The sequence below is a fragment of the Triticum urartu genome, chromosome 2A (genome assembly GCF_056163025.1).
Source record: "Triticum urartu cultivar PI428250 chromosome 2A, HENAU_Tu73, whole genome shotgun sequence".
Taxonomy (NCBI): Eukaryota; Viridiplantae; Streptophyta; class Magnoliopsida; order Poales; family Poaceae; genus Triticum; species Triticum urartu.
In genome coordinates this window covers 34657078-34729166 of record NC_141874.1, presented here as the reverse complement: position 1 = coordinate 34729166, position 72089 = coordinate 34657078, and the positions used below count along the sequence as shown (strand labels likewise).

The 72089-nt window shown below is 43.0% G+C and overlaps 2 protein-coding genes, 1 long non-coding RNA gene and 1 pseudogene across 4 annotated transcripts; 3 read left to right on the top strand and 1 right to left on the bottom strand.

The window, feature by feature from the left end:
* The first annotated feature begins 23409 nt into the window (after positions 1-23409).
* Positions 23410-26711, top strand: LOC147983290 (uncharacterized). The gene is made up of 4 exons (XM_087540686.1): positions 23410-23444; positions 23550-23721; positions 24591-24709; positions 26498-26711. Exons 1-4 carry the CDS (start codon positions 23410-23412, stop codon positions 26709-26711), a joined length of 540 nt encoding a protein of 179 aa, XP_087396812.1.
* A 1172-nt stretch (positions 26712-27883) lies between these two features.
* On the top strand, positions 27884-33204 carry LOC147983288 (UDP-glucosyltransferase UGT13248-like). Of its 2 annotated transcripts, XM_087542881.1 has the most exons (4): positions 27990-28684; positions 29389-29773; positions 29890-30211; positions 33039-33204. In XM_087542881.1, the coding sequence occupies exons 1-4, from the start codon at positions 27998-28000 to the stop codon at positions 33187-33189; spliced, it is 1545 nt and encodes a 514-aa protein (XP_087399007.1). In that variant the 5' UTR covers positions 27990-27997; the 3' UTR covers positions 33190-33204. The 2 variants fall into 2 exon arrangements, with proteins under 2 accessions (XP_087399006.1, XP_087399007.1); XM_087542880.1 differs by lacking the exon at positions 33039-33204 and having other exon boundaries at positions 27884-28684; positions 29890-30439.
* On the bottom strand, positions 31721-33027 carry LOC147983289 (senescence-specific cysteine protease SAG39-like; annotated as a pseudogene).
* A 10928-nt stretch (positions 33205-44132) lies between the features above and the next one.
* On the top strand, positions 44133-45158 carry LOC147983287 (uncharacterized). Its single transcript, XR_015614954.1, has 3 exons — positions 44133-44539; positions 44648-44705; positions 44793-45158. It is a non-coding gene; the product is annotated as an uncharacterized LOC147983287 (long non-coding RNA).
* Positions 45159-72089: the final 26931 nt, after the last annotated feature.

Genomic DNA, 72089 nt, shown 5'->3' with positions numbered 1-72089 from the left:
CTACATTACACAGTGATATGGAACTTTTGGTAGTAGCTAGGTAGTTGATCAGTTGAGCTGATTTGAATAGATTGCGCTTTGATTTTTGGAATTTTCTTTTACCGGCTTGAGGACAAGGTATTTGCCCCCTCCCTTGGTTACTTGCTTGTATCATTAATTACGTCGCATAATTTTAACCCATTTGTAGGAACCAGCTGGTGGTGTTAGACACACAAATACTTTTGGGAGGAGGCGTTTTGGCTCTCGGGTGCACATGCACCCACATGAACAATAAAATCAAAAAATAGTTTCCCTAAAAAATCAAAAAATAGTAATTTAAAAAAAATCTGGAATTTTTCATAAATGTTCGTGTTAGTGTCGCAAACATGTTTGACAATTTTCATGCAAAACGGAGCAACATCGTTTCGTCGGTGAAAAAAAACAAATTTGGGTGTGACATTTTGGTGTAACAATTGATGTTCAATTTGTTTTTTTTTTTTGCATAGGCCAAAATGCTTTACCTTTCTGCCTATATTTTCAGGCAGATTTGGATTTTGCAAAGAACACATACAAATTTTGTTGAGATTTTTTTGACATTTCAAAATTCATTTTCCACAGGTAGGAGCATGTGCTCCCGGGAGCCGAATTGTATTTCCGATACTTTTGGTGCTACTTTTCTACAGAAAATTCACGTATATCTTCAAGCCGGATTAAAATTACACGTGCGTTGCACGTGCGCATTTACTAGTTTATTTAAAAAACACGACGTGCACGGAGATATTTATTTTTGGGTCAACAATGCTGCTAGCTAACACGTAGAAATCAATCGCATCACCCTCAAAAAAAAGAATCATGTTTTTTGAAGTAATTTAGAAAGCGGAAAAATGATATTAAAGTAAGAGCATTGCTATATACACCATGTTTTTTGTCCGACACATTTCAGTACGATGTTGTAGATCAGTCTGTTAATGCCTAGTGACAAAGCATATACCACACCAGCAGATTAAGTATTGTATTGACATTAGACAGTAAAAATATCATATATATATATATATATATATATATATATATATATATATACAACACTTTCAAAATAATTTTATCTGGATGCAATTGTTCTTTTTTCTCCATAGCATCAATTTTGGGTCAAAAGGATGTTTAAGGTGGTTGCCATGTTCCTCCATACCACACCTTCAACGTGACCATCTTCAGGGACATCAAACATTGCATCTTCTTTCTGATTCGGAACAACAACTTTAGCTTTATTGAGAACAACTAAACACTCCGTGGCCATAACATGTAAATGCCTATGTTTTGACATTGATGATTTATTATGCACTCGTATAAATCGAGATCAGCCGTGGCCATAACACGTAAATGCCTATGTTTTGACATCGAGATCAGCAGCTCCCGAAGATAATTTATGTATTTATTTCATTGGACGTCTAGACATATATGTTTGTGCCGTATGTGTCGTGACCTGTGTAGTTAGTATGAGTACATAAAAAACACAAACATATGCAAATCCAACTTAAAAAAGAATGTCGTACCAAACCCGGCAATTATGTAAAAATGCATGCACGACGATTTGATCTAGTTGAAAGTTTACACGAGGTTACCTAGTTATATAGGAGTATTACCAAATCTAGCTAAATCTTATCCTATCTTGCAGGAATTGCTTGTTTTCAAGCGGCCGTACACTTTTTTTGCGAGAAAAGCGGCCATAGGCTTGTCCCACCAGTCGTCTCGCGCGGGTGACGCGTGTCGTCTAGCGCACGCACCGCTGTCCCTCGTCGACCTTATCTTCATAGCCGTCCCTTCTTGTCCCCGTCATCCCCAATTTCCTTCCTCCCTTCTCTCCCCTTATCTCTGGAACCCCACTGATGCGCAAGCAAGAGCCACCGCCAAGGCTTGTGCAAGCTCGCGCCATATCCAGCAACAACCATGCTCTCTCTGCAAGCACAAATCCAGCCATGGTGTGTTTGACGGCAATTAGCTGACGGCGGCGAGAAGTTGCATCAGCGGCGAGCGTTCTCACGCGACTCTCTCGTATGGGGGGTAGCAACAATGGGGCGGCTGCAAAAGCAAGGCTGGTCGCCGGCGGGAGCGCCGGCCACGCGGGGTTGCTCGCCGGAAGCATCCGATGCAAGGCCGCTCACCGGAAGCATCTGATGCTATTGACGGCGACCGGCGGGCGGGGTGACGGCGGATGCTGGTGTTGCGAGGATGACGAATACCCTAGCCAGGTCGTTTGCATCAGCTTTTCATCTCAAAGATGTATCTCATGTTGATCCATGTACGCTCGAGGCTTCTTACGAATTTTAATTCAATGACGTATATAAATTGGTATGATGGGACATAAGAAAGCGAGGTGGTACTTTTGATAGCAGTTCAAATCAGTTTTCTGTACACAATAATGGGCTAGCTCTGTTCGATGCCATCGAGGACCTAACAGAAGTAGGGAGTACGATCAGCGGAAGTTTTTGCCTCCTCTCTTGATTGACTGGGCCGGCTCCCATCGTGTCTCGTCTGGATTCTACGGGCTGTGGCCCAGGTGGGCGACGGGTGACCCAACGCCTACCAAAGAGAAAAGAAGGGGAAAACGGACGGACGAACCAAGCGATTTTTTAGTACCACCTCATCTATATATTTAAATTCATAGTGAAAGCGTAAATTCACGGGAAGAAGCGTATTGTGACGATGAACCCACGGAGTCAAAATAAAATTGGTATGATGTAAATAAATTTTGAGATCTTTCCAATTGCCTGACATGAGAAATTAAAATTCTTTTAGTGCACATATTCTGCAAAGCAATTAAAGTGAAGCTTAACATTCCAACTCTACAACATCCCTATACGTGCAGAACGGAACACTTACTTTGGCATTGTGGCTAGCTCATTCTACAAACAATCTGTTGGTCCCTGGTTCAATCGCAGCTTAGACATTACAGCTGTTCGAATGCTAGCGGAAGAGAATGTTCACGGTAGAACAATTAACATCAAAACCATGAATCTAAATGGCCAATAATTTAGTGTACCCTCTGATTTTGGGCTAACAGTGTTCATATATTCATAGTGCATCAAAAGAACTTACATAAATTTCTAGTTTTTACCATAAATACATATGGTATGTCTTAGTGCTAACTGTGTGTACAAAAATGATTACAACACACTATTTGCTACATACGTCCTCATATAAGAATGATATAATTGATGCAAGTATGTCTTTGGGTCGGCTAGAACAAACATAAACTTCCACTAACAAATATGCAGGTTTGGAGTGAATAATGGACCTTATTTTGATACAGGTTAAATATAACTATAAGACGACCCCATATATTCACATAATGAAAATCAAAGAGAAAAGCAATCACTTCAATTATTTAATAAGAAAATCATTAGTACCCTCTGATTTTGGGCTGACGGTATTCATTTCTTTATAGTGCATCAGAAGAACTTACATCAATTTATAGTTTTACCATAAATACATATGGTGTGTCTTAGTGCTAATTAGCTATACATACAAAAATGATTACAACACACTATTTGCTACATACATCCTCATATAAAAATGATATAATTGATGCAAGTAAGTCTTTGTGTCGATTGGAACAAACATAAAATTCCATTAACAAATATGCAGGTTGGAGTGAATAATGAACCTTATTTTGTTCCTGTTTAAATATAACTATAAGACGACCCTATATATTTCACACAAAGAAAATCAAAGAGAAAAGTGATCACTTCAATTATTTAATAAGAAAATTACTAAAAACTCACTTCTGGGTTCATAGTTAGATTTGTAGGAAAACATCATATGAATCTTCTCTTATATATTTAAACATCGTTAGTCAATCGAAGGCCTTTTGCCATACATCATGGGAAACCATGTAAGTAAGGAACATGTGCGGCTAATATACCCCAAGCATCTAACAGTATGGCCATGGTCAAACAGTTTCAAAGCTGACTGTCTGGTCTATCTACATAACATGATACATAATACAGGGTTACATGCATGTCAAATGTATGGAAGAATATTTAAACTTTATACATCTTATCTCTGCTAAATAATAAAGAAAAGGCATAATGGTTATGAAAATAATCAGAGATATAACATATATTCAAAAGGACACATTCAAATATTTAAACATTAGTTTAAACAACAAAACAAACTGGATAGCAAGACATCCATACACTAGTAGAAAACAGAGCTTTAAAACCGGTTCGTAAGGGCCTTTAGTGCCGGTTCCATAACCGGCACTAATTGGTGGGCACTAAAGCCCCCCTCCCCCTTTAGTACCGGTTCGGCACGAACCGGCGCTAAAGTGCCACCACGTGGCGTGAGCTCGCGCCCTGGTATGGGGGACCTTTAGTACCGGTTGGTGTTACCAACCGGTACTAAAGGGTTTTTTTTTGAAAATTTTGGAAAAAAATTTTGTTTATTTTTTTTCAATTTTTATTTTTTCTGAATTATTTGGTGATTTAGTCTCTAATCACCTCTCTTAACTGCTCAAGTGTGGATCACTCATTCCAAATCATCTAACATCCCGACCGGTCACCCATCCCTCTCATTACTCCAGCCCGAGCACGCTTAACTTTCGGGTTCTATTCTACTTCGTTTCCAAGTCTGCACTTGTTGTTTTCCTGACAATAATAAGATGTCAATCCTATTAACCCTCAGGAGTTTAGCTTGAACATGAAGTCACACATTTCACTGTTTGAGTTTGAAACTATTATTCTAAAAAAACAGTAATTTAGTAACACCATAGTTTGACCACAGTTTGTGAAGGAAATATGCCCTAGAAGCAATAATAAATGTTATTATTTTATTTCCTTATACCATGATAAATGTTTATTATTCATGCTAGAATTGTATTATCCGGAAACATAATACTTGTGTGAATATATAGACAAACCAAACGTCACTAGTATGCCTCCTCTCTTGATTGACTGGGCCGGCTCCCATCGTGTCTCGTCTGGATTCTACGGGCTGTGGCCCAGGTGGGCGACGGGTGACCCAACGCCTACCAAAGAGAAAAGAAGGGGAAAACGGACAGACGAAGCAAGCGATTTTTTAGTACCACCTCATGTATATATTTAAATTCAAAGTGAAAGTGTAAATTCACGGGAAGAAGCGTATTGTGACGGTGAACCCACGGAGTCAAAATAAAATTGGTATGATGTAAATAAATTTTGAGATCTTTCGAATTGCCTGACATGAGAAATTAAAATTCTTTTAGTGCACATCTGCAAAGCAATTAAAGTGAAGCTTAACATTCCAACTCTACAAGATCCCTATACGTGCAGAACGGAACACTTACTTTGGCATTGTGGATAGCTCATTCTACAAACAATCTGTTGGTCCCTGGTTCAATCGCAGCTTAGACATTACGGCTGTTCGAATGCTAGCGGAAGAGAATGTTCACGGTAGAACAATTAACATCAAAACCATGAATCTAAATGGCCAATAATTTAGTGTACCCTCTGATTTTGGGCTAACAGTGTTCATATATTCATAGTGCATCAAAAGAACTTACATAAATTTCTTGTTTTTACCATAAATACATATGGTATGTCTTAGTGCTAACTGTGTGTACAAAAATGATTACAACACACTATTTGCTACATACATGACAAAACTGAAGTCTTCATTGTTGATTTCTAACAACAGGAAATTTGAGTCACACCTTAAATCTTCAGTCATTGGTAGTCTATTGTCGGCACAATCATAAATTAGCTAGAACCCTGTCGTGCAAATTACCAACAGAAAATTGGACTTCCTTTATCTATTGAAGGGTTACTGGATTTTGTATCCATCTAATATCCTGAAAATATGAGGTTGCTGGGGATCTCTGCTTGAATCATAACCTGCTCCAAAGCCTGTTGTACAGTGATCCTACGATCAAATACGTGTACATGACAGTAATCCGCAGCTGGCCGGCGTAACAAATCAGTCTTATCTTGAGTCATGATTCATGAACAGAGGCATAGTTGATTCATAAATTGAATAGTTAGATCGAGGATCCTTCAGATGACCTAATTGCCTTGTCTTGGAGAACTGAGAAGAAACAAAAGAAACGTGGGTTATGGATCTTTAGCATACATAATTGCTTCATGGATTATTCATGGGGGAAAGCTTTAGTATGGCACCCCGGTCGTAGTACACCAAAACAACAACCTGGGCAACATGCCGGCAACATCGCTGACCGATGAGATTGTGCGATACATAATTGTGGATTTATTGATTAGAGGAGCACGTACCTGAAGCGAGTACTGTTGCTGCTATTGTTTCCAGCAATGATGCCATGGAGCCCCGCATGTCCCCTGATTCATATCGGCCATGCAAGGCAGCATCCTCATTGTTCAAGGACTTCACGGGTGGCCTCTCTGGGAGGCAGCCAACCCTCTCGCCTAGCCGCTGCACAGAACACCACTGGCCAGATCCCGTTTAGGTCATGCTCATGCTGCCCGATGTTGTACGGGGTGAGACCGAAAAACTTCATGTCAGGTATGGCTCTGAACATCATGGAAGCATAGAGATCGTGCTCAAGATTGCGCCGATGGTTGGCCCTCTCCCGCATGAACAGCACCTAGCCCTCATCCTCTCTGAGTAGTCCATCGCCTGTACGCCGTAGGCGCAGGTGCAGGCACCATGCTTTCGCTCGGCAACTCGACGAAGCAAAACTCCGGCCGGTCTCCTAACAGGTCGACGGAGGTGGCGCCCAAGGTCAGGTTGACCCACCACAACCGGCCGCTGAAATCAATTGTTTGTTTGTGCAAGCACGTGCGTGAGGTAGGGGTGGACTAACGAGCAGCTCGGCTCGTTAAGCTCGTACTCATTAAGCTTGTGCTCGTTAAGGCTCGGCTCGCCAAGCTCGTTAATATTAACGAGCAGAAAACCCTGCTCGGCTCGGCTCGTTTGAAGATCGTTAAGCTCGTGAGCGCTCACGAGCGCTTGTTAACAGATTATAATGTCTTATGATATACAAGATGAATGTGTATGTGTGGTTTTCAAGACAAAATATGATGACTATAAAAAATAAATATAGTAGCTTATTGCCTCATATGTCGATTAGATTGAATAGATGGGCTGAGATGCTACAAAAGTTTGTCACGTAAGATGAAAATATGTGTTGTGTTGTTACTAACGAGCTTAACGAGCTACTCGTGAAACTCGTTAGCTCGCTCGTTAAGCTCGTTAAGCTTAACAAGCTGAAATCAATGATTGGCTCTGTTCATTAAGAAGCGAGCTACCAGCTTAACGGGCCGAACTATCGAGCACTCATTAAGCTCGGGAGTTACGAGCTTTTGGTCCAGCCCTAGCGTGAGGTGATGTTCGTCCAAGGAGGGCTCCCTTGTCCTTGATGAAGTGCCCGTGAGATCAGGATCAGTGTATTTATTGGAAGGGTTTAGGAAAGGCATGGAAGGTGAAGAGGAAGGAGACCGTGTCTGCTGCGGCAGCGGATCGACCTCCTGTGTTTCTTTATGGAGGTGGACCTGCTTATAATAGAGAGAAGTAGGATCGATGAAAGAAGAGGAGGGAGACCGAGTCTCGTCTCTCGTGAGGCAACGCATCGTGCTCCTGTTTCTTTTAGGGAAAGAAGGCCCAACCCAATTAAGTACAAGAACGTACAAAAAGCTAAAAATATGAACGTACAAAAATATGATAGATTAGTACCACCTTGGATTTTGGAAAAATTACGCACGTGTTGAAAAAAAATGAAAGCGTAAATTTACGGAAAGAAGCGTATTGTGACGGTGAACCCACGGAGTCAATCCGTGCTTTATTATTAGGGAAAGATTAGGGATAGACTAGCACACATGCCCGTGCTTTGCAACGGGGAAAAAATATAATACATGGTTCAACATTTTACTAACCTAACCACTGACTTGCATATGTCTGTCATTGTCGGATTATACCCACACCTCATCATTTGTTTTGTTTATTTCCGTCATTGCCAGATTATAGCTACACCTCACCGGTAGTTTTTTATTATTTTTGAAAAGGCCTATTGGTTGTCTATTTGAGGCCATATATAAATTAGTGAGATCCTGTGTATATTTGCAGGGTGGTACTACTAATTTTATTTTTAGGAATAGATGGTACTATTAATCAATAAAGATTTTTCTATAGTACCAAAAGCTGGCCCAATAAAGAGAATAGTAAACTGGATGGGCTGAATCATAGGACATCCCGTGCCCGTCAAATAAAGAACGCTTTCCCCTAAACAAAAGTAAAATAAAAAATGTTTCTTCTAAAAAATGGGAGCATATGCCCGCTACAGCCAGCAGCCACCGTTGCGCCCGAGCGAGCGAGGAGAGGCCGAGCTCTTCCTTGGGATGCCATCTACGCCGCCTTCCTCTCACCTCCGGCCGGTGAGCCCAACTGCCGCCGATAACCTCGCGCTGCCGCCCTCTTCTTCTCCCATCTCTCTCCTCCCTACACGCAGGAACACAGCCGAGCCGCCATGGCAGTATAGCTTCGCGACCGCCGCCCTCTTCCCTGCCTTCTCCCTCCCTTTCCTCCTTCCTCTTCCTTCTTATCTTCTCCTGTCTATCTCCTCCCTCGTCTCACTCTCCCCTTCCAGCGCAGGAACCCAGTCGAGCCGCCATGGCAGAGAAGCTTCGCCGCCATCGCGTTTTGCCCCAGATCCACGCCATGACACCGCTCCTGCGTTGGATCCGTTGGGAGCGATGCGCCCGCCATCGTCCGACTTCGTCTGCTCGCCCCCTGAAAGCCCTGTGGGAGTGCTGCACTACCGTCGCCCAATTTCTTAGCCGCCTTGATATTAGATCTGGGTCGGCGCCGACCTTCTAAACACCCCATGCATTGCCGCCACTGCTGCATCTGGCCCAGACGCGGGGGATGCATGCCAGATGGGCTGATGCCCAAGCGCGGAAGACTGCCCAGGCATGGAAGACGCATGATTGAATGGGAGTCCCTAGTCAGCGCTTCAGGCGCTAGGGATGCTCCCTGGCGCCCCGCGCTTGTCAGTTGGGCCGGCCTGCTAGTGCTGTGTAGTCCTCGCTCGCTCATTCCAGCCGCTCTACAGCGGCACGAGGTACTGTAGCGGCGAGAGGTACTGTAGCGGCAAAGCATTTAGCACTGCTAGTGCAAAATTTCGAAAAAACAGTTCATGAATTTGAAAAAACAATTCACAAATTCAAAAATAGTTCATGAATTTGAAGAAAGAACAAAAAATTGAAAAAGACGTGAGTTTGGAAAATAGTTATCGATTTTGACAAAAAGTTCACCAAATACGAAAAAAGTTCATTGAATTTAAAAGAATCATCAATTTTCAAAAAAAAATCATAGAATTAGAAAAAAGTTCTTGGAATTTGATAAAAAGTTGTCGAATTTGAAAAAAGTTCATCAAATTTGAAAAAAAAAGTTCATCCAATTCAAAAAAACTTCATCGGTATTGAAAATAGTTCATCGAATTCATAAAAAGTTCATCGATTTTGAGAAAAGTTCATCGAATTTGGAAAAAAAGTTCATCGATTTTCAAAAAAGTTCATCCAATTTGTAAAAAAGTTTATTGATTTTGAAAAAATTACATCGAATTTGAAAAAAAGTTCATTGAATTTGAAAACGTTCATCAAATTTGAAAAATAGTTCAACAATTTTTAAAAAAACTAATAGATTTTCGAAAAAATCACCGAGTTTGATGAAAGTTCATGATATTTGGAAAAAGTTCATGAATATAGAATCACGAATTTGAACCAAGTTCGTGCAATGAAGAAAACAAAAAAAAAGCAAAAAGGAATAAGAACCGCGACCTGTGAAAGAATAAAAGAAGGTAGCACAAGTGAGTTAGTGTCCTAGTGGTTAGTGCGCTGCGTTCTCCACGAAGAAATCCTGAGTTCGAACCCCGCCGGCGCACTCGCCTTTTTTGCTTGGGTTTGAAAAATAAAGGAAAAACGGGCCGGCCCAATTACAAGCGCAGTTGGCGAACCGGCGCAGGATTCGCCTCATTGAACTACCGAGACAGAAATTTAGTACCACCTCGAATATATTTTAAATTTAAACTGAAAGCGTAAAATCACGAGAAGAAGCGTATTATGACGGTGAACTCACGGAGTCAATCCATGCTTTATTATTAGGGATAGATTAGGAAGATAATTGCAGAGACTAACATATATTAGCATATTAGTGGAGTGAATAATTGCAGTATAATTTTACTCATATTAAAGCCATTTTTGGACATATATTACTAGCAAAAATACCCGTGCTTTGCAATGGGAGAAGAAAACATATAAAAGCCGCTGCTTTGCAACGGGAGAAGAAAACATATTACCGCCGCTAGCGGCCAACCACAACACCTCGACGAGATGTCGTGAAACAATAGCTTATTACAAGCGCAGTTGGCGAACCGGCGCAGGATTCGCCTCATTGAATTACCGAGACAGAAATTTTGTACCACCTCGAATATATTTTAAATTTAAACTGAAAGCGTAAAATCACGAGAAGAAGCGTATTATGACGGTGAACTCACGGAGTCAATTCAAACTTTGTTATTAGGGATAGATTAGGGAGATAATTGAAGAGACGAACATATATTAGCATATTAGTGGAGTGAATAATTGCAGTATAATTTTACTCATATTACAGCCATTTTTGGACATATATTACTAGCAAAAATACCCGTGCTTTGCAATGGGAGAAGAAACCATATAAAAGCCGCTGCTTTGCAACGGGAGAAGAAAACATATTACAGCCGCTAGCGGCCAACCACAACACCTCTACGAGATGTCGTGAAACAATAGCTTATTACAAGCGCAGTTGGCGAACCGGCGCAGGATTCGCCTCATTGAATTACCGAGACATAAATTTTGTACCACCTCGAATATATTTTAAATTTGAACTGAAAGCGTAAAATCACGAGAAGAAGCGTATTATGACGGTGCACTCACGGAGTCAATTCGTGCTTTATTATTAGGGATAGATTAGGGAGATAATTGCAGAGACTAACATATATTAGCATATTAGTGGAGTGAATAATTGCAGTATAATTTTAATCATATTACAACCATTTTTGGACATATATTACTAGCAAAAATACCCATGCTTTGCAATGGGAGAAGAAAACATATCACAGCCGCTGCTTTGCAACGGGAAAAGAAAACATATTACAGCCACTAGCGGCCAACCACAACACCTCGACGAGATGTCGTGAAACAGTAGCTTCGTTGAGATCAACAAAAGACTATTGCCATGACATGTAAATGTCTATATTTTGGCGCCAATGATTTATTATGCACTCGGATGTACCGGGTTCAATAGCGGCAACTGTCAATTTATCATGTATTTACTTTATTATTAGGTAAAGATTGGACGTGCAAGCATATATGTTTTTGTGGTGTGTGTCTAAACTGTGTATATATGTTAATCCAACATTATCCAATCCTTCCTATCTATGTGTAGTGTTTGTTTCCTTTTCAGTACAGAGTCAAATTTAACCTTAAATCAAAAATATACAGTACAGTTTCAAAAGTGTGCATAATTTATAGAACAAACGCTCTTTTTTTGGGTGATAGTATGTGAGCTAAACCGTCCGCGTGACGGACTGGGGGATATTTACTCGAAATTGCACATCTATACCAATATAAAAAGGCCCAGAGACTCAGATCCAATAAATCCGGACCATCCATTTATGTTAATCCAACAGTCATTATTGTTCTAATGGTGAGTACTAAACATGTTTAGCGTTAAAAGTCTTTCTCTTGATCCCCTTCCTTTCCTACGAAAGAAAAGGGGAACTGCCGCACGCACGACGTTGCCTCTCTCCGCCCCAACCGCCTCCGCCCGTCGCACCTTCCCGCTGTCGCCCCCATCACACCTTCAAGAACGCCCCCACCCATCGCCTCCTCCTGCACAGCCTGGCCGCCCGGCGGGACGCCGCCTCCTAATAGACCTACTGGCCGGCCATCGGGGACGCCCACCCATCACCTCACCTCGGACGCAGGCTGTCGGGGATGGCGCCTCCTACATCGCCTGGCCGGCCAGCGGGACACCGCCTCCTACTACAACTTCTGGCCGGCCGTCGGGGACACCGCCCCTACTACATCGCCCGGCCGACCGTCAGGGAGGTCGCCTCCTCCAACGCTGCCTCCCCACCATCCAACGATGCCGCCGCCCTTCACCGCATCGGCCGCTGCCCTCACTCCGACGCTGCGAGCTGCGGCGCCACCGCCCTTCACCGCGTCGGCCGCTGCCCTCACTCCGACGTTGCAAGCCGCCTAACCGGCCTGATCCACTCGATCTGGATTGCCAACCCTCCAGACTTTCTTTGATATGTACATCTCCAATCAAATCTGATCTCAAAGTTCATTTTTTGTTTGTAATCTGGAATCTGGACGAAATTTGACAATTGTACTAAACTTGTTGCAGGGTTGGGAAGAATGCAGACGGTTGGATCACCGAAGAGGAGCTCAAAGAGTTGACAAATGAGCTCGAAGAATGCTGTCACGAGTAATGACAGTTGAAGCTACGTAGTGTGTTGTTTGTTCACAACCGGTCATATCAATGCTTATGACTTTCTCTTGCGTTTTCAGGTCCTCACTCGGCACGGCCTCTACAAACAACTCACCAAGATCCTCGAGTGCGTCGAGGAGTACACGGTGTTGATCATGGAGGAGCTCGACCCCAACCAGAATGGCTACATCGAGGTCCGTCCTTTTTCACCCTTATTCTCTTTCCGTGGAATACTTTGCTTTATGCACAACTGCTCTATAAACTTACTTGGGTAGTATATTTATTTGATTGACTGGATGTGATCTGGAGGTGTGCTCAGGTTTTATTATAGCATGTTTAGATTTGATCTGAATCGTATCCTATGTAGTACTAGCCTAATTAGTTCGCCCTGGAAGGGGACGGTGGCTGTGGAATTAGTGGCATCTTCTGGATGATGCGCTATGAAACGACTACATTACACACTGATATGGAACTTTTGGTAGTAGCTAGGTAGTTGATCAGTTGAGCTGATTTGAATAGATTGCGCTTTGATTTTTGGAATTTTCTTTTACCGGCTTGAGGACAAGGTATTTGCCCCCTCCCTTGGTTACTTGCCTGTATCATTAATTACGTCGGATAATTTTAACCCATTTGTAGGAACCAGCTGGTGGTGTTAGACACACAAATACTTTTGGGAGGAGGCGTTTTGGCTCTCGGGTGCACATGCACCCACATGAACAATAAAATCAAAAAATAGTTTCCCTAAAAAAATCAAAAAATAGTAATTTAAAAAAAATCTGGAATTTTTCATAAATGTTCGTGTTAGTGTGGCAAACATGCTTGACAATTTTCATGCAAAACGGAGCAACATCGTTTCGTCGGTGAAAAAAAAAACAAATTTGGGTGTGACATTTTGGTGTAACAATTGATGTTCAATTTGTTTTTTTTTGCATAGGCCAAAATGCTTTACCTTTCTGCCTATATTTTCAGGCAGATTTGGATTTTGCAAAGAACACATACAAATTTTGTTGAGATTTTTTTGACATTTCAAAATTCATTTTCCACAGGTAGGAGCATGTGCTCCCGGGAGCCGAATTGTATTTCCGATACTTTTGGTGCTACTTTTCTACAGAAAATTCACGTATATCTTCAAGCCGGATTAAAATTACACGTGCGTTGCACGTGCGCATTTACTAGTTTATTTAAAAAACACGACGTGCACGGAGATATTTATTTTTGGGTCAACAATGCTGCTAGCTAACACGTAGAAATCAATCGCATCACCCTCAAAAAAAAGAATCATGTTTTTTGAAGTAATTTAGAAAGCGGAAAAATGATATTAAAGTAAGAGCATTGCTATATACACCATGTTTTTTGTCCGACACATTTCAGTACGATGTTGTAGATCAGTCTGTTAATGCCTAGTGACAAAGCATATACCACACCAGCAGATTAAGTATTGTATTGACATTAGACAGTAAAAATATCATATATATATATATATATATATATACAACACTTTCAAAATTATTTTATCTGGATGCGATTGTTCTTTTTTCTCCATAGCATCAATTTTGGGTCAAAGGATGTTTAAGGTGGTTGCCATGTTCCTCCATACCACACCTTCAACGTGACCATCTTCAGGGACATCAAACATTGCATCTTCTTTCTGATTCGGAACAACAACTTTAGCTTTATTGAGAACAACTAAACACTCCGTGGCCATAACATGTAAATGCCTATGTTTTGACATTGATGATTATTATGCACTCGTATAAATCGAGATCAGCCGTGGCCATAACACGTAAATGCCTATGTTTTGACATCGAGATCAGCAGCTCCCGAAGATAATTTATGTATTTATTTCATTGGACGTCTAGACATATATGTTTGTGCCGTATGTGTCGTGACCTGTTTAGTTAGTATGAGTACATAAAAAACACAAACATATGCAAATCCAACTTAAAAAAGAATGTCGTACCAAACCCGGCAATTATGTAAAAATGCATGCACGACGATTTCATCTAGTTGAAAGTTTACACGAGGTTACCTAGTTATATAGGAGTATTACCAAATCTAGCTAAATCTAATCCTATCCTGCAGGAATTGCTTGTTTTCAAGCGGCCGTACACTTTTTTTGCGAGAACAGCGGCCATAGGCTTGTCCCACCAGTCGTCTCGCGCGGGTGACGCGTGTCGTCTAGCGCACGCACCGCTGTCCCTCGTCGACCTTATCTTCATAGCCGTCCCTTCTTGTCCCCGTCATCCCCAATTTCCTTCCTCCCTTCTCTCCCCTTATCTCTGGAACCCCACTGATGCGCAAGCAAGAGCCACCGCCAAGGCTTGTGAAAGCTCGCGCCATATCCAGCAACAACCATGCTCTCTCTGCAAGCACAAATCCAGCCATGGTGTGTTTGACGGCAATTAGCTGACGGCGGCGAGAAGTTGCAGCAGCGGCGAGAGTTCTCACGCGACTCTCTCGTATGGGGGGTAGCAACAATGGGGCGGCTGCAAAAGCAAGGCTGGTCGCCGGCGGGAGCGCCAGCCACGCGGGGTTGCTCGCCGGAAGCATCCGATGCAAGGCCGCTCACCAGAAGCATCTGATGCTATTGACGGCGACCGGCGGGCGGGGTGACGGCGGATGCTGGTGTTGCGAGGATGACGAATACCCTAGCCAGGTCGTTTGCATCAGCTTTTCATCTCAAAGATGTATCTCATGTTGATCCATGTACGCTCGAGGCTTCTTACGAATTTTAATTCAATGACGTACATAAATTGGTATGATGGGACATAACAAAGCGAGGTGGTACTTTTGATAGCAGTTCAAATCAGTTTTCTGTACACAATAATGGGCTAGCTCTGTTCGATGCCATCGAGGACCTAACAGAAGTAGGGAGTACGATCAGCGGAAGTTTTTGCCTCCTCTCTTGATTGACTGGGCCGGCTCCCATCGTGTCTCATCTGGATTCTACGGGCTGTGGCCCAGGTGGGCGACGGGTGACCCAACGCCTACCAAAGAGAAAAGAAGGGGAAAACGGACGGACGAACCAAGCGATTTTTTAGTACCACCTCATGTATATATTTAAATTCAAAGTGAAAGTGTAAATTCACGGGAAGAAGCGTATTGTGACGGTGAACCCACGGAGTCAAAATAAAATTGGTATGATGTAAATAAATTTTGAGATCTTTCCAAATGCCTCACATGAGAAATTAAAATTCTTTTAGTGCACATATTCTGCAAAGCAATTAAAGTGAAGCTTAACATTCCAACTCTACAAGATCCCTATACGTGCAGAACGGAACACTTACTTTGGCATTGTGGCTAGCTCATTCTACAAACAATCTGTTGGTCCCTGGTTCAATCGCAGCTTAGACATTACAGCTGTTCGAATGCTAGCGGAAGAGAATGTTCACGGTAGAACAATTAACATCAAAACCATGAATCCAAATGGCCAATAATTTAGTGTACCCTCTGATTTTGGGCTAACAGTGTTCATATATTCATAGTGCATCAAAAGAACTTACATAAATTTCTAGTTTTTACCATAAATACATATGGTATGTCTTAGTGCTAACTGTGTGTACAAAAATGATTACAACACACTATTTTCTACATACGTCCTCATATAAGAATGATATAATTGATGCAAGTATGTCTTTGGGTCGGCTAGAACAAACATAAACTTCCACTAACAAATATGCAGGTTTGGAGTGAATAATGGACCTTATTTTGATAGAGGTTAAATATAACTATAAGACGACCCTATATATTCACATAATGAAAATCAAAGAGAAAAGCAATCACTTCAATTATTTAATAAGAAAATCATTAGTACCCTCTGATTTTGGGCTGACGGTATTCATTTCTTTATAGTGCATCAGAAGAACTTACATCAATTTATAGTTTTACCATAAATACATATGGTGTGTCTTAGTGCTAATTAGCTATACATACATAAATGATTACAACACACTGTTTGCTACATACATCCTCATATAAAAATGATATAATTTATGCAAGTAAGTCTTTGTGTCGATTGGAACAAACATAAAATTCCATTAACAAATATGCAGGTTGGAGTGAATAATGAACCTTATTTTGTTCCTGTTTAAATATAACTATAAGACGACCCTATATATTTCACACAAAGAAAATCAAAGAGAAAAGTGATCACTTCAATTATTTAATAAGAAAATTACTAAAAACTCACTTCTGGGTTCATAGTTAGATTTGTAGGAAAACATCATATGAATCTTCTCTTATATATTTAAACATCGTTAGTCAATCGAAGGCCTTTTGCCATACATCATGGGAAACCATGTAAGTAAGGAACATGTGCGGCTAATATACCCCAAGCATCTAACAGTATGGCCATGGTCAAACAGTTTCAAAGCTGACTGTCTGGTCTATCTACATAACATGATACATAATACAGGGTTACATGCATGTCAAATGTATGGAAGAATATTTAAACTTTATACATCTTATCTCTGCTAAATAATAAAGAAAAGGCATAATGGTTATGAAAATAATTAGAGATATAACATATATTCAAAAGGACACATTCAAATATTTAAACATTAGTTTAAACAACAAAACAAACTGGATAGCAAGACATCCATACACTAGTAGAAAACGGAGCTTTAAAACCGGTTCGTAAGGGCCTTTAGTGCCGGTTCCATAACCGGCACTAATTGGTGGGCACTAAAGCCCCCCCCCCTTTAGTACCGGTTCGGCACGAACCGGCGCTAAAGTGCCACCACGTGGCGTGAGCTCGCGCCCTGGTATGGGGGACCTTTAGTACCGGTTGGTGTTACCAACCGGTTTTAAAGCGTTTTTTTGATTTTTTTTTGAAAATTTTGGAAATTTTTTTTGATTATTTTTTTTCGATTTTTAATTTCTCTGAATTATTTGGTGATTTAGTCTCTAATCACCTCTCTTCACTGCTCAAGTGTGGATCACTCATTCCAAATCATCTAACATCCCGACCGGTCACCCATCCCTCTCACTACTCCAGCCCGAGCACGCTTAACTTTCGGGTTCTATTCTACTTCGTTTCCAAGTCTGCACTTGTTGTTTTCCTGACAATAATAAGATGTCAATCCTATTAACCCTCAGGAGTTTAGCTTGAACATGAAGTCACACATTTCACTGTTTGAGTTTGAAACTATTATTCTAAAAAAACAGTAATTTAGTAACACTAATATTTCTTGAATAAGTTTGACCATAGTTTGACCACAGTTTGTGAAGAAAATATGCCCTAGAAGCAATAATAAATGTTATTATTTTATTTCCTTATACCATGATAAATGTTTATTATTCATGCTAGAATTGTATTATCTGGAAACATAATACTTGTGTGAATATATAGACAAACCAAACGTCACTAGTATGCCTCTACTTGACTAGCTCGTTACTCAAAGATGGTTATGTTTCCTAACCATAGACATGTGTTGTCATTTGATTAATGGGATCACATCATTAGGAGAATGATGTGATTGACATGACCCATTCCATTAGCTTAGCACCCGATCGTTTAGTATGTTGCTATTGCTTTCTTCATGACTTATACATGTTCCTATGACTATGAGATTATGCAACTCCCGTTTACCGGAGGAACACTTTGTGTGCTACCAAACGTCACAACGTAACTGGGTGATTATAAAGGAGCTCTACAGGTGTCTCCAAAGGTGAATGTTGGGTTGGCGTATTTCGAGATTAGGATTTTTCACTCCGATTGTCGGAGAGGTATCTCTGGGCCCTCTCGGTAATGCACATCACATAAGCCTTGCAATCATTACAACTAATGAGTTAGTTGCAAGATGATGTATTACGAAACGAGTAAAGAGACTTGCCGGTAACGAGATTGAACTAGGTATTGAGATACCGACGATCGAATCTCGGGCAAGTAACATACTGACGATCGTATGTTGTTATGCGGTCTGACCGATAATAGATCTTCGTAGAATATGTAGGAGCCAATATGAGCATCCAGGTTCCGCTATTGGTTATTGACCGGAGACGTGTCTCGGTCATGTCTACATTGTTCTTGAACCCGTAGGGTCCGCACTCTTAAGGTTTCGATGACAGTTATATTATGAGTTTATAAGTTTTGATGTACCGAAGTTAGTTCGGAGTCCCGGATGTGATCATGAACATGACGAGGAGACTCGAAATGGTCGAGACATAAAGATTGATATATTGGACGGCTATATTCGAACACCGGAAGGGTTCCGGGTGATTTCGGAGAAAACCGGAGAGCCGGAGGGTTACCAGAACCCCCCCGGGAGAAGTAATGGGCCATATGGGCCTTAGTGGAGAGAGAGAGGGGCAGCCAAAGGTGGGCCGCGCGCCTCCTTCCCCCTGGTCCGAATTGGACTAGGAGAGGGGGGGCGCCCCCCTTTCCTTCTCCCTCCCCACTTCTTTCCCCCTACTAGTAGGAGTCCTACTCCTACTAGGAGGAGGACTCCTCCTGGCGCGCCAATAGGGGCCGGCCGGCCTCCTCCCCTTGATCCTTTATATACGGGGGCAGGGGGCACCCCTAGACACACAAGTTGATCCACGTGATCATATTCTTAACCGTGTGCGGTGCCCCCTTCCACCATAATCCTCGATAATATTGTAGCGGTGCTTAGGCGAAGCCCTGCGACGGTAGTACATCAAGATGGTCACCATGCCGTCGTGCTGACGGAACTCTTCCCCGACAGTTTGCTGGATCGGAGTCCGGGGATCGTCATCGAGCTGAACGTGTGCTAGAACTCGGAGGTGCCGTAGTTTCGGTGCTTGATCGGTCGAGCCGTGAAGACGTACGACTACATCAACCGCGTTGTGCTAACGCTTCCGCTGTCGGTCTACAAGGGTACGTAGATCACAATCTCCCCTCTCGTTGCTATGCATCACCATGATCTTGCGTGTGCGTAGGAAATTTTTTGAAATTACTACGTTCCCCAACAGTTTGTACATAGTTTGACCAGATTTGACCAAAATTCAAAAAATTGAAATAATTATTTAGTTACACTAATATTCTTGAATAATTATGTAGTAATATTAATACTTCTTGAATAAGTAGTTTGACCAGATTTAACAAAAAAAAATTAAAAAAACTTAAATTTGACCATATCCTTTTTTCCTTTTGGAATTTGAGGATTCTAAAAAAATTGCAAACAGGCCGTAGTTTGACCAGATTTTCGTGCTGAATTTTTTGACATATTATACGTTTTTTTCCGACATCGTATGCAAAAGTTATAGCCGTTTTACATTTTCCCTACACTTTTTGCAAAACATGTCCAAATTTAAGTTTTCAAATTTTCCTAACGTGTAGATGTAGTAATATAACTACCTCTCGAAGGATTTTAATTTTTGAAGTTTTTATCATTTTATTTTGATTTTTTCAAAACTGAAATGGCGATTCACCGGGGGGGGGGGGGGGGTAGAGTTTGAAAATTGCCCTATAGTGCCGGTTTGTGTCTTCAACCGGTACTATAGGTTAAGACTCTGTAGTGCCGGTTGGTGACACAAACCGGTACTAAAGGTCTAACCTATAGTACCGGTTTGTGTCACAAACCGTCACTAAAGGGGCTCATGGGGCCCTGGCCTGACGCCAGCCTGCCACCACCCCTTTAGTACCGGTTCGTGGCACGAACCGGTACTAAAGGTTCGTTACGAACCGGCACTAATGCATAGCCATTCGAACCGGCACTATTGATCACATTAGTGCCGGTTTTGTTACAAACCGGCACTAATGTGTTTCACGTTTGGCCCTTTTTCTACTAGTGATAATTATTAAAAACTGCATTTTTATTTAGAAAGATCAATTTATAAACATGCAAATCGTTTTTTTTTGTTGTTGCAATATTTCTCTGTTTTGAACAAACACGGGAGGGAAGAGTTTTTCTTCACATGTATAACGGTAACTTATTTGTTTACATAGAATGATGAATGTACAGGATGAATACAAACTTAGAAGTATGTATTTTTTAAAACAGTACTCAACAAAACATTGGGACATACTATCAGATACTGTGATTAGTGTTAGATAATTTGTGTACCAAATTTTAGAAAACAGAGGAAGTATCTGATCAGTGTCAGATAATTCATGTATCAAAAGTACAAAACAGATGAGGGGGTTCTCTTCTGCAAAGAGCCTGCATGTGTGTGTTTCTGGTGTCTTCGATTGGATTTGCATGTGGCCTGCAGACATGTAAAAATTACTTTGTATAAAGAATGTTATCATTGACAGCATATAGTCATGGACTCACAGGTGCCCACTAGGAGAGGCGAGAGGCGACAGCATCACCTCGTTCTCTGCTGCTCCTCCTCCTCCTCCTCCTCCTAGTATCCATCCATCCCTTTCTCTCCGCCGCCGCTCTTCCTTGACAGATGCTGCCGCCGCTCTGACTTCACTTGTGGCGTTATCCTTCCTCCCTGCTGCTCCTTCTCCTCCTAGTAGTCATCCTTTCCTCTTCGTCGCGACACCATCTATCACCACCATAGTCGTGCCACGGCTCGATCTGCTGCTCCCGAGCGCAGCCACCTTGTCCTCGACCCCGAGCTCCTTCTTCGCCGACGACCGAAGCCACCGACCGGGGCCCCGTCGCCCCTGCCTTCTTTTCCCCGTCATCTCCCTCTTCCCTTCTCTGTTTCTCCCGTTTACTCTCATCTTCCTCTATCTCTCTTGCTCTCTGTTACAGGGAAGCCGCCATGGACGCCTGAGGTCCTCAGCTCCGACCCACGCCCCGGCGGCCCTGCCGACGTCGTCGCCTAGGTGAGCAGCAGCTGCACCGCGACGTTGCCCCGCCTCCTCTCTCCCTCTCTATCTCTCCCTTGTCTCTCTCTTCTCTCTCTTTTCTTCAACAGGAAGACTACCATGCCCGTTGCAGGAGCTTCGAGCCGACCCCGCAGCATGGAGACCGCCGCCGCCCGTTCGTCATCGGGAATCGCCAGATCCGGCCCGTCTCCGACCTGCCTCCCCGTCCTTCGCCTGTTCCCGACGTCTCCCCGGCGCCAGGAGCTCAGGCGAGCGCCGCCACAAGACCCTGACTCCTCTGCCCCAGATCCCGCCATGGTGGTCGTCGCCTCTTCGTCTCTATCTGTCCTTCGCCAGATCCACGCTGGTGTCCTCGAGGGACCTGTCATGGAGGTTGTCGCCTCTCCCATCTCGATCCGCCCGCCGCCGGATCCACGATGGAGCGGCCGAGATCCGCCGCCCGTTCCGCAATGCCTCGGCCCGCAGGAAGGCCAAGGGCCTCGCCAAGCAGCAGGAGGACTTGCCGGCTAGGCTGGCCTGCCGCAGGCACGCCCGCGAGCTCACTCCCGTGCCCGCCGTGCTCTCAAACGCACACCGGACGTCAGGGGCTTTTTTGCCAAAACGGAATGTTATCTCAAGAACACACTGAAAATAGGACTGCGGGTTGACTTCAAAGAAATAGAGGGACTTTTTTGCAAAAACGCAGATGACGTACGACCAGAAACAGTAATTGCTTTATTATTACTAGTATAAATGCCCGTGTGTTGCACCGGGCGGATAAATGGGCATAACCTGCTACATGTGTCATTGTGCATCAGTTTTTATATCCATTTTTAATAAATGTTGATAATATGGTTAAACGTGGGAATTTCCTTATTTTTAATAAAAGTTGACATTTTAGCAAAAAAAGCATGTGCATTGCAACTGTATGAAATAAATTTTAGGATTTGCGTGATATTTTAGAGTTTATCTATTATGTTGAAATATCAAGCTCTATCTCTCAATCTGTTAGAATCTTCCTCGTCTTATCATGAATTCATATTTTTAGTTGACCACTTCAAAGATAAGATGACCATTAGATAGTAAAGAGTTTACAATGCTTGATGCTCTTTTGTTGATACACGACCACCACTGACGGAGCTACATGCATCCCTGCAGGTGACGTCGCCCCCCAGACTGGGCAAAAATAGTGAAGAAATTCTTTATAGAGATTTATGGATTGGAAAAAATAGAGATTTTGCACCCCCTAGAAATTGTTTTTTCTCTTTGCCCCCCCTCCCCCCCCTCGAGTCTTCCTGGTCTAGCTCCGCCACTGACGACCACCAACAGTAGGAGCACGCCGACTGCGCCAACACGGTTGCTTCCCTTGACACCAACATCAGGGCTCGAACAGGATCAGGATAGGACATGCAGAGTTGAGGGTGAGATGATATGACGGAGGGGAGTAGCCACATGCATAGAGGTGGTGCACGGAAGGACTAAGGACATGATCGGCATAGCCATGACCACATCTCTCTCTCTCTCTCCACTACTAGGGAAAACCTTATACACAGAATCTTAGCAGCAGCGCGGTTTAAAAACAAACGCTACTGCTAATTAGGAGTAGCGAGCTTAAGGAAACCGCGCTACTAATAACCCAATAGTAGTAGCGCAGGTTTTTACCCCTCGCTACTACTAAGTGATTTTCACCGTGCCTTCCGGGACCAGCCATAGTAGTAGCGTGGGTTATAAACCCACGCTACTACTAAGTCGATAGTAGTAGCGTGGGTTATAAACCCCACGCTACCACCTGCATCTGCTCCCACCCCACCAACCATCCCACTCCATGTCTCAAAAAAACACTCAACGCTTGATCCAGATCCCCAATCCCGTCTCTGCTCCCACCTCCTCTCCTCCTCTCCCAAGTGCCAACCCGCCATGGAGGGGGAGCCGCCCGCGCAGGGCCCGCCCCCCAGCGCCGCCGCCTACAGCTCCGGCGGCGGCGGGGAGAAGGGTGCCCCGTGCCAGGAGTGCGGGGAGCAGCCATGGAAGTACCGGTGCCCGGGCTGCTCCCGCCTCACCTGCTGCCTCCCCTCCGTGCAGGCCCACAAGCGCTGCACCGCCTGCTTCGGCAAGCGCCCCCGCACCGTCCCCGTCCCGCTCGCCCAGTTCGACGGCAACCAGCTCCTCTCCGGTGAAAGATTCGTCCCTCGACCTCCAGTCCAGTCCCTCGCTCGCCGTGGCCTCCATCCATGCTGAGGAAGCCATGGCGCCGGTGCAGATCGACGTGAGGATATGTGGAAACTCCCTCCTCCCTCATCCCCCCTCGCCCTCCTGACTGAAGCATCCTCTGCCTTGTTTTCTTCTGATTTTTGTACTGGATGATTTGGAGATTGGCGAATCTGAAGATGACGGAGCTGGAGATCCTGGGCATGAACTTCGTCTGCGTCCTCTCGGCGCTGTTGGACGCCAAGATCCCGGAGAAAGAATGCCTGCTCCCGCTCGTCTCCAAGCTCCTCGGCTACTGCATCATGGCCGCCTCCACCACCGTCAAGCTCCCGCAGGTTTGTTCCGTTCTTTGCCTTTTGTTGCCTGAACTTTGTTGGTGATTTCTCAAGATTATAGCATTGGGCACCCATAGGAGTAGATTATTGTAAGGTCGCATATGAGGCATGCATAAGGTAGAGGTTCTTATAGGTGTTGATATAGTTGGTCTTGACCTGCATTTTGGGCCTTGACCAATTGGACCAAACAGCGTACTAATTTTTTGTTATTCTCGGTGCTTAGATGAATTAATTTGCTATCAGGTAGCTTGGTAACGAGTTATCAGCACCTTATAAACATTTCTTTTGCATTTAATCCTGCCATCAATGCCTCCTCGGCCGCCGATGTCTCGTCGTGGCCGTGCTTATGCATAGGCGCCGCCAGCGTCGCGTGCAAGTTAGCCTGTTAGCAACATGAGCAGTCTGCCCACCCACTCCCCACTGGGAATTTAATCTTCCTATACTGAAGTCCAGCTCTTTGATTATGCCTTTTCAGTGTAGATTCTTTCATGTTAACTAATTGGAACAAGTTCTAATTAGGTCACAGATTTTGTACTGAATAAAAAGTGTTGTTTAGAGACAGTAATGGTTAAGGGCAAAACCATTGATTTTACAATTTGTACCACAAGTGTCGAGCGTGCGTTTTCTACTTTGAGGTTATTTAGGCAAGCTACAGTCATATGGTGGAAGGTGTTTTTCTATCCAACAGGTTGTAGCTAGTAGGCATAGAGTAAAATAATAGATGAAGATTTCCTTATGCAATTTAGGAGCGGAAAGAAACATATAGCTGATTATCTGTTTCAGCCAAACATTTTTTTGTTCGTTCATGTTTGAGGAAGAAAACCAAACGTATAGCAATTTAAGGTAGTTCTTTTTTTGTCTTGTGACAGGCGCATGAGGACTATGGCAATTGGCGCCAAATCCCGGCTTTCACTGGAACATGTTTGAAGAAATGCCTGTCACCTAGTACTTCAAGCCGGTGGCCACCTTCTTCTTCACCCAGAAGAAGGTGAGAGTTATACCGTGGGTGCTGTCCTTATTGATTCTTTACCCAATCCATAGTGAAGTAATCCTGAGAAATTTTCCACACAACAAAGAAGTGGCTACTTTCTGTTATGTTTAGTGTTTTCAAGACATATCTTATAGAACTGTTGATTTCCTTGGATTCACAACGGGATATAATGGTGATCAAAATGTTGATACGTTAGGATTAGTTTCCTAGTGCAAATGCACTAAGGAAAATCTATATTCAGTTGGTAGGTGCTAGTACTTAAACTGCATTTAAAATTTAAGCTTAGTGTTATCTATCTAGTCTGATTTATACACTGCATTCCTAAGCTGAAATATTTTTTGTAACTGAAATATCTAGTTTGAGTTTCATTCAGTTATTTGTAACTTTTTAACTAAATATCATTTTGTAACTGAAATATATGTGTACTTATAGTGCATATTCGCATTGTATCAGAATCTTAGTCCATGTGTCACCTGTATCATCTGAGATTATGCTTCCTCTCCATTTATTGGTAAAATCTATAAGCCTTGCTGATGCTCATTTCCATCGCTACAAGATAATGAGATGTTGAAGCGGCATAGTGAATCCATGAGACTGCAGTGCAATTGCACCGTTCCATTGAATATTACTCAGGAATAAGGACATTCCAAAGGCAGATTAGCTCTATTTTTCCTTTTCATTTTTCTTACTATTCGAGTGAGGACATGTAGAATGAGAAACTTTGTGGTAGCAGATATGGCAACTGTGTGATAGTAGAATCATGAATAAGGAATATGGCAACTGTGTGATAGTGACATTTTTCCATCACTATTATTTCTTGGAATTGTATGCATAAAATGGAATTGGTTGATTTTATTTATTTTTAAATCCTAAATAGTTAGTAGTAGCGTGGGAACAAATTGAGCGCTACTAGTACTTAGGATACTAGTAGCGCTGGTATTATAAGCACGCTGCTACTACTACGTTAGTAGTAGCGCGGTTCTGTAATAGCAATAGCGCGGGTGTCACACACGCTACTACTAACAAACCCGCGCTACTACTAACTATTAGCTGTAGCACGATACTAGTAGCTCGGGTACCCACGCTGCTAGTAGCCATTTTACCCGCGCTGCTAGTAGCCTTTTTCCTAGTAGTGCTCTCGCCGACGTGAGAGTCGAAATAGGACACAACCCCTCCTCCAGATCCAGTTCGAGCAGGATGCACCATTGCCGTACCCTCTCAACTCTTTGTTCGTCCCTCATCTCTATCTCATCAACGGCATCAGGAACATCAAGACTCAAGGAATATATTGATGATCAGGTAGTCCATAGGTGAGCCCGAAATATCTTTTCCCCTAAGAAATAGTATTTATTTTCAATATTATTTTAAACAAATCTATCAAGAACATCAAGACTCGAGGAATATATTGATGATCAGGTAGTCCATAGGTGAGCCTGAAATATATTTTCCCTTAACAAATAGTATTTATTTTCAATATTTTTTAAACAAATCTTTCCAATATTTCAGTCACACATCTTTTAAGTACTGTAACTACTAATGTATTCATAATTAAGATTAAGATATGGCAGGCTTAAACAGCAGCCAAGTAAATTGTACTATGCTAGCAGAGATCGACACCTAGCTCTACGCAGAAAAAGCAGAGACCGACACCTAGCTCTACGCAAAAAAGCAGAAGAAAAACATCACATCGTTTTAAAAAAAAGCAGTAGCAACAAGCACTCAATCCCACCCACAATTCCTTTTCCACCACTCAATTCTTATCTTTTCCACATCCATCACACCCAGCGCCACTTCTCCATGCCAGGAGCCCATACACAGCCCAGCCGCGCTGCAACAACGCCGCCGCCCGTACGCCGCCTCCCGCACCAACCGTGCCCGAGCAAGGAACTCCCCTCGACCCCCGGCGCCTGCAGCCCCTCCTCGCCTCCCCCCGTCCAGTCCGGCGACCGGCGCCATGGTCGGCTACCGCCCATGCAACTCCGGCCCGCTGCTCCGCTAACCTTCCCCCTCTCCATTCCCTTCCCTAACTCCCTCCCTCTAGATCTCTCCCTCACCTCTCACCCCCGTATCTTTTCTGTACAAGGAGAATCACACCCGCGCCATGGATCTCCGACCCCGACGCTCAAGCTCCCGCCGCTGTTCAGCACCAGATCCGCACCGCCCCGCCTTCTCCGACCGTGTCGAGAGCCGTCATCGGCTCGTCGCTGCCTGCTTCGTCTGGGCATGGAGACGACGAACACGAGTATCACTCGCGACGTCCAGCGCCAAGTCCAGCTCGATAGAGACCCTCTCTGCGCCACTGCGCACCGGTCCCGCTGCCCCCGTCACCCCAGCCATCCACCGGAGAGAGAGGGGCTCCCCACCACCACCCAGCGCCACTCCTCCACTTCTCCATCTAGCGCCCACGGCTCTGTTCTGCTTCCGTGAGGCAAGTCCGCGCCGGTGATGCATTGGCCTTGAGGGAGGCTCGTTTTATCTGATCTCTCTCTTATTCTCTTGATCAACCATCTCTGCTTTGTTATTCGGCTTGTTGATTGTCTACTTTCGAACTTATATAAATTTGTAGGATTCAATACAAAGCTGCGAGGTGGGACTAATAGTCAATTTAAAGACTGCTGATGTGGGGAAGGACTGATGCATCGGCGGGCGGGTGGGTTATTTCGTTTTTTCTCTCGTCAATACGGTTGGAGTTGACTTATTATTGTACTGTGGGTTGAATACCCAAAATCGCGGGGGCTTTTATGCAAAAATGCCAATGACGTACGACCAGAAACAATGACTGCTTTATTAGTAGGTAAAAAGATTAGGGAAAGATTATTATAGGGAAAAAGATTAGGAAGATAATTGCGGAGACTAACATATATTAGCATATTAATGGAGTGAATAATTGCAGTATAATTTTACACATATTACAGCCATTTTTGGACAAATTTTTATACCTAGAATTGTGGACCTCGGTTACATCGAATCGGGTCCGTGAATACGTGACAAATAAACAACAAATATGTCCATATCTCCCCTGGGTTTTTGTGTGGACACGATAAATTAGATTACTCCGTCTCTATCCTGGAAAGAGAATAAACTAGTACAACTTTTTATACGCATGCGGTCGAGAATGCAGCCGCACCACCTTCCCGGTTCCTTCCACTCGTCAGTGCAAGACACACAGACAGGAGCGTGGCAACAAATTTGACCATTCCCAAGAGAAACCTTACGCGCCACTCTGCATCCAACTTTCCATGCCTATTTATCTTTGAGCAAACACTATGAATGAACGCTGTCAACATGGAGACCACGGGCACCACTGGCTCAATCCTCGGCCATGGAGCAGGTGACGGCCCGAGCGTCCTCCTTCTCCCGTTCCCGGGGGCGCAGGGCCACACAAACCCGATACTCCAGTTCGGCCGCCGCCTCGCGTACCACGGTCTCCGCCCCACCCTCGTCGTCACCCGGTACGTGCTCTCCACCACCTCGCCCCCTGGCGCGCCGTTCCGCGTGGCCGCCATCTCGGACGGCTTCGACGCTGGTGGCATGGCGTCGTGCCCCGACTACGCGGAGTACTTCCCGCGACTGGAGGCCGTCGGGTCCGAGACACTGCGGGAGCTCCTCCTGTCGGAGGCGTGCGCTGGGCGGCCAGTGCGCGTGCTGGTTTACGACCCTCATCTTGTGTGGGCGCTGCGGGTGGCGCGGGCGGCCGGCGTGGCCACCGCGGCCTTCTTCTCCCAGCCGTGCGCAGTGGACATCGTGTATGGGGAGCTCTGGGCGGGGCGACTGGCGCTGCTGGCGACGGACGGGCATGCGCTGCTCGCGAGAGGAGCGCTGGGTGTGGAGCTTGGGCCGGAGGACATGCCGCCGTTCGCGGTCGCACCGGAGTCGCAGCCGGTGCTCACAAAGACGTCGATTAGGCAGTTCGACGGGCTGGAGGACGCCGACGACGTGCTCGTCAACTCTTTCCACGACATCGAGCCAAAGGTACGCCATACTTTGAGACTGGTCAGCTCTGCTCTAGTTATCTAATAAGTTTTGCAACAAGAAAGAGACCACGTGACTTAAAGAGGTCGTTAGGAATTAATCTTACGCATTCGGCACTGATGAGAGCAGAGCATTCTAATTTTAGTTGTGTATTTTCATTTTCAGATGCTAGAAAACTAGATGGTAAAATTGCTTCCTTAATACATTTGAAATGTATTAATTTATATGTATTTTTAGTGCATTTATCAGTGCTAAATATCTTAACAAGAGACATTGCTTTTATCAATTAGCATATTTCTTTTTTCATTTTTCATTTAAGAGGAGTAATGCGCTACACAAGCATCGTAGACACATAAATTTTCATTTCTCATGGAGAGAGCTATGACAGGGTGTGTAAGGAGGACACATCTATTACGTTTCTATAATCTTCTGTTCCACATTTCTAACGCAAGGATGGTGCAAAATGACAAATCCAGTGTAAATTATTGGAGGTGGCATAAGGGCCTCATATATATGCTACCAGCACGTCAACTAAACATACAAGTGTTCGACGCTCCATTATTTGTTATGTCACATCAGATTGATGATGTGATGATTCATACGGGTAGGAACGAACGGTCCTGTCAATATGACGTTTCTATGCTTGATTATATTTAGTCCATTTCAGAAAGAATTTGATATTTGAAATTTTGCCAACTGAGCAGGAGGCAGAGTACATGGAGTTAACATGGAGAGCGAATATGATAGGTCCAACTTTGCCATCATACTATCTTGATGATAATCGCCTACCATCCAACAAGTCTTATGGTTTCAACTTGTTCAGTGAGGGTGCATCCTGTATGGATTGGTTAGACAAGCATAGCATTTCCTCCGTTGTGCTTGTATCCTATGGTACTGTCTCTAACTACGATGCAACCCAATTGGAGGAGCTTGGCAGTGGACTATGCAATTCTGGCAAACCTTTTGTTTGGGTTGTCAGATCCAATGAGGCACACAAGTTATCTGAAGAACTCAAGGAGAAATGTGAGAACAGTGGATTAATTGTTGCGTGGTGCCCCCAACTAGAAGTTTTGTCACACAAGGCTATCGGTATGGTTACACACATTACATTTCTTTTACTTTCTATGGACAAGAATATATAAATGCTTTACAAAGTAAACAAAAATGATAACACTTTAGATCTAAATTTATGAACATACATGTAGGTTGTTTTGTTACCCACTGCGGATGGAACTCCACATTGGAGGCAATTGTTAGTGGTGTTCCTCTTGTGGGAATCCCACATTGGGCTGACCAACCCACCATCTCAAAGTATGTGGAGACTGTGTGGGGCATGGGTGTGCGAGTGCGGAAGGGCGATAACGGATGGCTAAAGAGGATGGAGGTCGAGAGGTGCATTAGAGAGGTGATGGACGGAGATAGAAAGGATGAGTACAAAAGAAATGCTGCAAAGTGGATGCAAAAGGCCAAGGATGCAATGCAGGAAGGAGGAAGCTCAGATAAGCATATTGCTGACTTTGCTGCGAAGTATACTTCAACTTGAAGTCATAGCAATGCATTTTTTACTTCAAGTTATGAAATTAGGCATTCACTCCAATGCTACAATTCTTTTAGAGTGAATGACATTTTAATTTGTAAGTAGAGTGTCTTCTGACCATTTAGAAGGATGTTCAATTTCTGATGTACTAACAATATGTGAACAATTGATTACAAGTTATAGAATCAATTTGAATAAATTATATGGAGTCTATAAAAGTATTGTCATAGCAACTTTCACTTTATTAGTCTATGTGTATTCTTAGTGTTCCACACAATAAAACAGTTCCCTATAATCTATACCAATATATATTGTATGAGTTTTGAATGTGTCGAGAGCATCGATCTTGATTGTTGATATCCTCAATCTAACGGTTGAAAGCAATGGGATTCTCATGAACCATTGTGTTTTACAAAGTGCATGCCGCTCAGGCCATGCTGTGTTCAGCAGCGACGTGCTGAGTGGCTTGGGATCGGTCTAGAAAGAGGACAAGAGAGAGAAGAAATCTAAATTAAACAATTAATGAATCTTAGCCTGCTGGTTATTTTCCTTTGTGTTTTACAATTCTGTCACCAATCAATAGGAATTACACACTTCTAATATTTCTTTTTACAACAATAATATTCCTCAATGCATTCATACATAGAACGTATTATTTTGCATTTCCTTTTTGCAGCATAGCCTAATGCTTTTTTCTATCACCAAAAACACTTATGTTGACGTCCACGTGCGTGCATACTAGTATATTAATGTAAGAAGATGATTCTTTGTTCATCCTAAATTTTCATCGGATACATATTTTTATTGGTGCACAATTAGGAGTTCTGTAACTTTGAGTTGAAGCTGAATGACTAAATGTATATGAATAAAAACCCATAGATGTTTCAATTGATCATATACACAAAAAGACACATGAAAGATTAAAATACAATATCGATGAACATCATAATTTAAGATAACATAATCATATTCCCTACGTCTTGCCTATGACCTCATCATAAGGTATCGTGTGTTACGCTATTCTTGGAAGTGGAGTTTTCTCATAATATAGTTCGAATGGATTGATTCCTTTGAAATATTGCATGTTGTATGCTCTCGTGATATAAATCACTAGTAGGATGCCTCCTAGTCTATTAAGACATTACATTCTTATAAATACCCGAGGACACTATTTAGAAATCACACACACATTGAAATATTTTAGCCATTTGAAAGCTTCATGGAATATATATCTACATAATTCTCTATCAATTGTTAAAACACAATGTATCACACATGGTATTAAATTACAATGTATAACAATGTACAGACATAAGATGCATTATTGTACACGGACACATATGAACTATGCATTCTACTTGGGGACCTTAGTGTTTTGAGAACTGTGCATATGTATGATTGGGTGGAATTTGGTGATCTTCTTATTTGGTGGGGTACGAAGGCTCCGTGGCAAGACCACACATGCCCTTCTTGTCTGCAATGTCCATCTGCATTCTCAATTACCCATCTTCGCCCCAAGTTGTGCCCCATGAATTCTTCATCAACCAATAACTTGTGCCATCACTAGTCTTTCCATATCCAATGGCTGCAATTCCATGGTCCTAATCAGTGCCGCATGAGCTAGTCATCACCTCACCAGAGTAGAATTGGAATGTCATGTCATCTTCGTCGACAGCTACAGACACTGGTTGGTTTGCAACTGCCATCACAAGGGCACCCTCATTATTGGCAGGCACATCCTCAAAGCCGGTGCTGGTTGCCTTGCACTTGCCATGCAGCACTATTGGATCCAGCCTTGCACTTGCCATCAGTTGCATTATATGTGTAGCTGGACTCCATGGTAAGTCCTCAGTTCTTGATAATAAATTTCAAGGCATCATCCATGAGTCCTCCCTCGCAGCCTTGATCTTCACCATGAACATCACAGTCAACCAACTCTTGCTCCGACAGTGAGATTAACTTGTGTGTTTTCAGTTTTACAATACCCTCTGTCGCGGCAACAACAGAAAATGCCCAGCAATAGCCTAGAAGTAATTGTGTTGTTATAGTATCATCCTAGAAGATATTACCATGTATAAGCAATCCATCACAATGTGTTATGACTTACCACACTAGCATTGATTCTTGATAGGGGTGACAGCTCCCTTGGCCCTCCAGTCCATCGTTTCTGGAAGGGCATCAAAACACAAATTCTCATACTTGAATCCTGAAGAAAGAACTCTCATGGAGTTTTCTTTGAACCCCTTGTTTGTGTTGGTTGTCCTGAACTCATCATTGGTGATATCAGCGAATTGGTTGACGCCGAGCCAGAACTTGTGAGTCTGGGCATTGAACTTTCAATGAATTCAACGCTGGCTTTGAAAACCTTGAACCGGCGCGTCTTCTCTGTGGCGTCCTTGTACACGCGGCCGTACTATGCCATCCATTTCTCATGCTTCATCACCATCGATAATTCATTGTTCAGCTCACGAGTTGCAATGACAGTTCCGCATAGGCAGATGCAAGCCAGGATGGCAAGGAGCAAAGCCCTGTGGATGGCCATCTTCAATTATGCACCCAAATGCCTTTCTTCTAGTACTGTGTACTCTGCTTTGGTTTGGTTTGTTGAATGGAAGTTTGTGGTATATATAATGTCATGCACATGTTAAAATAGGAGGTATAGAGATACGGTGCTTGTAGGAAGTTTTTTGTGGAAAAGGGCTTGTGCGTTGCCGTGGAGTGTGGTGTCCGGCCAGATGTTATAAAATTTAAGTGCACAGGGACTAGGAAGTACGCGTAGTGCACATCTGATAGTGATTGCTGCCTATTTGTTTTCAGGAGTCTACATCTTACGAGAAGCCATTTAAGAGATTTATTAATGAAACAACAACCTGCTTGTTTACTCCAGGAGTCTGCATCTGAAGAAGACTGTGGACGTGACATGCAGTATGTACTCCCCGTTTTTATTTACTCTGAATACAAGTTTTGAATGAAGTCAAACTTTATAAAGTTTGACCAAGTTTGTGTAAAACAATATGAACATTTACAGTAACAAATTTATATGATGTGACAATATATGCAATGATGAATCTAATGATATACATTTGGTGGTGTATATGTTAATATATTTTCTACAAACTTGTTGAAAGTATATAAAATTTGACTTCAGACAAATCTAATTTGTGGAGTAAATTAAAACGAAGAGAGTACAAAAGAATCAAGTAATTGTGTGCTAAGATAATGAATAGCCTGCCTGATAATAATATACTGTTTGGCAAGAGTTGTCTTAGTTTCTCAAGATCGGATTCTCAGCCATGAAATTTCCTTCCTGACATCCCGGCTTGCATTTTGCTCTTAATCACTAGGGAAGGGATTAAATGGACTTTGTGCTTGTTCGGTCTTTACTTTTCTTTTCACGAATACGTGGAGGCGTATCATTCCATTGATATAAAGAAAGAGTGAAAAGGGTACAAGGCCGCAGCGATCTACGTACAACATAGGGCGTAGATGGGACTACGAGAGCAGAAGACAGGGTGCTGACAGTAATTACAAGATTTCCCCAAACCCTAAAACCCCTGGCGGCGATTAGGGTTTGACGTGGAGTCCACTTTGCCCAACGACTCGTTGCCGGTGCAAGAGAAAGAGGAAGAGGCTAGTGCTCCGGGCTCATGGCTGCACCTAGCGCCACGGGCTCGGGGGAGGGGAGCGATCCCCAGGCGGGCTGTGCCACCAGAAGGAAACCCGAGGAGGCCTTGGGGGAACTTGACATATCCGAGGAGGAGGCTACTCCTCTGATCCTCGACGATCGCGTCGATGGGAGGCCGGCGAACTGGCTGTTGGCCGGGAAGGTGCTCCACCAGAACCATCTACACATCCAAACCATCGCTAATGCGCTTCGGCCGTACTGGGGCAACCCGCGTGGTTTGAAGTTTAGATCAGCGGGCGTGAACGTGTTTGTAGCAGAATTTGAGAATCAGAGGGACAAAGATCTGGTGTGGGGCGGCTCGCCATGGCATATCAGTACGAACGCCGTGGTGATGGCTGAGTTTGACGAATGTATGCTGCCTGATGAGGTCCAGTTCGATCGTCTGCAGATTTGGGCTAGGGTTATGGATCTACCATATAACCTAAGGGATGAGGTGTGGTGGATGTCGATCGCTAAGCAGATTGATAAAAACGCCCAGTTTGTCAAGTTTGATCATAATGGTGGTTTTCTGCGAGCAAGGATATCAATTGAGGTAGACAAGCCTTTGAGAAGGTGGATTTTGATCGATTCTGCCAGGAGAAAGAAGACGGACTTGTATGACATTCAATATGAACATTTGCCCTATTTCTGTTTCTCCTGTGGTACATTAGGGCATTCAGAGCTCTATTGTGCTACTCTGGGCTCACGCCATGACAAGGGTGAGCTGCCGTTTGGCTCTAAACTCCGTGCGTCGGATGATGCAAAGAAGTCGGCGGCCAGCGACAATTCCTCCAAGGAACCAAAGTCTCACAGCAAGCCAACCACAAAGAATTCTAGTACAAACAAGGAACCTGGGGAGGAAGTGACATCTCCTATGAAGAACATGCAGCCACCGAAGCGAAAAGATGCTTCTCATCAAGTTTACAAATCCGTGGCTAAACCCTTGTTGCTTACAGATGGGATTTTGGGCGATCCAGTTGGGGACACAGGTGCAAGCATCAAGGACCCAACCACAGCTAGCAACGATACACAGGGAGATAACTTTGCTCATGAACCAAAGAAGAAAAAGCCTACACCAGATAACTCGGCAGAGACCGCGTCGCGGTCCTGCCAGTCACAATTAGTGTTTTAAGCTGGAACTGCTGGGGGCTTGGGAACCCTGAGGCAGTTCGGGAGCTTCGCAGTATCGTGAAGCTTGAAGGCCCCTCCCTTCTCTTTGTAATGGAAACTAAAATCAAAGCAAAAAGAGTTGAGGATCTGAAGTTCACGCTTGGTTTTGAAGGCAGTTTTGCAGTTGACAGTGTTGGCCTTAGTGGCGGCATATGTCTTTTTTGGTCCAGAGATGTGGCGGTGATATTATTGTTGCATATGCAAAAGTTTGTGTGTTCATATATATGCAAATAATATGTCAATTTTTTCATAGAATTTTTATGATTTTTTTGTTGTAATTTTGTTCATAGAATTTTTATTTTGTTCATAGAATTTTTATTATTTTTTTCTGTTGTAATTTTGTTCATATTGTGTAGGAATCTGAACGTTATGTATGATCAAAGTCATTTATGTATATGTTCATATTTAGAAGAAAAAGAAGGAGAGAAAAAAGGAAAATAAGAAGAGGAAGAAGGAGAAGAAGAAGAGGAGAGAAGTAACAGGAGAAATAAATAAGAAGATGAAAAAGAAGAAAAAAAAGAAGAGAAGAAGAAGGTATAGAGGAGAAGAAGAAGAATTCTTCTTGTTCTCCTCTATTATTCCTTCTTCTTCTCCTTTTTTTTCTTTTTTTTTTCTTCTCCTTTTCCTTTCTTCTTCTCCTCTTTTTTTTCTTCTTCCTCTTCTTATTTTTTGTTATCGGGTATGTCGTTGTCGACATACCCCCCCTCCCCGATAATTAACTTTTAGTAATTAGTACTACTTAGAAAGTGTTTAATGGAATCAGTTAGAACTAGGTAAACTTGTTTATTTTTAGTAAGTACTACATTATTCTATTTATAGTAAGTGCTTAGTAGTTGAACTAGTTGATTTAATAAAACTGGTTTATTTTACTATAGAAGTAGTTTATTTTAGCAAGAAAATTAATAGAACTAGTTTATTTTTTTAGCTAAAGCAATTATTTCCGCATCGACGTGGGCGATGCCTATCCTGCATCCTCGTCGTCGAGTCGGCGGCGGACGACACCTGCTTGACCAGATGGGCCATGTCCGGGACTGGGCTCCGCCGGGGTGGTACCGGGAGGCGCTACCTTCCGGGGGGCGTAGCTTGGTGAGGAGCCAGCCCGTCGTTGACCCGATCCTTGTTTGGTGGCGGTCGCGTGGGCCAGTGACGGTGCCGAGGCTTCCGGACACCGCGGAGGTGGTACGTCACCGTGTCAGCGAGGAGGACGGGCACGTCCGTCACTACATGGTTGCGTTGGAGGGCAGGTTCGAGAATACCTGGCAGGTTCTTCAGGGATCTCACTGGAGCTATGATCCTGTGATGGTTCCTTCCCTTTGGGTGTCCACCGCCCGCGCCGATACCCGTCGGGCGCTACGGTTCTAGCTGTACTGGCGATATGTATGATATATAGTATTCGATGTGTATTAGTGATAATATTCGATGTACGGACACATGGAGATGATGTAGTTTTTCTTATAATTGAAGGCATCCTAATTTGAATACTACTTTATTTTGCGATTTGATTTTTCTTATTGAATGCTTAAATTGGAGAGCACTATGCAAGGCATATGCATATGATTAGTTGAATAATAATGATCTAATTTAGTCTTTGAATTATGAACGTATAGGAAATGTCATCATCGGACGACGAAAGTCTCCCGGGGGAGTGCGACTGGTGCCACGACGATCGAGGTGAGTGCGACAGGCCTCACCTGGACGATGGTCGGCGCTTCAGCATTAAGCTCGAGGAGACCTTCGAAGTTGAAACGGTACGCAACGACGACAAGTGTTTTTTTTCATAATTAATCATGACTTCAACTATTTCAACGTGTAATTTTCATCTTTTACAATTCGAGTATAGTTTATGCCATGCCATGCAAGACGCTATGTCTTGGAGAGGATGGATTTTGAAGACCATGAAAATTTTGAAACGAAGAAAATTCACCTAAGGACCCATCATGATGTGGATTTTGAAGTAAAATTGTATAATGCTGAGAGCGTAACTCATTTTGGTTGCAAAAATTGGGAAGCATTTTGCAAATTGTATGGTTTTGATGAGGGTATGCTTGTCACCATGGATCTTGGTGATCCTGAAATCGAGCAAGACAATATGGACATTTGGGTCCTTGTTGATACTCCTCCAGTTCTACCGCTATGTGAGTTTCTCAAACATAGTTAATTATTAACTAATTTATATTGTTCATTTCAAAATAGTTGACTACTTATTTCCATTGACAGCTTATTTTGAAGTATCAAAGAATGTGCAGAAGATGGTAGATAGAACTTACTACACCGATGGCTCTGAGTTAACTGACAAGGAGAAAACTCATCTGGTTGGATTTTGTAATGATCTTGAGAATTACAATATCTACAATCGAACTCCTCAACATTATGGTCAATACGTGCCACTAGTGCACGTGTTGAACTACGGTAACTACCATGGAGATACCCTGGTAAGTTTTTTTACTATTACGACATCTGTGCATCTTTTTGCATACTTCTAAAACTAGTACATCATTGCTAACTACGAAGTTATTACTATGTTTTTCAACAGAGAATCCCAGAGGATTGTGTGCCTCATTTGATGTATCAGAATGGCGGCAGCCTTCGTGTTTTGAACATATATCCAGGTCATCCTACGAATCTCAATTGTCCATACCGGATTTCTAAAAGAAGTGGAGACATGACAATCAAAGGATGGAAAAAATGTATGGACAGTCGTAAGGAGCTTCTTGGAAGCAAAAGGAAGCGAGGCGCAAGAATTGGAGACAGGATGATCGCCATTCTTCATAATGGAGAGTCAGGATCTATATTGTTTTATGCTATTTTACCTTAAGTGTGTTTAGGTCCTACCTGATACTGATGATCATGTGCTAAGAACAATTATGTAGGGTTGGGTTCGATGACTATGAGGATGATGATCGTATGACTTATTATTAATAACGAGTAGAAGTTGTATGATGATGCTTGATTAATTAGTAGGACTTGTTATTATATATGATGATGTATGATGCGAGCATGCATGAGTTATTATATATATATATCTGCGGGTGAAATGAACATAGCAGTAGCGTAGGTAAACCAAGGATGAAGATATAAGAGAGGACACTTCTCTCTATTAATTAGCTAATAACAACCTAAAAATAACCCCCTAAACCCCTAAAACAGCCACTTTTTTAAAAAAAAAAGAAAAACCTCAGCTCCAGCCAGATGCTGACGTGTGGAAGCCAATTGGTCCCGGTTTATGTCATCAACCGGGACCAAAGGCCCCCTGCCTGGGCTGCCGACACTGCCCACGTGGAGGCCCATCAGTCCCGGTTCTGGATTGAACCGGGACTAAAGGGTCGGGGCATTAGTACCGACACTTTAGTCCCGGTTCAGGAACCGGGACTAAAGGCCCTTACGAACCGGGACTATAGGCCCTTTTTCTACCAGTGATTTCGAATGACAAGCGGGTTTTATGAAAAAATGAATAATTATTTCTAGCAGATTTTTGGGTCACTGCGCAGCGGATGGCCGGATGGGCTGAGGCCCAAGTGGCAACGCTTCAGCCATGTGAGACAACCTCAGGGCAATGCCCAGGTAGTAGTACGTACAAAAATTTTGCGACGTGGTTCCCCCAATTAGTACCACCTCGTATATATGTTTTAAATTCAAACTGAACACGTAAATTTACAACAAGAAAGCGTATTGTGACGGTGAACCCACAGAGTCAATCCGTGCTTTATTAATAAAAAAATTAGGGATAGACTAACAAAAAGGCTTGTGCGTTGCAACGGGAAAAAAATACCTAGCACCATAAGTAAGCATATCTCGAGGCCCCTTAGCAGACTTGCACGTACTAAATATGCAATACTCAACAGGGGGCTAACGCCCACAATTCCTACTAACACTGACAGTATGTATCCTGTCCTACAACTCTTGAATCGCCAAGGTCCTTAGGCTAGGACAAAAGTATATAGCAACATGAAAATTAAAATGAAATCAACATGCTAAAGCATAGGTCCTCCTGCAGAATGGAAATGTAAATCTGGAAAAAGAAGATATTATACTGAAAGATGAGCAACATCAGATCAATTGTCTAAATTGTGATCAAACACTATAGAGATATATGATATGACAACAACACTGAGAATGTGATTGTTGTGAAAGTTCAACGTGATTGTGCAGTACCTACTGAAGAACACCTTTGTGACATGGAAGTAACTACCATATATATGTGGCCATCCTTTTTCTATGTGAGCAAATCCAAATCAACCAAAGATATCTGAAACCACTCAGTATCTCGGTAGGCATATTTGTCATCGACATATTTATCATATCTTGATGCTTCACTCTTGATTCATTTGAATCCATCAGAATGGTCTTCTTGGCGCGGACTTTCTCCTTCATCTACTAAAAACCTGATGTCACCAAAAAGACGAATCAGCTTGTACACAAAACATTACATCACTGACAAATTTCTAAGATCAATATATACTCCTCATTGTGAAGAGTTAGAGCATATCCAAACTAAGAACAGTTAGAATATATCTAGCTAATCCTAACTGAGAAGAGTTAGAACATATCCAAACTTCCTAGCGAGACATATGTATTTCTAGGAAGCTTAGGCAAGGTTACAATTATGTATGGAATGCCTTAGGAGAATCAAATAAAACAACAGTAAGGGAGCTAGCTACCTCATCCTTTGCTTCAAGGTTGCACAGTGTTGATGCCTGGGAGGAACATGCTACCCAGAAACAAAATTTTTGTTTTCGTAGAAAGAAACTTGTTTGTAGGCATGACTTAAAGTACTACCTCGGGTGCCGTATGGGCTGTCCTCATCCTGGTTTGCCAAAGTGCTCAGTTTTGGTGGCAGCTGGCGACGTAGTTGCGAGGCTTGGGGGCCATGGCGAGGACGTCGTCGAGGATGGCACACGAGACTATCAAGCTTGAGGATAGGGGGCTTCGGCAGTGGCAAAAGGATGCACGTATGGATGCTCCCTTAGCAGGCGTCATTGTTGACCTGCTAGTCAACATTCTTCTCTTGCTCTGGTTCTACTATTATGCGGGCATGTGTTGCTTAGTTTTAATTTCCCTATCGTTCTTGGACCATGACTGATCAGTCACCACCATACATTTATATGATCTATTACTCCGTACTTGTTACTCTTGTTTCTTTGCATTGTTTGCTGCAAAAATTAAAACTTTGAGGTGCAGATTCACAAGAATGTCAGGACAGTATTCAAAATATTTTCTTTTGAGCCTTGTTCATACGAAAAGTGACATTGTAGGTTGGATTGCTAGCTCAAGGAGCACGAGAGATCTAAAAAACCGAAAATCTCCAAAGATCTTTTACCCACGTGCACACACAAATGGGCGCACAACCAAAACTTATATCCTTTTAGTCTGTTGGAAAATGAAGATATTGATATGCTGGAATTCTAATCTTCAGAAAACTCCCAATCGTCATTCTGTACGCACCTATACAAGGGCATTCGATGTACTTATCCCAATCATCAATCTGCCGGAAACTAATTATGGGCTGCATAAGCTACCGGATGCACAGAAATATGATGCACGTGTTGTTGGAGTTGCAACCAAAACATTCATTCATGCCCATCTTCTCTGAAGTTTGAGGCAGCGGTTCTGTGAAGTCTTGCTAGCTAGTATAAAATGCGAACTTATTATATTACCACTGCCAACCACTAATGCGAATTCTTGACCTTGTTTCCCTCAAAAACAATATTTCTCCACATGAAGTTATTTATAAAAAAGGGACAACTTTCATGGTTCTTTAGTTAAAAATACAAAAATAATATATAGCTCAAACTCATGCACACCTTCAGCTAAATAACTACAGAGACTCTGAGTTCAACCATCCATGCTGCATTGGTCTTACAAACAACTCAATTATAAACACACCTGGGTCTGGGACTCTTGCTCAATGGATCTACCAGCCTCAGCTTCCCCCTCTGTTGCTATCTTCCATATTTTAATCTCCTCTCCAGTAGCTGTGTTATGTCCATTATCAGACCCTCGACCTGAGGAATGCATCAAACACAGTTATGTGATGCCTCGTTGGCTCCACCTTCTTAAGAGAAGCAGTATACTTTTTCCGAGAAAACAGAGAAGTAGTATACTTGAAACATCATAACACACATGAGTACATTGCAATTTCGTACATTATAGACAACTAATGGCTTGACTAAACTAACCAAGCACATGTTATGTTTGGTGTTTTGACAGCAAGCCATACACAGAGTAAGAAGCAAATGTGATGGTTGGTGTTATGTTGGCTACTCTTCCAACTCAGTAGCATCCCTGCCCGTATGGATCACCTAACCTTCTTCATAGGTGTCACTACCAGAAAAAACCTACACACAGAAATCAACACCGCTACCGGGCCATGTCCATAGAGTCATGCATGCTACGGATCTCAGACTCGACCTCGCCTATCTCCTTAACCGTGTAGTTGCAGAGGCGGCCGGCCAAGCGGCATACTACTGCCAACGCCCCGCTGGTGATCAGCATCAGGGTGACCTTGGCGTAAATGAAACGGTCTTTCCCCTGCTCTTTCAGCGGGAGGTATACTTTCCCAAAACTGAACATATGGACTTCTCATGACAAAATATTTGAACCCACCCAAGGATTTGAACTTATTTGTAGCATGTATATATATTTTATTTTTTTGTTAAGTAGCTGGGGGTGATCTCCCTTTAATCTGAATAAGAAAAGTACAAAAGTTGTTTATCACTCTATCCAAAATTTCACCACTACTATATTGTTCCTATAGTTTCCGGTTTATTCCGAAAAACTGTAGCATCATTATTAGCAACGTTCAGTAGATCATTGCCTCTATATAAATTGGCCTTCTAGATTGTGATTCCACTCTTTTATAAATTATTCACTAAAGCCCTCATCCAATGTGTGAGAAATCTGACAAAATATTTGTAGGCCTTGAAAAGCATATTAACAAAATAGGTGGCTAACACAAACTTGCAAGTAGAGCATGATGTATGAGAGAGAGAGAGAGGTGGGGCTGCACCGTGCGTTACACATGAATATTCTTGTGGACATTGTATCAAACAGATGTCCTACAATTTGATGCAAAAACAAATCTCTAATGGTTGGGCAGAACAACGAATCAAAGGAGCAGCCAGAGCTCTTACCAACATGCCACATGGAGGAGGAGTTGCGCTGGTCACTGGGACGGAGCTGGGAGGTGACGTGTCCCGGTCCCAACGTGGTCGGGGGTGGCGTGACTCAAGGGGAGTGGAGTAGGGAGGAGTCGCCGGGGCACGTGGCCGGGAAGAGGCTAGCGGCACGTGGCCGGGAGCGCCGCGCATCGCCGGCGGCACAGCAGCGAGGAGGCGCGGGGTAGCGCAATTGACTAGGAGCGGCTAGTGGGCTGGGATCGGGGCAGGAAGATGATGGGGTAGGTGGGGGTGGATGTGTCGGGATTTAGGTTGGCCTTTTCTTATTTTTATTATTGACGCTTTAGTACCACCTCGCGTATATGTTTTAAATCAAACTGAAAGCGTAAATTCACAGGAAGAAAGCGTAAATTCACAGGAAGAAAGCGTATTGTGACGGTGAACCCACGAAGTCAATCCGTGCTTTATTATTACTAGGAAATATGTTCGTGCATTGCAACGGGAAGAACAAATGGTCCTAACTCAATAAACATGACTTATAACCCTCTACTCCCACACACAGATAGGTCATTCAGGACCTCTTTTTCAGTATTACCCCATTAGTTCTGACCTTTATCCTCTTTCCAATGAGTTCAATATTGGATCTATTTTTGATAAATTGAATTCAGCACTCTCAAGATATGCAGAAGTTGAAAATCTTATGAAAATAAATAAATAATTGATTGGTCGCAAATTATACTTCACTCAAGAAATAGAAGAACCAACTAAGTATGATTAAGTAATCGTGTTAACTAACAATAGAATTAGGTAAATTTTGGTGCGGGGATCTATCTAAACGATAAAAAATAAGCATTGACATACTCTAAATATTCAAAAGGTAAATGTTCAAAACACGTATTCTTTTACATTGATTTACTGGAGATTTATGTATTTTTGGAAACGGAAGGAGAAATTCTAAGACCTAAAAAGCTATGGAGAGGCAAATCACTTACAAATCCTATATGCGATCCACATACCAATATGATGATATATTAAGTTTGCTCATAGAGCTTTTTGAGAGCTCACGTGCATAGTACGTATTCAAATGAGTGTCCTAGTATACTCCTTAGAGAACAAAATGAATATAAGCTTGCATTTTTTTTACTAACATAGCAACCATGGGAAAACCATATACCACCCATTGCATCGAGAAAGAACTATTGCAGATCACCAAAAAATCATATTGAAATGGCCATGATCCCGAATATAAAATTGTAAGATGTTAATAATGTATGCAGATTTATATTCCTCTATATATTTTCATTATCCCTCTAGTTGGAATATAAGATGATATATAATTTAGCATGTATATGAGCAAAGTTAGGAAGTAGCCAGCTATAAAATATTGGTCGGAAATATGGATCAGGTATTAAAACGCAAGACATGCTCCACCTCTTAATCAATTCAAAGTCGTTTAGCCTAGCAATAAACCACAACAAGTGTCACGAGTAGAATGAGGAAGATAGATGCACAATGCTACATTTTATAAAAATATTAATCTCACAAAAAACCGCTTGTATGTAATGTAATTTTCGTCCATAAACAATGACCGTAAACAATTATAAATCTACGGAAATTAGTACAGTAAATCTGTAATCTTGTCATCTTTGTGATGCACAACCAAATCTAAAGCTTGCTGAGGAGGGCCGTTATGATGGTTCTGTTAGGAACGAAATAGGTAACTGGGAGACTGAGATGCTTTTACTTTGCGGGCGGGGGGGGGGGGGGAATCAGTGTGTATTCTGCAGACTTGATTCACTAGTAGAAAACAGGGCTATGGTCCAGGCCGGCTCAGCCCATTAGTCCCGGTTCAGTGTAGAACCGGGACTAATGTGGGCATTGGTCCCGGTTCGTGAGCCCAGGGGGCCGGCCGGGCCACGTGGGCCATTGGTCCCGGTTCGTCTGGACCTTTTGGTCCCGGTTGGTGGGACGAACCGGGACCAATGGGCCTCGCTCCTGGCCCACCACCATTGGTCCCGGTTGGTGGCCTGAACCGGGACCAAAGGCTCCCCTTTAGTCCCGGTTCTTGCCGCAAACCGGGACCAATGAGGTGCCTATATATACCCTCGCCCGCGAGCAGAGCACTCCAGTGCTCTGTTTTTCTCTGGCCGGCGAGGGGAGGGGTTTGTGGTGCTCTAGCTCACCTCCTATGCACATGAGGTGTTCGATCGAATGCCCGAGCCACACTACTTAAACTTTCTCCTCTCGAAGCTCGACCTCCAAGCTCCATTTTCCTCGAGATTTGTCTAGATTTAGCGGTCCGTCACGCCCCGTCCCCGTCTTCACCGCCGTCGATCACCCGCGCTGATCTCATCACCGACACCACCGTGGTGAGCCTCTTGTTCTTATCTTCTTTCTGAAAGGAAAAATATTCTTACTTGTCTGTTTAGATAGATACTTGTATCATTTTCTTACATTTATTGTTGCATCTTATATAGTGCGATGGTTTTGGTATCCGCCCCCGTCGGCCCTCGTCCTGTCTATGATTCGGATTTGGTATGTATATTATCTTCAAAACTATTGGTTCATTTATTGTTTATGAAAATTATGCCGACCAACGTGACATAGATTTTATTTATCTAGGATGTATGTGAATCGGAAATGCCAACCGACCCTATTGTCGAGAGGTTAAATTTAGTTGAAGAATAAAACAATTTGTTGAAGGAAAAAATAAAAAAAATTGAGGAGGAGAAGATGATATTGGAGTTGCATGTTGTGGATGTCGTCGATGATCACAAGATCAAGATGGATGCAATGCGCTTGAAGATTAGAAAGATTAGAAAATATGCCATTCATACCGAGGCTTGGTATCATTATGCCGTTGGATCAATTGTTACCTTGGTTGCGATTATGATCGCATTTGTTTTCGCATTGAAATGTTTTACATAGTTTCAATGTATGGTTTAATTAATTAGATGCTCTGGAGAGCTATATGTTGTTAGATGAGAACTATGTATGCACTTTGGTTTTAATGTGATGATGAACTTCTATTAATTTGACACTTAATTATATATAATGCACGCAGATGAACCGGCAATGGATGTACGGTGACAGACACACCCGCGAGTACATTAAGGGTGTGCATGAGTTTCTCGATGCGGCTGAGGCAAACAAGCAGAATGGTTTTATGTGTTGTCCATGCACTGAACGTGGGAATACGAGGTCTTACTCTAACCGGAAAATCCTTCACTCCCACCTGCTTTACAAGGGTTTCATGCCACACTATAATGTTTGGACGAGGCACGGAGAAATAGGGGTTATGATGGAAGACGGCGAAGAAGAAGAGTATGATGACAACTATGTGCCCCCTGAATACGGTGATGCTGCAACGGGGGGAGCTGGTGAAGATCAAGAGGAACCAGACGATGTGCCCAATGATGCTGTCACGGGTGAAGCTGCTGAAGATCAAGAGGAACCAGACGATGTGCCCGATGATGATGATCTCCGCCGGGTCATTGTCGATGCAAGGACGCAATGCATTAGTCAAAAGGAGAAGCTGAAGTTCGATCGCATGTTAGAGGATCACAAAAAAGGGTTATACCCCAATTGCGAAGATGGCAACACAAAGCTCGGTACCGTACTGGAATTGCTGCAGTGGAAGGCAGAGAATGCTGTGGCTGACAAAGGATTTGAGAAGCTACTGAAAATATTGAAGAAGAAGCTTCCAAACGATAACGAATTGCCCGACAGTACATACGCAGCAAAGAAGGTCGTATGCCCTCTAGGATTGGAGGTGGAGAAGATACATGCATGCCCTAATGACTGCATCCTCTACCGCGGTGCATACAAGGATCTGAACGCATGCCCGGTATGCGGTGCGTTGCGGTATAAGATCAGACGAGATGACCCTGGTGATGTTGACGGCGAGCCCCTCAGGAAGAGGGTTCCTGCGAAGGTGATGTGGTATGCTCCTATAATACCACGGTTGAAACGTCTGTTCAGAAACGAAGAGCATGCCAAGTTGATGTGATGGCACAGTGAGAACCGAAAGAAAGATGGGAAGTTGAGAGCACCCGCTAACGGGTCGCAGTGGAGAAAAATCGAGAGAAAGTACTGGGATGAGTTTGCAAAGGACCCAAGGAATGTATGGTTTGCTTTAAGCGCGGATGGCATTAATCCTTTCGGGGAGCAGAGCAGCAATCACAGCACCTGGCCCATGACTCTATGTATGTATAACCTTCCTCCTTGGATGTGCATGAAGCGGAAGTTCATTATGATGCCAGTTCTCATCCAAGGCCCTAAGCAACCCGGCAACGAAATTGATGTGTACCTAAGGCCATTAGTTGAAGAACTTTTACAGCTGTGGAATGGAAACGGTGTACGTACGTGGGATGAGCACAGACAGGAGGAATTTAACCTTAAGGCGTTGCTGTTCGTGACCATCAACGATTGGCCCGCTCTCAATAACCTTTCAGGACAGACAAACAAAGGATACCACGCATGCACGCACTGTTTAGATGACACTGAAAGTATATACCTGGAAAAATGCAGGAAGAATGTGTACCTGGGCCATCGTCGATTTCTTCCGACCAACCATCAATGTCGAAAGAAAGGCAAGCATTTCAAAGGCGAGGCAGATCACCGGAAGAAGCTCGCCATGCGCACCGGTGTTCACGTGCTTGCTATGGTCAATGATTTACACTACGTAATCTTTGGAAAGGGTCCCGGTGGACTAGCTGTTCCGAATGACGCTGAGGGACATGCACCCATGTGGAAGAAGAAATCTATATTTTGGGACCTACCCTACTGGAAAGACCTAGAGGTCCGCTCCTCAATCGACGTGATGCACGTGACGAAGAACCTTTGCGTGAACCTGCTAGGCTTCTTGGGCGTGTAGGGGAAGACAAAAGATACACCCGAGGCACGAGAGGACCTGCAACGTTTGCACGAAAAAGATGGCATGCCTCCGAAGCAGTATAAAGGTCCTGCCAGCTACGCTCTTACGAAAGAAGAGAAAGAAATCTTCTTTGAATGCCTGCTCAGTATGAAGGTCACGACTGGCTTCTCGTCGAATATAAAGGGAATAATAAATATGCCAGAGAAAAAGTTTCAGAACCTAAAGTCTCATGACTGCCACGTGATTATGACACAACTGCTTCCGGTTGCATTGAGGGGGCTTCTACCGGAAAACGTTCGATTAGCCATTGTGAAGCTATGTGCATTCCTCAATGCAATCTCTCAGAAGGTGATCGATCCAGAAATCGTACCAAGGCTAAGGAGTGATGTGGCGCAATGTCTTGTCAGTTTCGAGCTGGTGTTCCCACCATCCTTCTTCAATATCATGACGCACGTCCTAGTTCATCTAGTCGACGAGATTGTCATCCTGGGGCCCGTATTTCTACACAATATGTTCCCTTTTGAGAGGTTCATGGGAGTCCTAAAGAAATATGTCCGTAACCGCGCTAGGCCAGAAGGAAGCATCTCCATGGGCCATCAAACAAAGGATGTTATCGGGTTTTGTGTTGACTTCATTCCTGGCCTTAACAAGATAGGTCTCCCTAAATTGCGGTATGAGGGGAGACTGACTGGAAAAGGCACTCTGGGAAGAGACTCAATAATATGCAGGGACGGATATTCTTGGTCTCAAGCACACTACACAGTTCTACAGAACTCTACCTTGGTGACCCCGTATGTCGATGAACACAAGAACAGTCTGCGCTCCAAACACCCGGAGCAGTGCGACGACTGGATTACATGTGAACACATCAGGACTTTCAGCAGTTGGTTGGAAACACGTCTCAGAGGTGACAACACTGTTTGTGATGAGTTGAACTTGTTGTCCAGGGGACCATCTTTGACTGTATTGACTTACAAAGGATACGAGATAAATGGGAATACAGTTTACATGATCGCCCAAGATCAAAAGAGCACCAACCAAAACAGCGGTGTCCGCTTTGATGCAGCAACCGAGAGCGGAAAGGACACATATTATGGTTACATAGTGGACATATGGGAACTTGACTACGGACCTGATTTTAAGGTCCCTTTGTTTAAGTGCAAATGGGTCAATCTGTTAGGCGGCGGGGTACAGGTAGACCCACAGTACGAAATGACAACAGTGGATCTGAAAAATCTTGGGTACACTGACGAACCGTTCGTCGTAGCCAATGATGTGGCACAAGTTATCTATGTGAAGGACATGTCTACCAAACCGAGAAAAAGAAAAGATAAGGAAGCGAATACATCATACGATGAGCCAAAGCGCCACATAGTTCTTTCAGGAAAAAGGGACATCCTGGGAGTGGACGGCAAGACAGACATGTCTGAAGATTATGAAAAGTTTCATGAAATTCCTCCCTTCAATGTCAAGGCTGACCCAAGCATCTTGATAAACAATGAAGATTATCCATGGTTACGGCGCAATAAGCAAATGACACAAGCGAAGAAAAAGTGAAGACTTTCTCCCGCAATAAGCAAATGCTATGTGGGTGAAATTATGATACCATCCCCACTTTCAACTTTTTCAGAGTTCATTTGAAATGCTTTCATGTCTTATGGTTCGAAACTTTGATACTTCAAAAGTGATTGTCCATTTTGTACACGAAGTGCATCAAGTTTTTGTCGTAACCCTCTCTACTTTTTGGAATATGCTATGTGGGTGAAATGATGAGACCATGCCAACTTTCAACCTTTTCAGAGTTCATGTTGAAATGCTTTCCAATTTCAGAGTCATTTAGCTCAAAGAATGAATTAATAGCAAACAGAATGAACTACAAAACTTTTATGAAAATAAAAACAATCAATTAAAATATTATGTTATGATCAACTAAAATAAAACTATAATATTCTTCAATAGCAAAAAGAATATAATTTGTGTGACCTAAAATCAAACTATAAGTATTTAATTGTAAGTATAAATAAAAAATAAATAGCAAAGAAGAAAAAAATTCTAATTTTATAGTAAAGTTATTCATAAACTAGTGATTCACACAAATTTTTAAAAATTCAAATTTAAACTATTTAAAATTTAAAACTAATGGCACTAACAGAAAATTTATAATTTTTGTGACATAAAAGCAAAAAGAAATCACTAAAAAACTGTAAGTATTTAGTTTTAAGTAGAAATAAAAAAATAAAAAACCAAAAAAATATAGAAATAAAAAAGAAAAAACCAAAAAAAAAAATGCCACCTACTGGGCCTCCATGGCCTGAATACGACTAGAAACACTACATGGGCCAAGATTCAGGCCCGCAGAAGGCCCAATAGGCCCACAGGAAAAGCAGTGTCAAATTAGGCCCATAGGCCTGCTGTTCAGAGGAGTTCGAGAGGGAGGAGGCAGCAGAGCTTATAAACTGGTCTTGGGCGCTGTCAACTAGCGATGTGGGACTAAACTTATGGGCGCGGGGCAGCACAAGGGTATTGGTCCCGGTTGGTGGCACCAACCGGGACTAAAGGTGGCATTGGTCCCGGTTGGTGGCACCAGCCGTGACCATTGCCCCCCTTTAGTCCCGGTTGGTGCCACCAACCGGGACCAATGGGCTTCGCTTCCCGCCCTTTGGGCTGCTGGAAATTGGCCTTTGGTCCCGGTTCGTGCCACCAACCGGGACTAAAGGGTGGCATTGGTCCCGGTTGGTGCCACGAACCGGGACCAATGCCCTTGCTATATAACCAGGACTTGTGAAAATTTCACATCTCCCTCGCCTCCCTAGCCAGTTGCCCCCGCCGCCAGGCTGCCCAAATCGCTCGCGCGCTCCTCGTCGCCGTCGCCGCCGCCGGCCGCCATCCCCTCTCCGCGTGCCCCTACCCCGCGCCCGAGCCCACGCCGGCCGCCGCCCCGTGCCCCTGCCCTGTCCCCGAGCACGCACGGCCGCGCCCCTGCGCCCCGGCCCGCCCCCACCATTGTCGTCATCGCCGGCGCCCGCCCCCACTACCGCCCCTGCCTCGACGCCGCCCCTCCTCCCCGTTCGGTCCGGCTCCTGCGACCCCCTTTCCTCCCTGTCCCCTCGATCCTCTTCATATAATTTTTTTTCATATAATTTTTTTTCATATGCATATGTTGATTATATGGATGGATGGATGATGTATGCTTTTTTTCATATAACTTTTTTAGGCAGATTTTTAGATTTTTTAGGCAGATTTTTAGAATTTTTTGTGTATGTATTTTATGTTTATATGTATGTATGTATGTTCATATGTATGTATGTTTATATGCAAAGCATATGCAAAGAAAATGTATGAATGGTCATATGCAAAGAAAAATGTATGTATGGTCATATGCAAAGAAAATGTATGTATGTATGTTCATATGAAACAAAAATGTATGTATGTCCACACCTCTAGACTTCTTTCTTCTCTGAAAAATCTGAAAACATACCAAGATCTGATTATAGAATAAATTTTTATGATCTGTTAAATAAGAAATTCGTATGAATATACATGACAAAACTGAAGTCTTCATTGTTGATTTCTAACAACAGGAAATTTGAGTCACACCTTAAATCTTCAGTCATTGGTAGTCTATTGTCGGCACAATCATAAATTAGCTAGAACCCTGTCGTGCAAATTACCAACAGAAAATTGGACTTCCTTTATCTATTGAAGGGTTACTGGATTTTGTATCCATCTAATATCCTGAAAATATGATGTTGCTGGGGATCTCTGCTTGAATCATAACCTGCTCCAAAGCCTGTTGTACAGTGATCCTACGATCAAATACGTGTACATGACAGTAATCCGCAGCTGGCCGGCGTAACAAATCAGTCTTATCTTGAGTCATGATTCATGAACAGAGGCATAGTTGATTCATAAATTGAATAGTTAGATCGAGGATCCTTCAGATGACCTAATTGCCTTGTCTTGGAGAACTGAGAAGAAACAAAAGAAACGTGGGTTATGGATCTTTAGCATACATAATTGCTTCATGGATTATTCATGGGGGAAAGCTTTAGTATGGCACCCCGGTCGTAGTACACCAAAACAACAACCTGGGCAACATGCCGGCAACATCGCTGACCGATGAGATTGTGCGATACATAATTGTGGATTTATTGATTAGAGGAGCACGTACCTGAAGCGAGTACTGTTGCTGCTATTGTTTCCAGCAATGATGCCATGGAGCCCCGCATGTCCCCTGATTCATATCGGCCATGCAAGGCAGCATCCTCATTGTTCAAGGACTTCACGGGTGGCCTCTCTGGGAGGCAGCCAACCCTCTCGCCTAGCAGCTGCACAGAACACCACTGGCCAGATCCCGTTTAGGTCATGCTCATGCTGCCCGATGTTGTACGGGGTGAGACCGAACAACTTCATGTCAGGTATGGCTCTGAACATCATGGAAGCATAGAGATCGTGCTCAAGATTGCGCCGATGGTTGGCCCTCTCCCGCATGAACAGCACCTAGCCCTCATCCTCTCTGAGTAGTCCATCGCCTGTACGCCGTAGGCGCAGGTGCAGGCACCATGCTTTCGCTCGGCAACTCGACGAAGCAAAACTCCAGCCGGTCTCCTAACAGGTCGACGGAGGTGGCGCCCAAGGTCAGGTTGACCTACCACAACCGGCCGCTGAAATCAATTGTTTGTTTGTGCAAGCACGTGCGTGAGGTAGGGGTGGACTAACGAGCAGCTCGGCTCGTTAAGCTCGTACTCATTAAGCTCGTGCTCGTTAAGGCTCGGCTCGCCAAGCTCGTTAATATTAACGAGCAGAAAACCCTGCTCGGCTCGGCTTGTTTGAAGATCGTTAAGCTCGTGAGCGCTCACGAGCGCTTGTTAATAGATTATAATGTATTATGATATACAAGATGAATGTGTATGTGTGGTTTTCAAGCCAAAATATGATGACTATAAAAAATAAATATTGTAGCTTATTGCCTCATATGTCGATTAAATTGAATAGATGGGCTGAGATGCTACAAAAGTTTGTCACGTAAGATGAAAATATGTGTTGTGTTGTTACTAACGAGCTTAACGAGCCACTCGTGAAACTCGTTAGCTCGCTCGTTAAGCTCATTAAGCTTAACAAGCTGAAATCAATGATTGGCTCTGTTCATTAAGAAGCGAGCTACCAGCTTAATGGGCCGAACTATCGAGCACTCATTAAGCTCGGGAGTTACGAGCTTTTGGTCCAGCCCTTGCGTGAGGTGATGTTCGTCCAAGGAGGGCTCCCTTGTCCTTGATGAAGTGCCCGTGAGATCGGGATCAGTGTATTTATTGGAAGGGTTTAGGAAAGGCATGGAAGGTGAAGAGGAAGGAGACCGTGTCTGCTGCGGCAGCGGATCGACCTCCTGTGTTTTTTTATGGAGGTGGACCTGCTTATAATAGAGAGAAGTAGGATCCATGAAAGAAGAGGAGGGAGACCGAGTCTCGTCTCTCGTGAGGCAACGCATCGTGCTCCTGTTTCTTTTAGGGAAAGAAGGCCCAACCCAATTAAGTACAAGAACGTACAAAAGGCTAAAAATATGAACGTACAAAAATATGATAGATTAGTACCACCTTGGATTTTGGAAAAATTACGCACGTGTTGAAAAAAAAATGAAAGCGTAAATTTACGGAAAGAAGTGTATTGTGACGGTGAACCCACGGAGTCAATCCGTGCTTTATTATTAGGGAAAGATTAGGGATAGACTAGCACACATGCCCGTGCGTTGCAACGGGGAAAAAATATAATACGTGGTTCAACATTTTACTAACCTAACCACAGACTTGCATATGTCTGTCATTGTCGGATTATACCCACACCTCATCATTTGTTTTGTTTATTTCCGTCATTGCCAGATTATAGCTACACCTCACCGGTAGTTTTTTATTATTTTTGAAAAGGCCTATTGGTTGTCTATTTGAGGCCATATATAAATTAGTGAGATCCTGTGTATATTTGCAGGATGGTACTACTAATTTTCTTTTTAGGAATAGATGGTACTATTAATCAATAAAGATTTTTCTATAGTACCAAAAGCTGGCCCAATAAAGAGAATAGTAAACTGGATGGGCTGAATCATAGGACATCCCGTGCCCGTCAAATAAAGAACGCTTTCCCCTAAACAAAAGTAAAATAAAAAATGTTTCTTCTAAAAAATGGGAGCATATGCCCGCTACAGCCAGCAGCCGCCGCTGCGCCCGAGCGAGCGAGGAGAGGCCGAGCTCTTCCTTGGGATGCCATCTCCGCCGCCTTCCTCTCACCTCCGGCCGGTGAGCCCAACTGCCGCCGATAACCTCGCGCTGCCGCCCTCTTCTTCTCCCGTCTCTCTCCTCCCTTCACGCAGGAACCCAGCCGAGCCGCCATGGCAGTATAGCTTCGCGACCGCCGCCCTCTTCCCTGCCTTCTCCCTCCCTTTCCTCCTTCCTCTTCCTTCTTATCTTCTCCTGTCTATCTCCTCCCTCGTCTCACTCTCCCCTTCTAGCGCAGGAACCCAGTCGAGCCGCCATGGCAGAGAAGCTTCGCCGCCATCGCGTTTTGCCCCAGATCCACGCCATGACACCGCTCCTGCATTGGATCCGTTGGGAGCGATGCGCCCGCCATCGTCCGACTTCGTCTGCTCGCCCCCTGAAAGCCCTGTGGGAGTGCTGCACTACCGTCGCCCAATTTCTTTGCCGCCTTGATATTAGATCTGGGTCGGCGCCGACCTTCTAAACACCCCATGCATTGCCGCCACAGCTGCATCTGGCCCAGACGCGGGGGATGCATGCCAGATGGGCTGACGCATGATTGAATGGGAGTCCCTAGTCAGCGCTTCAGGTGCCAGGGATGCTCCCTGGCGCCCCGCGCTTGTCAGTTGGGCCGGCCTGTTAGTGCTGTGTAGTCCTCGCTCGCTCATTCCAGCCGCTCTACAGCGGCACGAGGTACTGTAGCGGCGAGAGGTACTGTAGCGGCAAAGCATTTAGCGCTGCTAGTGCAAAATTTCGAAAAAAACAGTTCATGAATTTGAAAAAACAATTCACAAATTCAAAAATAGTTCATGAATTTGAAGAAAGAACAAAAAATTGAAAAAAACGTGAGTTTGGAAAATAGTTATCGATTTTGACAAAAAGTTCACCAAATACGAAAAAAGTTCATTGAATTTAAAAGAATCATCAATATTCAAAAAAAATCATAGAATTAGAAAAAAGTTCATGGAATTTGATAAAAAGTTGTCGAATTTGAAAAAAGCTCATCAAATTTGAAAAAAAAAGTTCATCCAATTCAAAAAAAGTTCATCGGTATCGAAAATAGTTCATCAAATTCAAAAAAAGTTCATCGAATTTGGAAAAAAAGTTCATCGATTTTCAAAAAAGTTCATCCAATTTGTAAAAAAGTTTATTGATTTTGAAAAAATTACATCGAATTTGATAAAAAGTTCATTGAATTTGAAAACGTTCATCAAATTTGAAAAAAAGTTCAAATTTTTTTAAAAAAACTAATAAATTTTCGAAAAAATCACCGAGTTTGATGAAAGTTCATGATATTTGGAAAAAGTTCATGAATATAGAATCACGAATTTGAACCAAGTTCGTGCAATGAAGAAAACAAAAAAAAAGCAAAAAGGAATAAGAACCGCGACCTGTGAAAGAATAAAAGAAGGTAACACAAGTGAGTTAGTGTCCTAGTGGTTAGTGCGCTGCGTTCTCCACGAAGAAATCCTGAGTTCGAACCCCGCCGGCGCACTCGCCTTTTTTGCTTGGGTTTGAAAAATAAAGGAAAAACGGGCCGGCCCAATTACAAGCGCAGTTGGCGAACCGGCGCAGGATTCGCCTCATTGAACTACCGAGACAGAAATTTAGTACCACCTTGAATATATTTTAAATTTAAACTGAAAGCGTAAAATCACGAGAAGAAGCGTATTATGACGGTGAACTCACAGAGTCAATCCACGCTTTATTATTAGGGATAGATTAGGAAGATAATTGCAGGGACTAACATATATTAGCATATTAGTGGAGTGAATAATTGCAGGATAATTTTACTCATATTACAGCCATTTTTGGACATATATTACTAGCAAAATTACCCATGCTTTGCAACAGGAGAAGAAAACATATCACAGCCGCTGCTTTGCAACGGGATAAGAAAACATATTACAGCCGCTAGCGGCCAACCACAACACCTCGACGAGATGTCGTGAAACAATTGCTTATTACAAGCGCAGTTGGCGAACCGGCGCAGGATTCGCCTCATTGAATTACCGAGACAGAAATTTTGTACCACCTCGAATATATTTTAAATTTAAACTTAAAGCGTAAAATCACGAGAAGAAGCGTATTATGACGGTGAACTCACGGAGTCAATTCGTGCTTTATTATTAGGGATAGATTAGGGAGATAATTGCAGAGACTAACATATATTAGCATATGAGTGGAGTGAATAATTGCAGTATAATTTTACTCATATTACAGCCATTTTTGGACATATATTACTAGCAAAAATACCCGTGCTTTGCAATGGGAGAAGAAAACATATCACAGCCGCTGCTTTGCAATGGGAGAAGAAAACATATTATAGCCGCTAGCGGCCAACCACAACACCTCGACGAGATGTCGTGAAACAATAGCTTATTACAAGCGCAGTTGGCGAACCGGCGCAGGATTCGCCTCATTGAACTACCGAGACAGAAATTTAGTACCACCTTGAATATATTTTAAATTTAAACTGAAAGCGTAAAATCACGAGAAGAAGCGTATTATGACGGTGAACTCACGGAGTCAATCCATGCTTTATTATTAGGGATAGATTAGGAAGATAATTGCAGAGACTAACATATATTAGCATATTAGTGGAGTGAATAATTGCAGTATAATTTTACTCATATTACAGCCATTTTTGGACATATATTACTAGCAAAAATACCCGTGCTTTGCAATGGGAGAAGAAAACATATCACAGCCGCTGCTTTGCAATGGGAGAAGAAAACATATTATAGCCGCTAGCGGCCAACCACAACACCTCGACGAGATGTCGTGAAACAATAGCTTATTACAAGCGCAGTTGGCGAACCGGCGCAGGATTCGCCTCATTGAACTACCGAGACAGAAATTTAGTACCACCTCGAATATATTTTAAATTTAAACTGAAAGCGTAAAATCACGAGAAGAAGCGTATTATGACGGTGAACTCACGGAGTCAATCCATGCTTTATTATTAGGGATAGATTAGGAAGATAATTGCAGAGACTAACATATATTAGCATATTAGTGGAGTGAATAATTGCAGTATAATTTTACTCATATTACAGCCATTTTTGGACATATATTACTAGCAAAAATACCCGTGCTTTGCAATGGGAGAAGAAAACATATAAAAGCCGCTGCTTTGCAACGGGAGAAGAAAACATATTACCGCCGCTAGCGGCCAACCACAACACCTCGACGAGATGTCGTGAAACAATAGCTTATTACAAGCGCAGTTGGCGAACCGGCGCAGGATTCGCCTCATTGAATTACCGAGACAGAAATTTTGTACCACCTCGAATATATTTTAAATTTAAACTGAAAGCGTAAAATCACGAGAAGAAGCGTATTATGACGGTGAACTCACGGAGTCAATTCGTGCTTTATTATTAGGGATAGATTAGGAAGATAATTGCAGAGACTAACATATATTAGCATATTAGTGGAGTGAATAATTGCAGTATAATTTTACTCATATTACAACCATTTTTGGACATATATTACTAGCAAAAATACCCATGCTTTGCAATGGGAGAAGAAAACATATCACAGCCGCTGCTTTGCAACGGGAGAAGAAAACATATTACAGCCGCTAGCGGCCAACCACAACACCTCGACGAGATGTCGTGAAAAAATAGCTTATTACAAGCGCAGTTGGCGAACCGGCGCAGGATTCGCCTCATTGAATTACCGAGACAGAAATTTTGTACCACCTCGAATATATTTTAAATTTAAACTGAAAGCGTAAAATCACGAGAAGAAGCGTATTATGACGATGAACTCACGGAGTCAATTCGTGCTTTATTATTAGGGATAGATTAGGGAGATAATTGCAGAGACTAACATATATTAGCATATTAGTGGAGTGAATAATTGCAGTATAATTTTACTCATATTACAGCCATTTTTGGACATATATTACTAGCAAAAATACCCATGCTTTGCAATGGGAGAAGAAAACATATCACAGCCGCTGCTTTGCAACGGGAGAAGAAAACATATTACAGCCGCTAGCGGCCAACCACAACACCTCGACGAGATGTCGTGAAAAAATAGCTTATTACAAGCGCAGTTGGCGAACCGGCGCAGGATTCGCCTCATTGAATTACCGAGACAGAAATTTTGTACCACCTCGAATATATTTTAAATTTAAACTGAAAGCGTAAAATCACGAGAAGAAGCGTATTATGACGATGAACTCACGGAGTCAATTCGTGCTTTATTATTAGGGATAGATTAGGGAGATAATTGCAGAGACTAACATATATTAGCATATTAGTGGAGTGAATAATTGCAGTATAATTTTACTCATATTACAGCCATTTTTGGACATATATTACTAGCAAAAATACCCGTGCTTTGCAATGGGAGAAGAAAACATATCACAGCCGCTGCTTTGCAATGGGAGAAGAAAACATATTACAGCCGCTAGCGGCCAACCACAACACCTCAACCAGATGTCGTGAAACAATAGCTTCGTTGAGATCAACAAAAGACTATTGCCATGACATGTAAATGTCTATATTTTGGCGCCAATGATTTATTATGCACTCGTATGTACCGGGTTCAATAGCGGCAACTGTCAATTTATCATGTATTTACTTTATTATTAGGTAAAGATTGGACGTGCAAGCATATATGTTTTTGTGGTGTGTGTCTAAACTGTGTATATATGTTAATCCAACATTATCCAATCCTTCCTATCTATGTGTAGTGTTTGTTTCCTTTTCAGTACAGAGTCAAATTTAACCTTAAATCAAAAATATACAGTACAGTTTCAAAAGTGTGCATAATTTATAGAACAAACGCTCTTTTTTTGGGTGATAGTATGTTAGCTAAACCGTCCGCGTGACGGACTGGGGGATATTTACTCGAAATTGCACATCTATACCAATATAAAAAGGCCCAGAGACTGAGATCCAATAAATCCGGACCATCCATTTATGTTAATCCAACAGTCATTATTGTTCTAATGGTGAGTACTAAACATGTTTAGCGTTAAAAGTCTTTCTCTTGATCCCCTTCCTTTCCTACGAAAGAAAAGGGGAACTGCCGCACGCACGACGCTGCCTCTCTCCGCCCCAACCGCCTCCGCCCGTCGCACCTTCCCGCTGTCGCCCCCATCACACCTTCAAGAACGCCCCCACCCATCGCCTCCTCCTGCATAGCCTGGCTGCCCGGCGGGATGCCGCCTCCTAATAGACCTACTGGCCGGCCATCGGGGACGCCCACCCATCACCTCGCCTCGGACGCCGGCCGTCGGGGATGGCGCCTCCTGCATCACCTGGCCGGCCGGCGGGACGCCGCCTCCTACTACACCTTCTGGCCGGCCGTCGGGGACACCGCCCCTACTACATCGCCCGGCCGACCGTCAGGGAGGTCGCCTCCTCCAACGCTGCCTCCCCACCATCCAACGATGCCGCCGCCCTTCACCGCATCGGCCGCTGCCCTCACTCCGACGCTGTGAGCTGCGGCGCCACCGCCCTTCACCGCGTCGGCCGCTGCCCTCACTCCGACGTTGCAAGCCGCCTAACCGGCCTGATCCACTCGATCTGGATTGCCAACCCTCCAGACTTTTTTTGATATGTACATCTCCAATCAAATCTGATCTCAAAGTTCATTTTTTTGTTTGTAATCTGGAATCTGGACGAAATTTGACAATTGTACTAAACTTGTTGCAGGGTTGGGAAGAATGCAGACGGTTGGATCACCGAAGAGGAGCTCAAAGAGTTGACAAATGAGCTCGAAGAATGCTGTCATGAGTAATGACAGTTGAAGCTACGTAGTGTGTTGTTTGTTCACAACCGGTCATATCAATGCTTATGACTTTCTCTTGCGTTGTCAGGTCCTCACTCGGCACGGCCTCTACAAACAACTCACCAAGATCCTCGAGTGCGTCGAGGAGTACACGATGTTGATCATGGAGGAGCTCGACCCCAACCAGAATGGCTACATCGAGGTCCGTCCTTTTTCACCCTTCATCTCTTTCCGTGGAATACTTTGCTTTATGCACAACTGCTCTATAAACTTACTTGGGTAGTATATTTATTTGATTGACTGGATGTGATCTGGAGGTGTGCTCAGGTTTTATTATAGAATGTTTAGATTTGATCTGAATCGTATCCTATGTAGTACTAGCCTAATTAGTTCGCCCTGGAAGGGGACGGTGGCTGTGGAATTAGTGGCATCACCTGGATTATGCGCTATGAAACGACTACATTACACAGTGATATGGAACTTTTGGTAGTAGCTAGGTAGTTGATCAGTTGAGCTGATTTGAATAGATTGCGCTTTGATTTTTGGAATTTTCTTTTACCGGCTTGAGGACAAGGTATTTGCCCCCTCCCTTGGTTACTTGCTTGTATCATTAATTACGTCGCATAATTTTAACCCATTTGTAGGAACCAGCTGGTGGTGTTAGACACACAAATACTTTTGGGAGGAGGCGTTTTGGCTCTCGGGTGCACATGCACCCACATGAACAATAAAATCAAAAAATAGTTTCCCTAAAAAATCAAAAAATAGTAATTTAAAAAAAATCTGGAATTTTTCATAAATGTTCGTGTTAGTGTCGCAAACATGTTTGACAATTTTCATGCAAAACGGAGCAACATCGTTTCGTCGGTGAAAAAAAACAAATTTGGGTGTGACATTTTGGTGTAACAATTGATGTTCAATTTGTTTTTTTTTTTTGCATAGGCCAAAATGCTTTACCTTTCTGCCTATATTTTCAGGCAGATTTGGATTTTGCAAAGAACACATACAAATTTTGTTGAGATTTTTTTGACATTTCAAAATTCATTTTCCACAGGTAGGAGCATGTGCTCCCGGGAGCCGAATTGTATTTCCGATACTTTTGGTGCTACTTTTCTACAGAAAATTCACGTATATCTTCAAGCCGGATTAAAATTACACGTGCGTTGCACGTGCGCATTTACTAGTTTATTTAAAAAACACGACGTGCACGGAGATATTTATTTTTGGGTCAACAATGCTGCTAGCTAACACGTAGAAATCAATCGCATCACCCTCAAAAAAAAGAATCATGTTTTTTGAAGTAATTTAGAAAGCGGAAAAATGATATTAAAGTAAGAGCATTGCTATATACACCATGTTTTTTGTCCGACACATTTCAGTACGATGTTGTAGATCAGTCTGTTAATGCCTAGTGACAAAGCATATACCACACCAGCAGATTAAGTATTGTATTGACATTAGACAGTAAAAATATCATATATATATATATATATATATATATATATATATATATATATATACAACACTTTCAAAATAATTTTATCTGGATGCAATTGTTCTTTTTTCTCCATAGCATCAATTTTGGGTCAAAAGGATGTTTAAGGTGGTTGCCATGTTCCTCCATACCACACCTTCAACGTGACCATCTTCAGGGACATCAAACATTGCATCTTCTTTCTGATTCGGAACAACAACTTTAGCTTTATTGAGAACAACTAAACACTCCGTGGCCATAACATGTAAATGCCTATGTTTTGACATTGATGATTTATTATGCACTCGTATAAATCGAGATCAGCCGTGGCCATAACACGTAAATGCCTATGTTTTGACATCGAGATCAGCAGCTCCCGAAGATAATTTATGTATTTATTTCATTGGACGTCTAGACATATATGTTTGTGCCGTATGTGTAGTGACCTGTGTAGTTAGTATGAGTACATAAAAAACACAAACATATGCAAATCCAACTTAAAAAAGAATGTCGTACCAAACCCGGCAATTATGTAAAAATGCATGCACGACGATTTGATCTAGTTGAAAGTTTACACGAGGTTACCTAGTTATATAGGAGTATTACCAAATCTAGCTAAATCTTATCCTATCTTGCAGGAATTGCTTGTTTTCAAGCGGCCGTACACTTTTTTTGCGAGAAAAGCGGCCATAGGCTTGTCCCACCAGTCGTCTCGCGCGGGTGACGCGTGTCGTCTAGCGCACGCACCGCTGTCCCTCGTCGACCTTATCTTCATAGCCGTCCCTTCTTGTCCCCGTCATCCCCAATTTCCTTCCTCCCTTCTCTCCCCTTATCTCTGGAACCCCACTGATGCGCAAGCAAGAGCCACCGCCAAGGCTTGTGCAAGCTCGCGCCATATCCAGCAACAACCATGCTCTCTCTGCAAGCACAAATCCAGCCATGGTGTGTTTGACGGCAATTAGCTGACGGCGGCGAGAAGTTGCATCAGCGGCGAGCGTTCTCACGCGACTCTCTCGTTTGGGGGGTAGCAACAATGGGGCGGCTGCAAAAGCAAGGCTGGTCGCCGGCGGGAGCGCCGGCCACGCGGGGTTGCTCGCCGGAAGCATCCGATGCAAGGCCGCTCACCGGAAGCATCTGATGCTATTGACGGCGACCGGCGGGCGGGGTGACGGCGGATGCTGGTGTTGCGAGGATGACGAATACCCTAGCCAGGTCGTTTGCATCAGCTTTTCATCTCAAAGATGTATCTCATGTTGATCCATGTACGCTCGAGGCTTCTTACGAATTTTAATTCAATGACGTATATAAATTGGTATGATGGGACATAAGAAAGCGAGGTGGTACTTTTGATAGCAGTTCAAATCAGTTTTCTGTACACAATAATGGGCTAGCTCTGTTCGATGCCATCGAGGACCTAACAGAAGTAGGGAGTACGATCAGCGGAAGTTTTTGCCTCCTCTCTTGATTGACTGGGCCGGCTCCCATCGTGTCTCGTCTGGATTCTACGGGCTGTGGCCCAGGTGGGCGACGGGTGACCCAACGCCTACCAAAGAGAAAAGAAGGGGAAAACGGACGGACGAACCAAGCGATTTTTTAGTACCACCTCATCTATATATTTAAATTCATAGTGAAAGCGTAAATTCACGGGAAGAAGCGTATTGTGACGATGAACCCACGGAGTCAAAATAAAATTGGTATGATGTAAATAAATTTTGAGATCTTTCCAATTGCCTGACATGAGAAATTAAAATTCTTTTAGTGCACATATTCTGCAAAGCAATTAAAGTGAAGCTTAACATTCCAACTCTACAACATCCCTATACGTGCAGAACGGAACACTTACTTTGGCATTGTGGCTAGCTCATTCTACAAACAATCTGTTGGTCCCTGGTTCAATCGCAGCTTAGACATTACAGCTGTTCGAATGCTAGCGGAAGAGAATGTTCACGGTAGAACAATTAACATCAAAACCATGAATCTAAATGGCCAATAATTTAGTGTACCCTCTGATTTTGGGCTAACAGTGTTCATATATTCATAGTGCATCAAAAGAACTTACATAAATTTCTAGTTTTTACCATAAATACATATGGTATGTCTTAGTGCTAACTGTGTGTACAAAAATGATTACAACACACTATTTGCTACATACGTCCTCATATAAGAATGATATAATTGATGCAAGTATGTCTTTGGGTCGGCTAGAACAAACATAAACTTCCACTAACAAATATGCAGGTTTGGAGTGAATAATGGACCTTATTTTGATACAGGTTAAATATAACTATAAGACGACCCCATATATTCACATAATGAAAATCAAAGAGAAAAGCAATCACTTCAATTATTTAATAAGAAAATCATTAGTACCCTCTGATTTTGGGCTGACGGTATTCATTTCTTTATAGTGCATCAGAAGAACTTACATCAATTTATAGTTTTACCATAAATACATATGGTGTGTCTTAGTGCTAATTAGCTATACATACAAAAATGATTACAACACACTATTTGCTACATACATCCTCATATAAAAATGATATAATTGATGCAAGTAAGTCTTTGTGTCGATTGGAACAAACATAAAATTCCATTAACAAATATGCAGGTTGGAGTGAATAATGAACCTTATTTTGTTCCTGTTTAAATATAACTATAAGACGACCCTATATATTTCACACAAAGAAAATCAAAGAGAAAAGTGATCACTTCAATTATTTAATAAGAAAATTACTAAAAACTCACTTCTGGGTTCATAGTTAGATTTGTAGGAAAACATCATATGAATCTTCTCTTATATATTTAAACATCGTTAGTCAATCGAAGGCCTTTTGCCATACATCATGGGAAACCATGTAAGTAAGGAACATGTGCGGCTAATATACCCCAAGCATCTAACAGTATGGCCATGGTCAAACAGTTTCAAAGCTGACTGTCTGGTCTATCTACATAACATGATACATAATACAGGGTTACATGCATGTCAAATGTATGGAAGAATATTTAAACTTTATACATCTTATCTCTGCTAAATAATAAAGAAAAGGCATAATGGTTATGAAAATAATCAGAGATATAACATATATTCAAAAGGACACATTCAAATATTTAAACATTAGTTTAAACAACAAAACAAACTGGATAGCAAGACATCCATACACTAGTAGAAAACAGAGCTTTAAAACCGGTTCGTAAGGGCCTTTAGTGCCGGTTCCATAACCGGCACTAATTGGTGGGCACTAAAGCCCCCCTCCCCCTTTAGTACCGGTTCGGCACGAACCGGCGCTAAAGTGCCACCACGTGGCGTGAGCTCGCGCCCTGGTATGGGGGACCTTTAGTACCGGTTGGTGTTACCAACCGGTACTAAAGGGTTTTTTTTGAAAATTTTGGAAAAAAATTTTGTTTATTTTTTTTCAATTTTTATTTTTTCTGAATTATTTGGTGATTTAGTCTCTAATCACCTCTCTTAACTGCTCAAGTGTGGATCACTCATTCCAAATCATCTAACATCCTGACCGGTCACCCATCCCTCTCATTACTCCAGCCCGAGCACGCTTAACTTTCGGGTTCTATTCTACTTCGTTTCCAAGTCTGCACTTGTTGTTTTCCTGACAATAATAAGATGTCAATCCTATTAACCCTCAGGAGTTTAGCTTGAACATGAAGTCACACATTTCACTGTTTGAGTTTGAAACTATTATTCTAAAAAAACAGTAATTTAGTAACACCATAGTTTGACCACAGTTTGTGAAGGAAATATGCCCTAGAAGCAATAATAAATGTTATTATTTTATTTCCTTATACCATGATAAATGTTTATTATTCATGCTAGAATTGTATTATCCGGAAACATAATACTTGTGTGAATATATAGACAAACCAAACGTCACTAGTATGCCTCCTCTCTTGATTGACTGGGCCGGCTCCCATCGTGTCTCGTCTGGATTCTACGGGCTGTGGCCCAGGTGGGCGACGGGTGACCCAACGCCTACCAAAGAGAAAAGAAGGGGAAAACGGACGGACGAAGCAAGCGATTTTTTAGTACCACCTCATGTATATATTTAAATTCAAAGTGAAAGTGTAAATTCACGGGAAGAAGCGTATTGTGACGGTGAACCCACGGAGTCAAAATAAAATTGGTATGATGTAAATAAATTTTGAGATCTTTCGAATTGCCTGACATGAGAAATTAAAATTCTTTTAGTGCACATCTGCAAAGCAATTAAAGTGAAGCTTAACATTCCAACTCTACAAGATCCCTATACGTGCAGAACGGAACACTTACTTTGGCATTGTGGATAGCTCATTCTACAAACAATCTGTTGGTCCCTGGTTCAATCGCAGCTTAGACATTACGGCTGTTCGAATGCTAGCGGAAGAGAATGTTCACGGTAGAACAATTAACATCAAAACCATGAATCTAAATGGCCAATAATTTAGTGTACCCTCTGATTTTGGGCTAACAGTGTTCATATATTCATAGTGCATCAAAAGAACTTACATAAATTTCTTGTTTTTACCATAAATACATATGGTATGTCTTAGTGCTAACTGTGTGTACAAAAATGATTACAACACACTATTTGCTACATACATGACAAAACTGAAGTCTTCATTGTTGATTTCTAACAACAGGAAATTTGAGTCACACCTTAAATCTTCAGTCATTGGTAGTCTATTGTCGGCACAATCATAAATTAGCTAGAACCCTGTCGTGCAAATTACCAACAGAAAATTGGACTTCCTTTATCTATTGAAGGGTTACTGGATTTTGTATCCATCTAATATCCTGAAAATATGAGGTTGCTGGGGATCTCTGCTTGAATCATAACCTGCTCCAAAGCCTGTTGTACAGTGATCCTACGATCAAATACGTGTACATGACAGTAATCCGCAGCTGGCCGGCGTAACAAATCAGTCTTATCTTGAGTCATGATTCATGAACAGAGGCATAGTTGATTCATAAATTGAATAGTTAGATCGAGGATCCTTCAGATGACCTAATTGCCTTGTCTTGGAGAACTGAGAAGAAACAAAAGAAACGTGGGTTATGGATCTTTAGCATACATAATTGCTTCATGGATTATTCATGGGGGAAAGCTTTAGTATGGCACCCCGGTCGTAGTACACCAAAACAACAACCTGGGCAACATGCCGGCAACATCGCTGACCGATGAGATTGTGCGATACATAATTGTGGATTTATTGATTAGAGGAGCACGTACCTGAAGCGAGTACTGTTGCTGCTATTGTTTCCAGCAATGATGCCATGGAGCCCCGCATGTCCCCTGATTCATATCGGCCATGCAAGGCAGCATCCTCATTGTTCAAGGACTTCACGGGTGGCCTCTCTGGGAGGCAGCCAACCCTCTCGCCTAGCAGCTGCACAGAACACCACTGGCCAGATCCCGTTTAGGTCATGCTCATGCTGCCCGATGTTGTACGGGGTGAGACCGAACAACTTCATGTCAGGTATGGCTCTGAACATCATGGAAGCATAGAGATCGTGCTCAAGATTGCGCCGATGGTTGGCCCTCTCCCGCATGAACAGCACCTAGCCCTCATCCTCTCTGAGTAGTCCATCGCCTGTACGCCGTAGGCGCAGGTGCAGGCACCATGCTTTCGCTCGGCAACTCGACGAAGCAAAACTCCGGCCGGTCTCCTAACAGGTCGACGGAGGTGGCGCCCAAGGTCAGGTTGACCCACCACAACCGGCCGCTGAAATCAATTGTTTGTTTGTGCAAGCACGTGCGTGAGGTAGGGGTGGACTAACGAGCAGCTCGGCTCGTTAAGCTCGTACTCATTAAGCTTGTGCTCGTTAAGGCTCGGCTCGCCAAGCTCGTTAATATTAACGAGCAGAAAACCCTGCTCGGCTCGGCTCGTTTGAAGATCGTTAAGCTCGTGAGCGCTCACGAGCGCTTGTTAACAGATTATAATGTCTTATGATATACAAGATGAATGTGTATGTGTGGTTTTCAAGACAAAATATGATGACTATAAAAAATAAATATAGTAGCTTATTGCCTCATATGTCGATTAGATTGAATAGATGGGCTGAGATGCTACAAAAGTTTGTCACGTAAGATGAAAATATGTGTTGTGTTGTTACTAACGAGCTTAACGAGCTACTCGTGAAACTCGTTAGCTCGCTCGTTAAGCTCGTTAAGCTTAACAAGCTGAAATCAATGATTGGCTCTGTTCATTAAGAAGCGAGCTACCAGCTTAACGGGCCGAACTATCGAGCACTCATTAAGCTCGGGAGTTACGAGCTTTTGGTCCAGCCCTAGCGTGAGGTGATGTTCGTCCAAGGAGGGCTCCCTTGTCCTTGATGAAGTGCCCGTGAGATCAGGATCAGTGTATTTATTGGAAGGGTTTAGGAAAGGCATGGAAGGTGAAGAGGAAGGAGACCGTGTCTGCTGCGGCAGCGGATCGACCTCCTGTGTTTCTTTATGGAGGTGGACCTGCTTATAATAGAGAGAAGTAGGATCGATGAAAGAAGAGGAGGGAGACCGAGTCTCGTCTCTCGTGAGGCAACGCATCGTGCTCCTGTTTCTTTTAGGGAAAGAAGGCCCAACCCAATTAAGTACAAGAACGTACAAAAAGCTAAAAATATGAACGTACAAAAATATGATAGATTAGTACCACCTTGGATTTTGGAAAAATTACGCACGTGTTGAAAAAAAATGAAAGCGTAAATTTACGGAAAGAAGCGTATTGTGATGGTGAACCCACGGAGTCAATCCGTGCTTTATTATTAGGGAAAGATTAGGGATAGACTAGCACACATGCCCGTGCTTTGCAACGGGGAAAAAATATAATACATGGTTCAACATTTTACTAACCTAACCACTGACTTGCATATGTCTGTCATTGTCGGATTATACCCACACCTCATCATTTGTTTTGTTTATTTCCGTCATTGCCAGATTATAGCTAAACCTCACCGGTAGTTTTTTATTATTTTTGAAAAGGCCTATTGGTTGTCTATTTGAGGCCATATATAAATTAGTGAGATCCTGTGTATATTTGCAGGGTGGTACTACTAATTTTATTTTTAGGAATAGATGGTACTATTAATCAATAAAGATTTTTCTATAGTACCAAAAGCTGGCCCAATAAAGAGAATAGTAAACTGGATGGGCTGAATCATAGGACATCCCGTGCCCGTCAAATAAAGAACGCTTTCCCCTAAACAAAAGTAAAATAAAAAATGTTTCTTCTAAAAAATGGGAGCATATGCCCGCTACAGCCAGCAGCCACCGTTGCGCCCGAGCGAGCGAGGAGAGGCCGAGCTCTTCCTTGGGATGCCATCTACGCCGCCTTCCTCTCACCTCCGGCCGGTGAGCCCAACTGCCGCCGATAACCTCGCGCTGCCGCCCTCTTCTTCTCCCATCTCTCTCCTCCCTACACGCAGGAACACAGCCGAGCCGCCATGGCAGTATAGCTTCGCGACCGCCGCCCTCTTCCCTGCCTTCTCCCTCCCTTTCCTCCTTCCTCTTCCTTCTTATCTTCTCCTGTCTATCTCCTCCCTCGTCTCACTCTCCCCTTCCAGCGCAGGAACCCAGTCGAGCCGCCATGGCAGAGAAGCTTCGCCGCCATCGCGTTTTGCCCCAGATCCACGCCATGACACCGCTCCTGCGTTGGATCCGTTGCGAGCGATGCGCCCGCCATCGTCCGACTTCGTCTGCTCGCCCCCTGAAAGCCCTGTGGGAGTGCTGCACTACCGTCGCCCAATTTCTTAGCCGCCTTGATATTAGATCTGGGTCGGCGCCGACCTTCTAAACACCCCATGCATTGCCGCCACTGCTGCATCTGGCCCAGACGCGAGGGATGCATGCCAGATGGGCTGATGCCCAAGCGCGGAAGACTGCCCAGGCATGGAAGACGCATGATTGAATGGGAGTCCCTAGTCAGCGCTTCAGGCGCTAGGGATGCTCCCTGGCGCCCCGCGCTTGTCAGTTGGGCCGGCGTGCTAGTGCTGTGTAGTCCTCGCTCGCTCATTCCAGCCGCTCTACAGCGGCACGAGGTACTGTAGCGGCGAGAGGTACTGTAGCGGCAAAGCATTTAGCACTGCTAGTGCAAAATTTCGAAAAAACAGTTCATGAATTTGAAAAAACAATTCACAAATTCAAAAATAGTTCATGAATTTGAAGAAAGAACAAAAAATTGAAAAAGACGTGAGTTTGGAAAATAGTTATCGATTTTGACAAAAAGTTCACCAAATACGAAAAAAGTTCATTGAATTTAAAAGAATCATCAATTTTCAAAAAAAAATCATAGAATTAGAAAAAAGTTCTTGGAATTTGATAAAAAGTTGTCGAATTTGAAAAAAGTTCATCAAATTTGAAAAAAAAAGTTCATCCAATTCAAAAAAACTTCATCGGTATTGAAAATAGTTCATCGAATTCATAAAAGGTTCATCGATTTTGAGAAAAGTTCATCGAATTTGGAAAATAAGTTCATCGATTTTCAAAAAAGTTCATCCAATTTGTAAAAAAGTTTATTGATTTTGAAAAAATTACATCGAATTTGAAAAAAAGTTCATTGAATTTGAAAACGTTCATCAAATTTGAAAAATAGTTCAACAATTTTTAAAAAAACTAATAGATTTTCGAAAAAATCACCGAGTTTGATGAAAGTTCATGATATTTGGAAAAAGTTCATGAATATAGAATCACGAATTTGAACCAAGTTCGTGCAATGAAGAAAACAAAAAAAAAGCAAAAAGGAATAAGAACCGCGACCTGTGAAAGAATAAAAGAAGGTAGCACAAGTGAGTTAGTGTCCTAGTGGTTAGTGCGCTGCGTTCTCCACGAAGAAATCCTGAGTTCGAACCCCGCCGGCGCACTCGCCTTTTTTGCTTGGGTTTGAAAAATAAAGGAAAAACGGGCCGGCCCAATTACAAGCGCAGTTGGCGAACCGGCGCAGGATTCGCCTCATTGAACTACCGAGACAGAAATTTAGTACCACCTCGAATATATTTTAAATTTAAACTGAAAGCGTAAAATCACGAGAAGAAGCGTATTATGACGGTGAACTCACGGAGTCAATCCATGCTTTATTATTAGGGATAGATTAGGAAGATAATTGCAGAGACTAACATATATTAGCATATTAGTGGAGTGAATAATTGCAGTATAATTTTACTCATATTAAAGCCATTTTTGGACATATATTACTAGCAAAAATACCCGTGCTTTGCAATGGGAGAAGAAAACATATAAAAGCCGCTGCTTTGCAACGGGAGAAGAAAACATATTACCGCCGCTAGCGGCCAACCACAACACCTCGACGAGATGTCGTGAAACAATAGCTTATTACAAGCGCAGTTGGCGAACCGGCGCAGGATTCGCCTCATTGAATTACCGAGACAGAAATTTTGTACCACCTCGAATATATTTTAAATTTAAACTGAAAGCGTAAAATCACGAGAAGAAGCGTATTATGACGGTGAACTCACGGAGTCAATTCATACTTTGTTATTAGGGATAGATTAGGCAGATAATTGAAGAGACGAACATATATTAGCATATTAGTGGAGTGAATAATTGCAGTATAATTTTACTCATATTACAGCCATTTTTGGACATATATTACTAGCAAAAATACCCGTGCTTTGCAATGGGAGAAGAAACCATATAAAAGCCGCTGCTTTGCAACGGGAGAAGAAAACATATTACAGCCGCTAGCAGCCAACCACAACACCTATACGAGATGTCGTGAAACAATAGCTTATTACAAGCGCAGTTGGCGAACCGGCGCAGGATTCGCCTCATTGAATTACCGAGACATAAATTTTGTACCACCTCGAATATATTTTAAATTTGAACTGAAAGCGTAAAATCACGAGAAGAAGCGTATTATGACGGTGCACTCACGGAGTCAATTCGTGCTTTATTATTAGGGATAGATTAGGGAGATAATTGCAGAGACTAACATATATTAGCATATTAGTGGAGTGAATAATTGCAGTATAATTTTAATCATATTACAACCATTTTTGGACATATATTACTAGCAAAAATACCCATGCTTTGCAATGGGAGAAGAAAACATATCACAGCCGCTGCTTTGCAACGGGAAAAGAAAACATATTACAGCCACTAGCGGCCAACCACAACACCTCGACGAGATGTCGTGAAACAGTAGCTTCGTTGAGATCAACAAAAGACTATTGCCATGACATGTAAATGTCTATATTTTGGCGCCAATGATTTATTATGCACTCGTATGTACCGGGTTCAATAGCGGCAACTGTCAATTTATCATGTATTTACTTTATTATTAGGTAAAGATTGGACGTGCAAGCATATATGTTTTTGTGGTGTGTGTCTAAACTGTGTATATATGTTAATCCAACATTATCCAATCCTTCCTATCTATGTGTAGTGTTTGTTTCCTTTTCAGTACAGAGTCAAATTTAACCTTAAATCAAAAATATACAGTACAGTTTCAAAAGTGTGCATAATTTATAGAACAAACGCTCTTTTTTTGGGTGATAGTATGTGAGCTAAACCGTCCGCGTGACGGACTGGGGGATATTTACTCGAAATTGCACATCTATACCAATATAAAAAGGCCCAGAGACTCAGATCCAATAAATCCGGACCATCCATTTATGTTAATCCAACAGTCATTATTGTTCTAATGGTGAGTACTAAACATGTTTAGCGTTAAAAGTCTTTCTCTTGATCCCCTTCCTTTCCTACGAAAGAAAAGGGGAACTGCCGCACGCACGACGTTGCCTCTCTCCGCCCCAACCGCCTCCGCCCGTCGCACCTTCCCGCTGTCGCCCCCATCACACCTTCAAGAACGCCCCCACCCATCGCCTCCTCCTGCACAGCCTGGCCGCCCGGCGGGACGCCGCCTCCTAATAGACCTACTGGCCGGCCATCGGGGACGCCCACCCATCACCTCACCTCGGACGCAGGCTGTCGGGGATGGCGCCTCCTACATCGCCTGGCCGGCCAGCGGGACGCCGCCTCCTACTACAACTTCTGGCCGGCCGTCGGGGACACCGCCCCTACTACATCGCCCGGCCGACCGTCAGGGAGGTCGCCTCCTCCAACGCTGCCTCCCCACCATCCAACGATGCCGCCGCCCTTCACCGCATCGGCCGCTGCCCTCACTCCGACGCTGCGAGCTGCGGCGCCACCGCCCTTCACCGCGTCGGCCGCTGCCCTCACTCCGACGTTGCAAGCCGCCTAACCGGCCTGATCCACTCGATCTGGATTGCCAACCCTCCAGACTTTCTTTGATATGTACATCTCCAATCAAATCTGATCTCAAAGTTCATTTTTTGTTTGTAATCTGGAATCTGGACGAAATTTGACAATTGTACTAAACTTGTTGCAGGGTTGGGAAGAATGCAGACGGTTGGATCACCGAAGAGGAGCTCAAAGAGTTGACAAATGAGCTCGAAGAATGCTGTCACGAGTAATGACAGTTGAAGCTACGTAGTGTGTTGTTTGTTCACAACCGGTCATATCAATGCTTATGACTTTCTCTTGCGTTTTCAGGTCCTCACTCGGCACGGCCTCTACAAACAACTCACCAAGATCCTCGAGTGCGTC

Coding starts and splice junctions, on each gene's coding strand:
- LOC147983290 (XM_087540686.1), top strand. CDS start 23,410: ATGCTGAGGAAGCCATGGCGCCGGTGCAGATCGAC. Junction 23,445..23,549: donor TGGCGCCGGTGCAGATCGAC/GTGAGGATATGT, acceptor GATGATTTGGAG/ATTGGCGAATCTGAAGATGA. Junction 24,710..26,497: donor TCTTCTTCACCCAGAAGAAG/GTGAGAGTTATA, acceptor CATCACACCCAG/CGCCACTTCTCCATGCCAGG.
- LOC147983288 (XM_087542881.1), top strand. CDS start 27,998: ATGGAGACCACGGGCACCACTGGCTCAATCCTCGGCCATGGAGCAGGT. Junction 28,685..29,388: donor TCCACGACATCGAGCCAAAG/GTACGCCATACT, acceptor CCAACTGAGCAG/GAGGCAGAGTACATGGAGTT. Junction 30,212..33,038: donor ATTGCTGACTTTGCTGCGAA/GTATACTTCAAC, acceptor ATTTGTTTTCAG/GAGTCTACATCTTACGAGAA.